Source organism: Caretta caretta, chromosome 2 (assembly GCF_965140235.1).
Source record: "Caretta caretta isolate rCarCar2 chromosome 2, rCarCar1.hap1, whole genome shotgun sequence".
NCBI lineage: Eukaryota > Metazoa > Chordata > Testudines > Cheloniidae > Caretta > Caretta caretta.
In genome coordinates this window covers 141,872,515-141,944,603 of record NC_134207.1, presented here as the reverse complement: position 1 = coordinate 141,944,603, position 72,089 = coordinate 141,872,515, and the positions used below count along the sequence as shown (strand labels likewise).

At 43.4% G+C, this 72,089-nt stretch overlaps 2 protein-coding genes across 4 annotated transcripts; one reads left to right on the top strand and one right to left on the bottom strand.

The window, feature by feature from the left end:
* Positions 1 to 18,593: 18,593 nt before the first annotated feature.
* Positions 18,594 to 41,535, bottom strand: ATPSCKMT (ATP synthase c subunit lysine N-methyltransferase). 3 transcript variants are annotated; one of them, XM_048839577.2, is made up of 5 exons: positions 41,334 to 41,535; positions 30,714 to 31,011; positions 29,794 to 29,931; positions 27,721 to 27,771; positions 18,594 to 19,202 (listed from the first exon to the last, which is right to left on the bottom strand). In XM_048839577.2, the coding sequence occupies exons 1-5, from the start codon at positions 41,345 to 41,347 to the stop codon at positions 19,002 to 19,004; spliced, it is 702 nt and encodes a 233-aa protein (XP_048695534.2). In that variant the 5' UTR covers positions 41,348 to 41,535; the 3' UTR covers positions 18,594 to 19,001. The 3 variants fall into 3 exon arrangements, with proteins under 3 accessions (XP_048695534.2, XP_074981560.1, XP_048695535.2); XM_075125459.1 differs by lacking the exon at positions 41,334 to 41,535 and adding an exon at positions 41,174 to 41,297; XM_048839578.2 differs by lacking the exon at positions 27,721 to 27,771.
* Positions 41,536 to 41,557: 22 nt separating this feature from the next.
* On the top strand, positions 41,558 to 54,447 carry CCT5 (chaperonin containing TCP1 subunit 5). The gene is made up of 11 exons (XM_048839568.2): positions 41,558 to 41,773; positions 45,606 to 45,666; positions 45,759 to 45,923; positions 46,429 to 46,627; positions 48,540 to 48,732; positions 48,970 to 49,119; positions 49,450 to 49,569; positions 50,023 to 50,208; positions 51,248 to 51,385; positions 53,250 to 53,430; positions 54,158 to 54,447. Exons 1-11 carry the CDS (start codon positions 41,669 to 41,671, stop codon positions 54,283 to 54,285), a joined length of 1,626 nt encoding a protein of 541 aa, XP_048695525.1. The 5' UTR covers positions 41,558 to 41,668; the 3' UTR covers positions 54,286 to 54,447.
* The last annotated feature ends 17,642 nt before the right edge of the window (positions 54,448 to 72,089 follow it).

Below are 72,089 nucleotides of genomic sequence, written 5' to 3'. Positions count from 1 at the left end.
GAAGAAATTGCCCAACCAAGGATGTTTGGGATATAGGAGAGTGCAGTCGCACTCAATTTGGTCTTCGTTCGCTGGTCCTCACTTTTCATTCTTTCTTTCATCGGTCCTCACTTCACACACAGCTCACTTGTTCCACTACTATTGGTACATGGTTTACTGTTGAAGAATTGGTCTTCATAACTATGCTGAATTATTTAAGATGTAGCAGTATACAAACTGTGGTTTACTTTAAAACTGATCAGTCCAAACACAATCCACTCGATTGTATTACAGTGACTGGATGGGGTTACACAGGCTGCATAGCGCATCACTATGCTAAACCCAAAACATCAACACTGCACTTCAACAGGAAGTCTCTAAATAGACAGCTCCAAATTATATTTAAAAAGGAAAATCAGCAAAAATCCACCTGAACAAATAAACCCACAAAACTACTAAATGGATAAAAATCCTGGATGAATTTGCCAACTGGTAAAATATAATAATAAATAATAATAATAATCATTAAGTACTTAAATTTCCAAAACACTCAGAATTGCTGTAGACTGAAACTATTTTTTTAGTCTAAATACTATGAGGGTGAAAGTGTTTTTCTTCCATTTACTGGAAACAAAGTGGTGCTGCGTCAGCATACAGAATGCTGAATATAACAGGGAGGTAAGTTAAATACATGCTAAAATATAAAAAGAAGGGACATTTCTAAAAATATATTTTATCCTTTAAAAATTGCAAAGACGTTAGTTGGCAGAAGGAGGCAGTTGCTTTACAGGAAAAAATAAAAGGGAATGAAAATGAGCGAGAGGAGAACCTGAGACGAGTCTATGAAGGAAAAGGACCAGTTCATAGACAAAGGAGTCAGAGAATCCAAATAAGATCCAAGTTAGAAACCAAATGCTGAAATAGGAGTGAGAGAATTTAGACAACAAAGGATGAAATTTAAAAAAAGAAAGGTAGAAGTGGTAACTGTAGTTGTAAAAGAATGGAATGTAATATAGATGAAGAGAATGAAAGAATGGAAACAAAACTAATTTCTACTGAGAAAAAACTGTTTAATCTAAATATTAATTCTGCAGTTTTCACAACCCAGGAATAAAGTTTCTCTAAGAAATTACTCATGTACCGGTATTTTTATTCTTCCCACACTTCACTCTAAAACAAAAGAATATTCTGTGCACTAAAATTGGCCACTTTAAAAAAAACAAAACAAACAACAAAAAACATAATGGCTGCAACATTAAACCACAGGCACAAAGCTTTCACAGGGTTGGAAAATTCACACGGGGCTAACTAAGGAGCAGAACTGGTTCACTCAAATGGAAGATGGCAACCCTAAACATTTTCAGTGGGAACTCCCAATGTAGCAGAATTAGTCAGGAAGGAAATTCAGAGCCCTGAATTTCCATGGTTGGAGAGAATAGAGGAAGGGCAGCCTGACTCAGAACATCCAACTGACCTACCCAGAATAAGGAACACACTGGAATTTAACAGATAGTCTGGAAATAAGAACTACTTTGAGTGGTTGTCCACACCGATTCCACTCTTGGTGCACATGTGCCCTGTGCATACAAGATCAGAATTTTTTCAATAGCAGTGTCCATTGGGGCCCCACCTGCATCCCTGGGTGCCTTGTGTTGCTCCATGTAAGTGACCAAGGCACAGGCAGTCTGGTCTAGCAGCCACAGTGAGGCGGGGGTTCACAAATCAAGGATGGCAATCAGTGAACAAGGGTCGGAGGAATCACTAAAGCAGAGTTCAGTAAGCAAGAGTTGGAGTCAAAGTGAGGCTGGAGATCAGAGGTAGCACCAGGCTAGAGTCCGGAGGCAAGCGTCAGGGTCAGAGACCAGACATCAGAAGACAAAGTGAGGTCTGGAGTCACAACAGGCCAGAAGTCTGTATGGTTTCCCAGACAATTGCCTGGACCACCATCTAGGGTTAAATAGGGCACTTAGCCAATCAGAGAGCCATAGTGTACGGTCACTCAGTTCCTTGGGCAGTACTTCCTGCAGCACCTATTCTCCACAGTGCTCCATGGCTGTGCCTCTATATGGCCTCCTGGTGGCACTGTCCCAGGAATGTCAGCTGCCCCAGGTGTCACGGAGTGTGGGGGAGTCCAGGCCCTGCACCCCTCTTCCTGGGATTCACGGAGACTCTCAGCCAGCCAGTAAAACAGAAGGTTTATTGGACAACAGGAACACAGTCCAAAACAGAGCTTGTGGGTACACCCAGGACCCCTCAGTCACGTCCTTCTGTGGGAGCAGGGAGCTTAGACCCCAGCCCTGGGGTTCCCTGTGTTCCTCCACCCAGCCCCAAACTGAAAAGCACTCTCCTGCAGCCTGTCTTCACATTCCTGGGCAGAGGTGTTACCTCCCCCTCCCGGCTCAGGTGACAGGCTCTCAGGTCTCCCATCCCCAGGGCAAACACTCCCCCCCCTCCCCCGCTGCGTCACATCGTCACACCAGGATCTACAGACCTATGTTGTAGTGCTGCATCCTTACCCCCCGAAGCTGAGGGCATAAAGGGTGGAGCAGGCTGAAGCTCCCCTCGGTGCCATCCCACCACTCAGGCTGCAAGACACACAAGCATCTGCATCCCTTGTACTGTGCGAGTAGTTCGTAGTTACGCTGACAAGACTCAAAGTAGGTAGTTTGGTAAATTTCCTCCCCAACAAGGATTCTACAAGATGGCAGATACCAAGATACCACTGGGATTTACAACCTGCCCCCAGCGTGGTATGGCTGTGCCTGTTAACGTGCACTCTTGATGCCTCATTTACCTCGGGGAGGGACACGTCCTGGAAGGTTGTTCCGTGTGCTGTTCGTTCTTGAAGCACACACTGAAGGTGAAGGAGACAAGACTCAAGTTTTCCTTACTGAAGATCTATGCAGACCTCCTCTGAGTCCAAGAGATGTTCGGAGAAGCCTCTTCAGATGGGTCAATCTCACAGTGTTGGTGCATCAGTGAGCTGCCACACCACTCCAGGCTCTTGGGCTGCTTCTCCCAAACCCCATTCATCTGCCACATCAACATCAGCATCTGAGAGGGGCAGGAAGAAGCACCACTCTGGGAAGAGGGTAGGCACAGATCACCTTCTCCAGTGCCCAGCAAGAATCAGAAGACCCACACTACTCCTCACAGCCTCAAGTCTTTCCACCAAAAGACTTAAGTCTAGGACCCATACAGTACCGCCATTCTGAAGACTAAGTCAGCACCAATGCTTTCTTTAGATAGCAAAGACTATGCGGCCCTTGGTATTAAGCGCCTCGTCTACAACACGAACTGCTGTGTTGGTACCAACAGACCCTACAGCACCAGATACCTTGGTACTCACAATCTCGGCACTGAAGCAGTTCATGGAACCGAGTGATGTTTGGTTCCATGGCCATTATCTCTGAAAACTCATGGTGATCAGGGGAAGTCCCAGAAGATTGGAAAAAGGCTAATGTAGTGCCCATCTTTAAAAGAGGGAAGAAGGATGATCCTGGGAACTAGAGGCCTGTCAGCCTCTCCTCAGTCCCCGAAAAAATCATGGAGCAGGTCCTCAAGGAATCAATTCTGAAGCACTTAGACGAGAGGAAAGTGATCAGGAACAGTCAGCATGGATTCACCAAGGGAAAGTCATGCCTGACTAATCTAATTGCCTTCTATGAAGAGATAACTGGTTCTGTGGATGAAGGGAAAACAGTGGATGTGTTATTCCTCGACTTTAGCAAAGCTTTTGACACGGTCTCCCACAGTATCCTTGTCAGCAAGTTAAAAAAGTATGGGCTGAATGGATGCACTACAAGATGGGTAGAAAGTTGGCTAGATTGTCGGGCTCAACGGGTAGTGATCAATGGCTCCATGTCTAGTTGGCAGCCGGTATCTAGTGCCCCAAGGGTCGGTCCTGGGGCCGGTTTTGTTCGATATCTTCATAAATGATCTGGAGGATGGTGTGCATTGCACCCTCAGCAAGTTTGCAGATGACACTAAACTGGGAGGAGTGGTAGATACGCTGGAGGGTAGGGATAGGATACAGAGGGCCCTAGACAAACTGGAGGATTGGGCCAAAAGAAATCTGATGAGGTTCACCAAGGACAAGTGCAGAGTCCTGCACTTAGGACGGAAGAATCCAATGCACCGCTACAGATTAGGGACCGAATGGCTAGGCAGCAGTTCTGCAGAGAAGAACCTAGGGGTGACAGTGGACGAGAAGCTGGATATGAGTCAACAGTGTGTCCTTGTTGCCAAGAAGGCCAATGGCATTTTGGGATGTATATGTAGGGGCATTGCCAGCAGATAGAGGGATGTGATCATTCCCCTCTATTCGACACTGGTGAGGCCTCATCTGGAGTACTGTGTCCAGTTTTGGGCCCCACACTACAAGCAGGATGTGGAAAAATTGGAAAGAGTCCAGTGGAGGGCAACAAAAATGATTAGGGGACTGGAACACATGAGTTATGAGGAAAGGCAGAGGGAACTGGGATTGTTTAGTCTGCGGAAGAGAAGAATGAGGGGGGATTTGATAGCTGCTTTTAACTACCTGAAAGGTGGATCCAAAGAGGATGGATCTAGACTATTCTCAGTGATAGCAGATGACAGGACAAGGAGTAATGGTCTCAAGTTGCAGTGGGGGAGGTTTAGGTTGGATATTAGGAAAAACCTTTTCACTAGGAGGGTGGTGAAACACTGGAATGCATTACCTAGGGAGGTGGTGGAATCCCCTTCCTTAGAAGTTTTTAAGGTCAGGCTTGACAAAGCCCTGGCTGGGATGATTTAGTTGGGATTGGTCCTGCTCTGGGCAGGGGGTTGGACTAGATGGCCTCCAGAGGTCCCTTCCAACTCTGTTATTCTATGATCCTATGTCTCAGTGGGTCTGGTTCCAATCTCACTAGCAAAAGCTATTAAGGGAGGTTGTAGCTAAACCCCCAATTGCTCAGTCACCACTGACATTGACATCTGCATATCCTAGACAGAGCACTCCAGATAGGACTGCCTTCCCCTTGAGGAGGTTTACTCCTTTCCTCTCCTTCTTTGGAAGAGCATAGCAAAGCTTCTTCCCCTGCTCATGACTCATCCTCCCTTGCGTGGCACAGTGAGTCTGGGAGGGATTCCAGAGATTGCTCTGTTGGGGTGCCAGAAAGATATTGGAATAACATCGGGAACACCCTTGTTGGTGGATACACAGGTTGGATACTCCTTGTTACTTGTATCAGCCATAGTCATACTAGATCCCCCTAGGGTATGAAACCCTACGCCAGAAAACCATCATCCTCAACCATCTCAACAGCGAAATTTTCTCCCCAAAGGAAGCAGATTCAACCTCCACAACCACCCAGATGATTTAACCTCAGCTACTGAAAGGCAGTGAGGAGCACAGTGAAGACAACAATCATTCCCCAGAACAGGAGCACCCAGCACCTCCTACCATATCCTCTTCTTCCCCAGACAAGGCTGTCAGCCCCCAATCTACAGCCTCAGATGAGTTCAAGCTCTTTCAGGACCTAATAAAAGATAGTAGAAATACTGTACTTTCCTCTAAAGGTCATCCAGGAGAAGTAGCATAAACTTCTGGATTTCCTCCATATGACAACACTAGGAAGGCTGGTGATGCCTATAAATGAGAGCTTACTCAAACCTGCCAAGGTAATGTGGCACATGCCTGCATCCATCCCAGCTACCTTGGAGAGGTGCGAGGTAAGTATCTGGTACTGGTCAAAGGGGTTGGGTACTTTTGCCAGCATCCTGCACTTGTGTCCCTGGTAGTACAAGCAGTCCAGGCAAGATCAAAGTAGCAGGGTTATCCAAAGTCGTTGCAAGAAGGACCCAAAGAAGCTGAAAGATCTATTCATCAGTGAGTCTAGGAATGAGAGAGAGACATTCCCCAGGGTACAATCTGAACTGTTGAACAACTGTACCCCCTCAATTCTCCAACCTGGGGTGTCTTTTCTACTGCTTTGCTGTAAGAACATCCACTCCTGGCCTGCTCTCACACAGTCTCAAGCATGCAAAAAAGCTATGTTTCATGAATACTCTGCCAGCCACTCATGAATTGTATTGCAGAGACCAGCAAATTCTCAATCTCAGCCCTGTCCCCCAGAAATGTGCCCAGCAGTCTAATGGACAATGTAAGCTTATAGAAAGGCCATCATTTCATCAAAGGAAAATGAAATGCACCAGCCTTGTTATGCCAAATGGAGTTTCCTACACATTTAAATCCAAAACACACTGGTTAAGATAAAACAATAAGATAAGTTTATTAACTACAGGAAGAAAAGAAAGATGTTACTACAAGTAATGAGTCATAAGAAGTCTGGACTGGTTACAAAAGAAATAAAAGATAAAACACAATTGACATTTAACAAACTAAAATGGATTCAGAGCAAATGTCTCTCTCTCACCTACATGCTATAATAGGCTGGATTTCCTTCCAGCCAGGAGTCCCCCAAGCAATTCAGTGTGTTTCTTCTTTGTTGTTCTGATGTTGTGAGCAGAGATAAAGGGAGGAGTAGAGTAAATGTTTTTACCCTTCTTTTATAATTCAGTCCCACAGTCTGGGACTTCAAATAGGCAATACTTTTGATGCCAATGTCAAGAGCCTGATTGGACCACCATCGAAGTGTTCAACCTCTCCATTTGGCAACCATCTATTTTATTTTCAAGATGCCTGAGCTAGGGAAACCTTGGAATGGTAGGTCCTGGAGATTGTAAACAAAGTTTCCCATCCAGTTTCAGTCTATGCCAACTCCTATCCCATGCTCTCTGTCCTGCTTCAGGGATCTCTCTTACAAATGATTGTTGAAGCAGGTGGTAGAGACTCTCTTTAGTGCCTGGGAGCAGTGGAGGAAGTGCCCTTAGAGTCCGGGGCAAGGGCTTTTATTCCCACTATTTCCTAATCCTAAAGGAGAATGGTTGGAGACCCATCCTCAATCTTTGACATCTGAACATTTCTATTCATTGTTTCAAATTCTGCATGGTTAGCCTCACTTCCATAACCCCCATCTTGGATGCTATAGACTGGTTTGTGGTTCACGACCTGCAAGATGCATATTTTCACATTTTGATGCATGCAGCACACAGAAATACTTCAGGTTCCTGGGAGGCTCATCACACTACCAGCACAGACCTTCAGTCTCTCCACACTGCCAAGAGTCTTCACCAAGGTTCTGGCTGTTGGGGAGCTCATCTAAGAATGCAGGGACTTCAAGTATATCCCTATCTTGGAAACTGGTTAGGTCGACGAAGATTTCCTCAGAAAGTGACCCACTCATTTTCTGTGATTCTAGATCTCTTTGCCTTGCTCGGACTCAAAGTCAACAGGGAGAAATCCACACTGACTCCCATCCAGAGCATAGAGTTCAGTGGGGCAGTATTAGACTCCAGGTCAATGAGGGCATTTATTCCTCAGAGATTCCAGACAAAAACAGACCTCATCAACTAGCTCCAAGCACAGCTAAGGACACCAATGGGAACATGCCTCAGACTCATGGGTCAGACATGCACCTATGTTACAAAGAATGCCAGACTTCACCTTCAGTTCACACCAGGGTGGTTGAGATCACTATACCCACCCAAAGGCACTGCATGGATTTGGTGATCGTAGTCCTACAAGAAGTCCTCTCCTGAAACTGGTGAGCAGAACCACTTCAGGTGTGCAATGGAATTCCTTTCTCCATGCCTCCACCTACAAAGACTTCAGCAATAGATGCCTCTATTCAGGGATGGGGTGGGAAGGGGTGAGTGCATGTTGAACAACAGAAAATTTAAGGGATATGGTTTCTTCATGAGGCATACCTGCGCATAAACATTCTGGAACTCAGGGCATGCAAGGCTTTCTTACTCCTTCTTTAGGATTTAGTAATCCAAATGCTGACAGAAAACTCCTTAGTAATGCACTATATCAACAGACAAATGGAAGCAAGATCCTCTCCACTCTTTAAAGAAATGATGCGTCTTTGGGATTGGTCATATCACCCTGGTATCTCTCTACCTACCCATTCTACAGATTACCCTAGCAGATCAGATCAGCAGGGACTTTTCCAAAAATCATGAGCAGTCCCTGAAGGACACAATCCTGAAGTTGAATTGTTTGTGACATATCACAACAACAAGTATCAAATATTTTGCTCCAGAGGGAGTGCAAGCCCAGGCTCCCTGACAGAGGCCCCCTTCATTCTGTGGAAACCAGGATTAATGTACATCTTCCCACCAATACCCAAGATACCCAGGGTTCTGAGAAAGCTGGGTCAAAATAAAGGTTGCATCATTGCGATAGCCCCAGCATGGGTCAGGCAGTTCTGGTACTCAGTCCTGGTGAATCTATCAGTACAGACACCAGTTACCCGACCAGTTCTGCCCAATCTTGCTTCCCAGAACATTATTCAGATCCGGCAGCTGAACGTAGCACTGTTACACCAGACAACCTGGAAGCAGGCTGAAGGGCATCCATAGAAAGAATCTGCTCATCTAAGGTTTGCTATCTAGGCAGCTCAGCACCAGCACAGCTGAGAGCTCCAATTGCAGCAATACTAAATTATTTGCTAGCCCTCTGGACTATCCATCAGCTCAGTAAGAGTCTATCTAGCTGAGATATTTGCAAATCACCCTCCTGTCCAGGGCCACACTATTTTCACACCCTACAGTGACAAAATTCCTGAAAGAACTTGTTTGTTTTCCCTCTCAGCTAGGGAGCCCCCTGCTTCTAGGGACCTTAATATAGTACTAACTGGTTTGATGTTTAGAGCCGAGGGCAACCTGCTCCTTTTACTGTATTTCAATTTAAATGGCTTTTCTGGTGGTCATTCCATCAGCTAGGAGGACAGGGAAATCCAGACTTTCTAGGAAGGGAAGGGTCCCTTGTATACAGTCTTTCACGAGGACAGAATCACCCTTAGACCTCACCCAGAGTTCCTGCCAAAGGTGGTTTCAGAATTCCACATAAAGATCAATCTTTTCACCTCCAAACCTCATTCTAACCCAGGAGAAGCAAAACTCCATTCATTAGATGTAGTGGGAGCATAATATTTTTATTTAGATAGGACAAAATCTTTCAGGAACACTCCTTGTGGCATTCACTGATAGGGTCGAAGGCCTACTTAGAGACCCACTTTGGACAACCTCTGACTGCATAAGGACTTGTTACTAACTAACAAAGAAAGAACCCCTAGCCATAATATTAGAGCTCAGGGGCCCAGACTGACTGCTACCTGTCTGGGAAACATTTCCATACCTGATCTATGTAGGGCAGCAGTATGGAGCCTGATCCACACACTTACAACTAGTCCAGGCTTCCAGATTGGATACCAGTTTGGGTAGGGCCATCATGTAATTGCTGTTCAAGTAGGACACCTCTTACCTACCTCCAAACAACTGGGCAACTGACTGTTAATCACCAAGAGTGGAATCTGAGTGGGCAATCACTTAAACAAGAAAGAACAGTTAGAATAGCTGTGGTTCTTTGAAATGTGTTGTCCACAAATATTCCACAACCTACCTGCCTCCCCCATTTATTCAGGGTCCTGCTCCTAAGGGATACTGTATTAGTATCCCAGAAATCACCTACTACAGGACAGGCCCAACATGGAAAATAACAGAACACCACTGGCCATCACGTACGGCCCCCAGATAAAACCTCTCCAACACATTATCAACGATCTACAACCCATCCTGGAAAACGATCCCTCACTCTCAGACTTTGGGAGGCAGGCCAGTCCTCGCTTAGAGAAGCAAATACTCACCAGCAACTACACACCACAGAAACACTAACCCAGGAACCAATCCCTGTAGCAAACCTCGTTGCTCACTCTGTCCCCATATCTCCTCTAGCAATACCATCAGAAGATCCAACCACATCAGCCACACCATCAGGGGTCATTCACCTGTATGTCTACTAATGTGATATATGCCATCATGTGTCAGCAATGCCCCTCTGCCATGTACATTGGCCAAACTGGACAGTCCCTATGTAAAAAAATAAATGGGCACAAATCAGACATCAGGAATGGTAACATACAAAAGCCAGTAGGAGAACACTTCAATATTCCTGGACATTCTATAACAGATTTTAAAATAGCTATACTTGAACAAAAAAACTTCAGAAACAGACTTCAAAGAGAAACTGCAGAACTAAAATTCATTTGCAAATTTAACACCATTAATATGGGCTTGAATAGGGACTGGGAGTGGCTGGCTCATTACAAAAGCAGCTTTGCCTCTCCTGAAATTGACACCGCCTCCTCAATTATTGAGAGTGAACTACATCCACCCTGATTGTATTGGCCCTTTCAACACTGGTTCTTCCACTTGTGAGGTAACTCCCTTCTCTTCATGCATCAGTATATAATGCCTGCATCGGTAATTTTCACTCCATGCATCTGAAGAAGTAGTTTTTTACCCGTGAAAGCTTATGCCCAAATAAATCTGTGAGTCTTTAAGGTGCCACCGGACTCCTTGTTGTATTAGTGAAGGAACTGAGTGGTGATTAAGCACACTCTGCCCTTTATGCCCTTCGTCATGGGTCACCAGGACATCCAATGCGCAGGGCAGAGTCGTAGGGATCCAGGAGCCAGTATAGAAACACAGGGTCGCCCCAGAGGAAGGCATCTGTGCCTGCAGAGATTCTCAAGGGACCTGCAGGGTGTAAAGGCTGAGAACCAATGTTCCATCTAATTTTTCCCCGACATGCAGAATGAATTTTGTTATGTGCACCAATATCGAGGTATGTGTGGATGTGTGCCACCAGTCAACACAAAAAACCTAGACCTCATACATATTTTTTAAAAGTTACCATAGGGATAAGTACTCCAGGTTAGGCATTTTAGAACTCACTATTCAAAGTATATAAATTTAAGTATAAGAGAGAAATAAAAATTATGAAATGCACAGACCAGCCAAAAAACTAAAACAACAGCACTTTGAAAGAATACAATTAGAGAATATGTGCGCATTACAGGAAGTACCAAGTAGTAACAACAACACTACAAGTGTAGGTAGGAAGATGAGCATGAAACACAGTGTGTGTGTGTGTGTGTGAGAGAGAGACACACACACACCGTGTGAGAGAGATAAAGTGACAGTTTGGCTGTTGGGGAAGTCTTTGAGAGACTTTGCGCTGCCTCTTTAAGGTAATCACTCACTGCAGCAGCGCTCCTGCTCCTAAGCCCTGTCCCCCCTCTGCGGACATTGGATACATGGGCAGGATGGGAGGCGGCGGAGGGGGACATCCTGACATCAGCACCCCCCTTCCCTCCCCACTCTGCACACCAAGTAGGAGGCTCCCGGGAGCAGCTGGCCAAGGGTTCTAAGGCATAGGGCAGGAGCAATACTGCAAAAGCGGCTGCAAAGCAGCAGGGGAAGGGGCACCTGAATACATGCTGCCAGATGTGTTGGCTATCAAGGTTCCTTCCCCATTCTGAACTCTAGGGTGCAGATGTGGGGACCTGCATGAAGGACCCCCAAGCTTATTCTAACCAGCTTAGGTTAAAAACTTTCTAAAGGTACAAACTTAGCCTTGTCCTTGAACCCTATGCTGCCACCACCAAGCGTGTTAAACAAAGAACAGGGAAAGAGCTCACTTGGAGATGTCTTCCCCCCAAAATATCCCTCCTAGCCCTACACCCCCTTTCCTGGGGAAGGCTTGATAAAAAGCCTCACCAATTTGCATAGGTGAGCACAGACCCAAACCCTTGGATCTTAAGAACAATGAAAAAGCAATCAGGTTCTTAAAAGAAGAATTTTAAGAAAAGAAAAAAGTAAAAGAATCACCTCTGTAAAATCAGGATGGTAAATACCTTACAGGGTAATCAGATTCAAAACATAGAGAATCCCTCTAGGCAAAACCTTAAGTTACAAAAAGACACAAAAACAGGAATATGCATTCCATTCAGCACAGTTTATTTACCAGCCATTTAAACAAAAGAAATCTAACACATTTCTAGCTAGATTACTTACTAACTTTTTACAGGAGTTCTGAAGAGCATTCCTGATCTGTTCCTGGCAAAAGCATCACACAGACAGACAAACCCTTTATTTCCCCCTCACCCCAGCTTTGAAAGTATCTTGTCTCCTCATTGGTCATTTTGGTCAGGTGCCAGCGAGGTTATCTTAGCTTCTTAATCCTTTACAGGTGAAAGGGTTTTGCCTCTGGCCAGGAGGGATTTTATAGTTCTGTATACAGAAAGGTGGTTACTCTTCCCTTTATATTTATGACAGTGGCTCTGCTAATGAAGTCTGTGGCACTTGATTCACTCCTGGGTGGACGGGCAACCACGCAGCTTCGAGAGAACACAGCTGAGAATCCCTGGTTCTTCCATGCAACCCACACTCAGATTTTAACATGGAAAAGTACTATTTGAGGCTGTTTAATCAGTTGGGGGATGTCTAGCAACAGCAGAAGCAACTTTACCAATGTTATATAATCAATTAACCTAATTACTGAAGCTATTTACATTCAGATGGCTTTCTTTGCAATCATACTCTTGCCTTGCTCCTTCTGTAGCCAACAGCCCTATGCAACAACATGAGTGTAAAACACTACCAGATCAGAATGGTAGCATTTTGTACACACTTTGCACAAGAGTAAATGATGCTACAAGGAGCAAGGCAGTGGAGAATCAGACCCATAGTATATTTTTGTGCATAGTCTGGTATTAATCTAGGTTGCAAAGTGCACCTGCTATTCTTTTTCAGGCAGCAACTTACAGTTAATTAAGAAGATGAAACCGATGAAGCGTACAGTTAATGAAGACAAATACAATTGAAATCATAAGAAAAATCAATATACATAAGTGTCAGAATAAGATAGGTACAGGAAAGTGGTTTCCTGCATTGTTCAGACTTACAATTTTAGATTTGTGCATACTTACAACCTTATGGGGACCATTAGAAGCAAAGATGGAAAAAAAGTAAGTGGAGCTCACCCCAAAAGAAAAGTTTCCTACCCAGTTGTCCCATGTCATTGTCTCGGCATCCCAATAACAGATTGAATAGCCACATCCTTTTTTATACACCTTTTCCTATTCCACCTATATGTCCAGGATCATATTTGATAAGGTTTCAGCTGCTGCCCAAAGAAGTGTGGTTTTCCCTGCATACCAACAGGAAAACCCAGTCTAGTTGGCAGGTCTGGGAACACGGTATTCAACCCCCTCAAGAACATATAAACTTATGTCAACCATGCAGAGCAACTGAATCTGTGACATTTGCAAACTCCACCACCTGAACAGTCTGGGTCACAGGAGTTCCAAAGCTCTGCAGTGCAACTTAATACCTATGCAAATTCCACCAGCTACACTGGCTGGATGGGAGGACTTTTTTTTTTTTTAATTACAGCATGTTTATTTCCTGACTTTCAGATATTTGTTTTCTATATAACTATAATGTTCTAGTAAAGGTATTGCAAGCTAATGAGTTTCTATCTACAACCAGCACTCTGTCAGGATGATTTGCTTTTTGTCTGTACTATAGACATAGCAAGGGTTTCTCCATCATCCAGATACGGCATGGATTTCACTGCTGTTCCTCTAGAGAAATCCTTTTGTGTACAACAGACACATGTTTGTGTTAAACTGTATTGGCATTGGAGTCTGCAATTGACATAATGTATGATCTAATTGTGGCTGTCCCTGATGTGAGAGTAACATAAATGACTTGTATCCTTTTTAGTTAGTGAAAGCCAAAACATTGTTCATTGCAATAACAGAGCATGTCTCAGTGGATCTAATAGTTGATGAACAATTTTTTCCCAGCAATAAAAAGCTGCTATAACTGGCTCTATTATTCTTTAATCCTGCTGCAACTAGATATTTCATATTTGAATATCTTTACTTGGTTTAGTGTGGAAAATACTTTCCCCCTAGTATATCCACCAGTCACAGAAGAACATCATTATCTTTCCAGCCACTCTGCTCAGGAGTTGGGGGAGGGTACCTCAACAGCCTCATCAAGCCTCATCAAATATCAGGCCTTGCTGTTAATAAATTTTCTTATGTATTTTGAGCATAAGAAGGGGCCATACTGGGTCAGACCAATGGTTCATGTAGCCCAGAGATGGGCAAACTACTGCCCTCGGGCCACATCCAGCCCACGAGACCATCCTGCCCAGCCCTTGAGCTCCCGGCCGGGAAGGCTACCCCCGGCCCCTCCCCTGCTATCTCCCCTCCCCTGCAGCCTCAGCTCGCCATGCCACCAGTGCTCTGGGAGGCAGGGCTGCAAGAGCCGCTGGCCTGCCCCAGTGCTCTAGACTGCGCGCCCGCAGCCAGGCGGCATGGCTGCCAGTCCTGGTGCTCTAAGCGGCATGGTAAGGAAGCAGGGGGGTTGGATAAGGCAGGAGGTGCCGGGGGGCAGCCAGGGGACAGGGAGCAGGGGGCAGTTGGATAGGCGTGGGAGTCCCAAGGGGCCTGTTGGGGGCGGGGGTGTGGATAGGGCAGTCAGGGGACAGGGAACGGGGGGGTTAGATAGGGGGTGGGGTCCCGGGGAGCAGTTAGGGGTGGGTGGTCCCAGGAGGGGGCGGTCAGGGCACAAGGAGCAGGGGTCTTGGATGGGTCGGGGATTTTGAGGGGGACAGTCAGGGGGCAGGAAGTGGGAGGGGGCGGATAGGGGGCAGATAGGGGGCAGGGGCCAGGCTGTTTGCGGGGGGCACAGCCTTCCCTACCCAGCACTCCATACAGTTTTGGAACCCCGATGTAGCCCTCAGGCCAAAAAGTTTGCCCACCCCTGCTCTAGCCTAACAGTGGCCAGTTCCAAACTCTTCAGAAGAATGAACAAAACAAGGCAATTTTGAGTTATTCATCCCCCATTGTCCAGCCCCAGCTTCTGTCAATTGAAGATTTAGGGACACCTGGAGCATGAGATTGCATCTTGACTAAGCCACTGATGGACCTCTCCTCCATGAATTTATCCAATTTTTTTTTGGAAACAAGTTATACTTTTGGCCTTCCCAACATCCTCTGGCAACGGGGAGGGATAGCTCAGTGGTTTGAGCATTGGCCTGCTAAACCCAGGGTTGTGAGTTCAATCCTTGAGGGGGCCATTTAGCGATCTGGGACAAAAATGGGAGATTGGTCCTGCTTTGAGCAGGGGGTTGGACTAGATGACCTCCTGAGGTCCCTTCCAATCCTGATATTCTATGAACAAGCTCCACAGTTTGACTGTGCATTGTGTAAAGGAGTACTTCCGTTTGTTTGTTTTAAAACACACTGCCTATTGCTTTCATTGGGTGATCCCCAGTTTCTGTGTTATGTGAAGGGATAAATATCACTTCCTTATTCTGCCTCCCCACCATTCGTAATTGTATAGACCTCTATTATATCCCCCTTTCGTCATCTCTTTTCTAAAAATGAACAGTCCTAGTCTTTTTAATCTCTCCTCATATGGAAGATTTTCCATACCACTAATCATTTTTGGTACTCTTTTCTGTACTTTTTCCAAAATATATCTTTTCTGAAAGGGGTGACCAGAATATCACAGAGTATTCAAGAAGTAGACATATCACCGATTTTCAGTGGCATTATACCTTCTGTTTTTTTATCTATCCCTTTCCTGACGGTTCCTAACATTGTTTGCTTTGTTGACTGCTGCTGCATATCGAGTTGATGTTTTTAGGGAACTATCCACAATGACGCCAAGATCTGTTTCTTGAGTGGTAACAGCTAATTTAGACCCTGTTGTTTTGCATGCATAGTTGGGATTATATTTTCCAATGTGCATTACTTTGCACATAACAACACTGAACTTCATCTTCCATTTTGCCACCCAGTGTAGTGAGATCCATTTGTAACTCTTCACTAGCAGCTTTAGACTTAACGATCTTGAGTAATTTTATGTGGTCTGCAAATTTTGCCACCTCATTGTTCACCCCCTTTCCCAGATAATTTATGATTATGTTGAACATCACAGATCACAGTACAGATCCTTGGGAGACCTCGCTATTTACCTCTCCATTGTGAAAACTGACCACTTATTCCTCCCCTTGGTTTCCTAATTAATAATGTATTTCTTTTATAACACGGAGAATCCCAGAGTATTGTAGAGTGTCTCACTTTCTTGTTACCTTTCACAACAGGAATTTTCTATCTTGTGTCTGCTATTCCACACAAACTTTTCGTCTTCTCTCTGCCTATCTTGAAAGCCACCTGCTGTCACCAATGCTGCCTTTTCTATGCCTTTTCACATACTAGTCATACAGGTCCAGATTCGCACTGTGCCCACTATCCACTGGGCAGAGTTGTGGTTATGGGGACGACAAAGGAGCTGGCTGATCCTGGCATTGCTTCTAGATTGTCCCTGAAATACTTTAGAGCAGCCTTAGGGCTTCTCTGAAGCACACTGGCTGACTATGGCCCCCCAGAAGCTGTTATGCCAGCCCAGAAAAGCTGGAATACTGTACCAATCCAGCCCCACTCCACTCCACCAGGGGCTGCAAGTGGCTGGTGTGGAAACAGCTATGGAAGCTCTATTCTAGCTGGGGACTCCTCCATGCCAGAATACCCCACTGGGAAAGTTCATTGGCCTTTTCAGTGCGTTTGTGCCACCAGATGGACGCACAAAGGCTGCAGTGAAGAAAGTAACCTGGTTCAAAAGAGACATTCTAGTTATGACCACCAGCCTATAGATTAGCCACCAGACGCAATCTAACATTCATTCCTGGACAGCAACTGCACATTTATCTTCCAGCAGCCTGAAAATAGGAGCTCTAAGTGTGCTCCTGTAACCAAATTTCCCACACAGTAAGAGTCATGCATTACATTTTATGAAGCTAGCTGACACAGGAACTGCAGCAGTGCATACAAGTAGACTTTGGTTCAAACATTAAAAGTAGAGATCAAGGGCTATAACAAAATTTGATGTGCAGAAGAAAAGGTAAAGTAAATATTGCACACTATTGTTAAGAGATTATCAAATATGATTGGACAGATTATCTAGAGTATAATATTAAGAATGAATTTTTAAAAATTATATCAGCTTTGTCTCTTTAAAAATAGTCCAAGATAACTATTTTGGATGAAAGCGTTAACATATGAAAGCATGGTCCTGAAGATCAACAGAAATAGCAGTCATCTTTGGTACATTTATTTATTTATGTATTTATTTTAAAAGATGGAGAGGAGGAACAGGAAAACAGAACTGAAACTCTTTATCCAAAGCCATAAGAGAAAAAGAGAATACTTTCATTCTATTTCAACTAAACCTAAGGCAAATCTATCTGGCTTAGTTTTTGCTCAGTACTGTGATCTGACAGGTGGAAATAGGATCATAGATGAGAATCATGTTTAAGGAGCATAGTAACTGATATACAAAGAAAGTCTGAATATTTTTGTTGGGGAAGAGTGGGAGGGGCTTCTGCTTGGTTTTTTGCATTAGAAATACCAGATCTTGTGTTCCCTATTTTGGCTCCAGCCCTTCCCTGACCCTGAAGGACTAGAAAACTAGATTTTTGGGCCTCAAACATGCAGCAATGCCAAGTCTCTCTCAAAAAAAGCTCTTTTCTCAAGTGTTTGCCAAGAATTTAAGTGAAATCGGTATTAATAAAACCAAACTAAATTCACGTATCAGAGGGATAGCCGTGTTAGTCTGTATCCACAAAAACAACGAGGAGTCTGGTGGCACCTTAAAGACTAACAGATTTATTTAAGCCACTTCTTCAGATGCATGGAGTGAAAATTACAGATATCTGTAATTACAGGTATCTGTAATATTTACTTATTTTCTCTTATATTTATATATATTTATGCCAGTATCTGTAATTTTCACTCTATCCATCTGAAGAACTGGGGCTTTTTACTCACAAAAGCTTATGCCCAAATAAATCTGTTAGTCTTTAAGGTGCCACCAAACTAAATTCAAAGAGTTCTAAATACTGTGACAAAAATTCTCTCTCTCTCTCAGTTGCAGATTTCTATCTCCTCTGATCTCACAATAGATCTCCAATCTTCCAAAATGCCCTTCTGCAAAAATGGGAGGGCGGGGGGGGGGCGAAAGGGGGGGATTTTCAGGCCTGTTTGATATATGATAAAGCAGCAGAAAGGAGACAAATATTTTTTTTCCCCAAGTCACCTTTAAATCCTTTGTTTTGTCTCATTTGTCAACAGAGGTAGAGTGACTCTGGTGTAAGGAAAGTCATGATAATTTGCAAACACCTGTAACAGTAGAAGTCTCTCCTAAATCATCATTTCTGCAATTTGCCTTAAAGGAGTTAATTCAAATAAGTGAATTCAATTTAACGAGGCCATCAAGATGTGTATATGCTCTACTGAGTTATCTTGATATTGTAACCCAAGTCCTTCCTTTCCCTCTATGACCCTCACTTGTTTGTCAATCTGAATTTAGAATGTAAGCTGCTCAGGTCCAGGGCTATGGGCCTGATTCTGCACTACCTTGCACAATGAAGTCCAAGTGAGAGTAAGGTAAATGCAACTCGCCGACAGATCAGAGTGCTAACATTTTACACTAATTTTATAGATGTGTAAATGACTCCACTGCCTTGCACTTCGAGTTTCAGGCTCCAAGTCATTACTTGTTTCTGCAGAGCAGCTTGCCAACCACTTCTGGCTACGCAAAAGTAATAAATAAATAAGCTTATAAGCACCAATGTTGAGAGCTCAAAATATGGCCAGACCAAAACCAGTTAACAATAACTTTAATATTAGTAGAGCATTTAGTTTATACATGTGTCCTTAACAGTACTGAATTTTGTCTGCATCCTACAACTTTTTATGTTGAATTTTTAAAAAATAATACTAACAAAATTTCTTGAGTTTCTTCTTGTAATCAATGCATACAAGTCTTTTTTGCAGTTTTCCATGTCTACACCTTGTCTACATTTGACTGGCCTTCGCTTTGTTTTCATATAAAATAAGAGTGCAATGCAGTTTTGCTTAACACCATAAGACATTCTGACAATTAAATGGGTTTAAGAAACATTCAGTGTTACTTATTGTTATCCTCCCACAACTTTAAAGTATACTAAAAACCAAATCAGATGGTCACCATTTACAGTTAGCTTCAACAACATTTTTTAACGTCAAATCTTACAAAGGATGCATCTTTTGCAGAGTTTCTGAGCATGTCTTTAAATTTCCTTTGAAAGCTTTTGAATCATAGGCCCACACCACATCTATTCCTTCTCCAGTAGTATGATCAGGCATCCAATGTGGGAAAGGAAAACGGCAGGCAACAACTCTGGCATTGTGAACAAGTTCTTCTTCAAGCTTCTTCTCCAACTGTGGCATCTGTGGAGCAACAACAAAAGCCCTTCAGATGGTGTGCAAGACAGAAGCGTTCCCTCTTGAAACTACTTCAGGCACTCAAAACTAATCCAAGGCTTGAAGATCCCTGTTTCAGTCTTAGAAAGCTTCCATGATGCAGGGTCATATGCTAACTTTGATATGCAGGTACACAGTATATGAAGCCAAAACACAGTCTTTAATTTATTCTGAGTAATGGTAAGAGCAAGAAAATTTTAAGTTTACATAACTTTTTAGAACTTACATATCACATTTATTGGGAGCTATATCATCCTCTACACCGGGGTAGGCAACCTATGGCACGTGGGCCAAAGGCGGCACGCAAGCTGATTTTCAGTGGCACTCACACTGCCTGGGTCCTGGTCACCGGTCTAGGGGGCTCTGCATTTTAATTTAATTTTAAATGAAGCTTAAACATTTTAAAAACCTTATTTACTTTACATACAACAACAGTTTAGTTATATTTTATAGACTTATAGAAAGAGACCTTCTAAAAACGTTAAAATGTATTACTGGCATGCAAAACCTTAAATTAAAGTGAATAAATGAAGACTCGGCACACCACTTCTGAAAGGTTGCCGACCCCTGCTTTACACAGAAAAACTTGTGTAGGGGGACAGGATACTCCACAAGTTTTGACTCAATTTCATCCAGCTCACTGGACTGGTGGTGGGGTTTGACCCTCTATTGAACATTCACGTGTTTTCATCCCCCTAAAACTTTATTATGTTCCAGAATCCACATACATCTTGGAGGCTAGTGCCTCTATGATGCTTCATGCCCCTACGGCATCTTTTGGAGAAGTCAATGCATCCCTGATGGCTAATGACCAAATCAACAGGAGTGGGAATTGGAAGGTGGAGTTACTGAATAATACGGTGATTGAAGAGGAAACAATGCTATAGAGAGGCCAGTCCCCTTGGCTCCACGCTCTCACCTTGTGCAGGTTAATCCCTGCCATAGTACCACAGGGCCAATATGCACAACTCCCCCTACATGTACAACCCTCTGGCCCGAGATCCATTCAATCCAGCTTCCCTCCACCCGCAGAAAGCTGAGTATAGTGTCAGGGACAAAGAAAATAGGATTTGCCAGACCAGAACAGACCAATGGTTCATCTAATTGGTCATTTTACCTCCAGCAATAACTTATACCAGATGCTCAGTGTTAGGATATAGATATTCAGGCCTATCTGTAAAGGCCTATACTCTAAGAATTTAGGTGTATTCTTATCGCTTGGCTAGTTCTAGAGGTATAAAAGAAAGAAATCACTGTCTGCCGGTGTAAGGGCCTTCTCTTACTGTGACAGTTTGTGGCCCTGTTCTTAGGCTAAGGCCTTTGGCTAAGCAGCAGAGGCAGCCATAAGCTGGGAAGCGAACGGTCACATCCTCACATTCCAAACTAGTCACACTGAAATAAGGTGCTATTCGGCTGTTAGGAATACAATCCTGTCCTGATAGTTCCTATCACCTCCAGAGAAAGGGAAGTGCCTAGAAAATGTAAAAGGAAACTTAGTTTGATAGCATCCTGTCTGGCAAGAACTCACTTATCAATAGCTGGGATGTGAAATCCTCGCTTCTGTGTTGTCTTGTCATTGTAGTTCCCACTTTGCTATTGTTTGTCTGTATAATCTTTGTCTGGTTCTGTGATTGTTCCTGTCTGCTGTATAATTAATTTTGCTGGGTGTAAACTAATTAAGGTGGTGGGATATAATTGGTTACATAATCATGTTACAATATGTTAGGATTGGTTAGTTAAATTTCAGGAAAATGATTGGTTAAGGTATAGCTAAGCAGAACTCAAGTTTTACTATATAATCTGTAGTCAATGAGGAAGTGAGTGGGTGTGGGTGGGCATGTGGGTGTGGGAAATAGGAGCAGGGAATGGGGGTAAGAAAATTGGAATCATGTTTTGCTAAAGGGTAGGAATGGGAATAGGGACACAGGCGTAAGGCTCTGTGGTGTCAGAGCTGGGAAGGAGGATACTAAGGAAGGAAACTGGAATCATGCTTGCTGGAAGTTCACCCCAATAAACATCGAATTGTTTGCACCTTTGGACTTCGGGTATTGTTGCTCTCTGTTCATGCGAGAAGGACCAGGGAAGTAAGTGCGTGAAGGAATAAGCCCCCTAACACTCAGAGGAAAGTGAAAAAGATTCATCATGTACCTAGACCTAAAAGGCCTTACCCCAGATGCTTGCCACTTTATGACCTGAAGGAAGAAGGCTGACAGACCTTCTAATTTGTATCCTGGCTCAGGAAAGGGTTCATGGTATGCTTATACATATCCAAGTTTTACTGTTTAGATTTTTGCCTCAAAATCTGCTTGTGGCAGTGAGCTCTACAGACTAGCTGTAGTGCTGTGTGAAAAAGTATTTCCTTTTATATACTGTAAATTATTTTATTTTTAATTTCTAAAAAAATGATTATGTGTCAAAGACGACTAATTTATGCATAAAAATAAGTTTAAAAAGACACAAATCACAAGTAAAAATTCTGTTACAAGGAACCAAAGTTTCTCAAAAATACAAAAAATGTTTTATATGGGATTCTCCATGTCATCAGTGGCTTCAGTCAGACAATAAGACATTCTTTCACTGGGACCAGAAGACAAATTTAGAGAAACGTTATCAAAGGTTGCAAATAGCTTCCACTATCAAAAACTTTTCTACAGCTGCAGAATACTTGTTATAATAATTCTATTTATAGCTTAAAGTTTAAAATTGATATTTCCCTTGAGGCAATGACATTAATAAATTAAAATGTAACAAAGATAACTTTAAAATAACAGTGTCCCATACTCTGATTTTGTCCATATAAAGAATGATTGTGAACATTCATGTTGATATTTTTTATAGTTTCCATTATTTTAAAATGACATTAGAATCTCAGACTGAGCCAAAATCAACCTCAAAATAAAGGAGCCAATCACTAAAGCATGCATAAATATGCAACTAATCTAATTCTTAATATACAGAATACGAAGTGGTTGTGTGTCACATATACATAATATCAGGCATAATTATGTTTGAGAGTTATATAAATTCATTAATTGTAACCCACTTATAACTTTTATCCCTCAACTGACAAAGTAGAGATATAAAAGAAATCTTAAAATAAACTGGAATTTACCCATAAAATTATTAGTAACAATAAATGTCCCAGACATTGACTGTTTAGATACTCGGGTTTTTCTAGAAGGATGATGATTTTTATTTTGTGCCAGTACATGCTCAGATTTATTTACTTCATCTTAACAGACACTAAAGCAATAGGCACTATACAAATATATTATAAAATATATACAAAATTTTCACTGGATTAACACGTTTAAAAAAATTTCCCCATCCAATCCCAAAGTTCTCTCCTTTCAGTCCACTCAATATCCACGAAACATCTCCAACCACCACAGATAAGATCCTCTCCCTTCAGTCCACCCATACACACATACTGATCAACCCTCTCCTTCAGAAAAAGCTTGTGGGAACAGAGATCTTGCAGTGTGGCCTGTGGGTCAATAAATCCAGGCTCTGTCTTTGTAAGTTAGCCTTAGACATTAAATAGAAAAAAAGTAATATGCTCATGGCTTCAAACTAGGCCAACACTGTAACTGACCTTTCTACAAGTAATAAGATATAAGAAAATATGTGTTACAAAGTGTCCTGAGGCTGAGCTCTCACAACCACCATACTGAAGGCAATGGGGGCATTCCACAACCAGAAGGAGGCCCTCAGCATTTACTTCAGACATTTGGGCCCATTGCATTTATGGCAACATTTGTGATCATACCAAAAAGTATTTTATTATTTGAGGGATTTAAAACAAAAAAAACAAACAAACAAAAAACCCATACTACCACAATATTGTATTAAATAAGTAAAATACTCTTTTTTTCCCCACAAACGTTTGTGGATCTTCCTTCTACCTTATTAGGTCAGATAGCAACAATAACTAATCTACCTCATCTTAGGCTGCTACTAATTCTGAAGTTTGTTCCAAACACGTATGTCTAATCAATTTGTTCACATTTGTTTTTCTGTGCAACTGTTAACTTCCTATTTGCCAAATAGTCTTCCTGCCTCTGCACCTTTGCCCTTAGAGATTCTGCAATGCGGCTACAGAATTTCTAATTGCAAATTCATATCTGTACTGGCAAGTGAACCAGAGAGTGATCATAATATCACTCAGTTCAGAAAGGGTGGTCTAATTTCCTCACATATTAACTGCTTCAAAGAACAATTACTACATGATAGTCTTGTCAAAATCATGCAACTGAACACTTTGTTTTCTAATTACAGATATCCCTGTAACAAAGGCATCTACTGCCCTCTCCTGGAACAAAGACTGCTCCGGTGCAGTAAATCAACCAAAATGGTTAGTTTATTACCCAGTCTCTTGGGAACGCATACAATAAAACTGTTGGAACACTTGATAATGTAGACTTTCCTTCAATATGCCAACTACAGAAGTAGAAATAAAACTGCATTTTAAAATACACAGTTTTCAAAATTATAGAGTGCTGTGGTTGGTGTCTGAATCAGATAAGCTTTTAGTCCTATTCCCTACAAGAGAAAAAAAAAACGACAGAAAACAAAACAGAATGTTGGTATTACTATGCTTCCTACTGTGACTCCCTGTTTATGTTACAACGATATTTTAATCACACACTATTCCCGTTTTACACTACGACCATATACTGCATTTCTCTGGCATAAACTCTTCACACGTTCCATGCCACACAGTCGCCTGCCCTAAGGAATGAAACTACTTACAAACATTAATGGGGGAGTGAAAGGGAGATATCTCAGTGCATTCATAACACATACAAGGCTAGTGCTCTTATTACTGTCATAAAAGTATGTAAATGGAATAAATATTGTATTTTCTTGCCCTTCAAAGGAAAATGTAAAAATATAACCAAATAGCACTTGAAAAAAAAAACCAAAAATGAGTTTTAAAAGTTTGAATGAGTCACAGAATCATAGAATCATAGAATATCAGGGTTGGAAGGGACCTCAGGAGGTCATCTAGTCCAACCCCCCTGCTCAAAAGCAGGACCAATCCCCAATTAAATCATCCCAGCCAGGGCTTTGTCAAGCCTGACCTTAAAAACTTCTAAGGAAGGAGATTCCACCACCTCCCTAGGCAACGCATTCCAGTGTTTCACCACCCTCCTAGTGAAAAGGTTTTTCCTAATATCCAACCTAAACCTCCCCCACTGCAACTTGAGACCATTACTCCTTGTCCTGTCCTCTTCTACCACTGAGAATAGTCTAGAACCATCCTCTCTGGAACCACCTCTCAGGTAGTTGAAAGCTGCTATCAAATCCCCCCTCATTCTTTTCTTCTGCAGACTAAACAATCCCAGTTCCCTCAGCCTCTCCTCATAAGTCATGTGTTCCAGACCCCTAATCATTTTTGTTGCCCTTCGCTGGACTCTTTCCAATTTATCCACATCCTTCTTGAATTGTGGGGCCCAAAACTGGACACAGTACTCCAGATGAGGCCTCACCAATGTCGAATAGAGGGGGACGATCACGTCCCTCGATCTGCTCACTATGCCCCTACTTATACATCCCAAAATGCCATTGGCCTTCTTGGCAACAAGGGCACACTGCTGACTCATATCCAGCTTCTCGTCCACTGTCACCCCTAGGTCCTTTTCCGCAGAACTACTGCCTAGCCATTCTGTCCCTAGTCTGTAGCTGTGCATTGGGTTCTTCCGTCCTAAGTGCAGGACCCTGCACTTATCCTTATTGAACCTCATCAGACTTCTTTTGGCCCAATCCTCCAATTTGTCCAGGTCCCTCTGTATCCTATCCCTGCCCTCCAGCGTATCTACCACTCCTCCCTGTTTAGTATCATCCGCAAATTTGCTGAGATTGCAATCCACACCATCCTCCAGATCATTTATGAAGATATTGAACAAAACCGGCCCCAGGACCGACCCCTGGGGCACTCCACTTGACACCGGCTGCCAACTAGACATGGAGCCATTGATCACTACCCATCCATCTACTGTATCATAAAAGTGGTCTCTCGAAATACCATTTTCACAGTAATTTTAAAAAGCCATACAATTTCATCTGGAACTTGACATTTTATGGGTGATATACAGCTTTCTCAAAGTGAAAAACAGTTTCCCTGTACGCTCTGCAAACTAGCAATTATATTAAAAGCACTCCATCTTACTAATCTTTACAAAGGTAATTGAAGACTACTTCAGTACTACGAACTGATACACGGTCGAGGTGCTTTCAGTTTTTGAAAAGTGTATAATCAAAGTTCAATACTTTGTTCTTTACCATATAAGTCTACAGAAGCGAGCTGAAACTAGTCAATACTCATCCTCCCTGAAAACTATTTTACTGAAAATCTGTAGAATGATCAATTTCAATGATCAAATGGAAATTGAAATTTCAAAATGGAATTTCAAATTCCAATTTCAAAATGGAATTTTGAACATTCCATTAACTTTTCAAGTAATTTAAGCTGTTTGTAAGATTTCAGAGTAACAGCCGTGTTAGTCTGTATTCGCAAAAAGAAAAGGAGTACTTGTGGCACCTTAGAGACTAACCAATTTATCTGAGCATGAGCTTTCGTGAGCTACAGCTCACTTCATCGGATGCATACCGTGGAAACTGCAGCAGACTTTATATATACACACAGAGAATATGAAACAATACCTCCTCCCACCCCACTGTCCTGCTGGTAATAGCTTATCTAAAGTGATCATCAGGTTGGGCCATTTCCAGCACAAATCCAGGTTTTCTCACCCTCCACCCCCCCACACAAATTCACTCTCCTGCTGGTGATAGCCCATCCAAAGTGACAACTCTTTACACAATGTGCATGATAATCAAGTTGGGCTATTTCCTGCACAAATCCAGGTTCTCTCACATCCCCCCCACCCCCATACACACACAAACTCACTCTCCTGCTGGTAATAGCTCATCCAAACTGACCACTCTCCAAGTTTAAATCCAAGTTAAACCAGAACATCTGGGGGGGGGGGGGGTAGGAAAAAACAAGAGGAAATAGGCTACCTTGCATAATGACTTAGCCACTCCCAGTCTCTATTTAAGCCTAAATTAATAGTATCCAATTTGCAAATGAATTCCAATTCAGCAGTTTCTCGCTGGAGTCTGGATTTGAAGTTTTTTTGTTTTAAGATAGCGACCTTCATGTCTGTGATTGCGTGACCAGAGAGATTGAAGTGTTCTCCGACTGGTTTATGAATGTTATAATTCTTGACATCTGATTTGTGTCCATTTATTCTTTTACGTAGAGACTGTCCAGTTTGACCAATGTACATGGCAGAGGGGCATTGCTGGCACATGATGGCATATATCACATTGGTGGATATGCAGGTGAACGAGCCTCTGATAGTGTGGCTGATGTTATTAGGCCCTGTGATGGTGTCCCCTGAAAACTGGACAGTCTCTACGTAAAAGAATAAATGGACACAAATCAGATGTCAAGAATTATAACATTCATAAACCAGTCGGAGAACACTTCAATCTCTCTGGTCACGCAATCACAGACATGAAGATCGCTATCTTAAAACAAAAAAACTTCAAATCCAGACTCCAGCGAGAAACTGCTGAATTGGAATTCATTTGCAAATTGGATACTATTAATTTAGGCTTAAATAGAGACTGGGAGTGGCTAAGTCATTATGCAAGGTAGCCTATTTCCTCTTGTTTTTTCCTACCCCCCCCCCCCCCCGATGTTCTGGTTTAACTTGGATTTAAACTTGGAGAGTGGTCAGTTTGGATGAGCTATTACCAGCAGGAGAGTGAGTTTGTGTGTGTATGGGGGTGGGGGGGATGTGAGAAAACCTGGATTTGTGCAGGAAATAGCCCAACTTGATTATCATGCACATTGTGTAAAGAGTTGTCACTTTGGATGGGCTATCACCAGCAGGAGAGTGAATTTGTGTGGGGGGGTGGAGGGTGAGAAAACCTGGATTTGTGCTGGAAATGGCCCAACCTGATGATCACTTTAGATAAGCTATTACCAGCAGGACAGTGGGGTGGGAGGAGGTATTGTTTCATATTCTCTGTGTGTATATATAAAGTCTGCTGCAGTTTCCACGGTATGCATCCGATGAAGTGAGCTGTAGCTCACGAAAGCTCATGCTCAAATAAATTGGTTAGTCTCTAAGGTGCCACAAGTACTCCTTTTCTGTTTGTAAGAGTTCACAGAATTATGGTTCTGAACTATATTGGAATTTGGACTTCATTAGACAGTGCACAAATTGGAATTTTGGAAGGACAGACAGACAATTGAGATTTAGATCTTCTGCAGAAGTTTCAAATTGTAACAGGTTTTATTATTTAAATGTCTATAAACTATAATCAGCATTTTGTCAAACCAAAGACTTGAATGTCAAAGGTCCCGATAAGTGGACTCACTTTATAGATCAATATCCCAATGCTGAATGCCTTGCTATTATGGTCATAAAACACAATACAGACAATGAAAGAATGAAAAAAGACTTACCATTTGAGGTACCCCAAAAACAACAACATTTGTATACTGGGAAAAGCTAACCTATTAAAAAAAATTGTATATTACCGTCATTGTGGACAATCAATATTTATAATATGAGTGGATAGTGGGGGGAATGTTAGTAATAATAATCTTCCCTTTATTCACACTCTTTTTCACAGCCAGGCCTCCTACACCAAGGACAAGGACATGGAATGATATAGAAGCCACTACACCAACTCAACATAGCCCAAGGATTCCGCAACACAGGGTAGCTTTGCACCAATTGAGTGGCACAAAACTGCTTCAGTGTCACCAAGGCTCTGGCCCTAAGTTCCAGAATATTAATCAATTCAGAGAAGTTGCACAAGTTTACTCATTTTTACTCCAGTTCTTATCCCTAAGGAAAACTTTGCTCATTTAACATCCTAACTTTGCCACCTGTCAATTAACTCTTTAGCAATATATCTAGAGTTAAAATGGACTAACCATTTCTAATCCAAGACTGTGTTTTGAGTCCCTCACAACTTTCTGCAGTTTTTAATTATTGGGAAGGAATGTCTGGGTCAGTTCTCTGCCTTAAGATGATTTAAAGAAAAAACAAAAAAAAACTCTCATTCAAAAATAGTTTATCTGTTTCTGAACATGGGGGTGGGGGGAATACACTTTTCCCATTATATAAAATTCTTGCCATTCTTTTTCTTTATCACTCAATGGCTGAAACTGCAGGGGGTAGGTAAACTGAAATCCTGCAGAGAATTAATCACTAAGAAGTGTTCTGATAGAAAATTATTCTGATTTATCTGAATTATGAGGCTTTGAAAAAAATCAAACTGCACTATGTTGCTTTAAAACAGCTGTGTTCAAAAATCGAGTGTGTGTGCACACGCACACATATTATATACACACATAAAATGAAAGATAGTCCTACATGACATGTAGGCACAATAAGAATATGAACATGCACATCTTATACAGTGCCCATGGAGGCCTGATCCTGCACCATTACAGAGAGTAGTCTTGCCACTGATTTCAGGGAGTGCAGGATCAAGATCTGTCTATGGCAGGGCTTTGTAGCACCCAGCCTCATTCAGTAAGTACACAAATGTGAGCGAAGTACTCAATGAATCAGGGCCCCAAAAGAGCCCTTGCAAAGGGTTTCAGAGTGGCAGCCGTGTTAGTCTGTATTCGCAAAAAGAAAAGGAGGACTGGTGGCACCTTAGAGACTAACCAATTTATTTGAGCATAAGCTTTCGTGAGCTACAGTCACTTCATCGGATGCATCCAATGAAGTGAGCTGTAGCTCACGAAAGCTCATGCTCAAATAAATTGGTTAGTCTCTAAGGTGCCACAAGTCCTCTTTTTCTTTTTGCAAAGGGTGTATATCCAAGGACCAAAAAACAGCAAAGCATTTAAGCTAGTGAGTAGTCATAGTTAGCATGTGTTTGTGTACTTTGCTGTATCAGGGCTTGGAAGAGCACATTATAGGGGACAACATTCCAGTGGTGTCTAATAAAATAATTCCAGATTATGAAATTTATTTTTTTCTTTCCCTTAAAAAGAAATACCTGAGGTTTCCATTATTTAAAAAGAAAAAAAAAATACTGCAGTATGAGAATGTTGAGGCTGCACACAAGCATACTTAAGTCAGTAAATGCTAAAGTTGAACTTGCCAGTGCAACCATAACTCTTTTCCCTTGTGCACATGAATGAGTTACATAATACCACACTATTCTCAAATAATACAAAATAATCTAGTGAAAGTTGTAGAAACTATATATTTGCATACATTAGCATAGTTAAAGTTGTAGAAAATATTATATGATATAGGGTATTATTTGAGAAACAGTGAGATTATCTAATTAGTATCTGCATCATAATGCATGAGCACATTCAGTTTGCATCTTTACCTTTGGTATTTCCTGACTTATGAATGCTAAATATATAACATTAACATTATTTTAGCAGAGGGTTTTTTAATAATTATCTACAGCTGTGTGTTTTCAAATTGATCACTTCTAATTCACCAGTGAAATTATTATTGCATACTTTGATTTCTATAGTACTTTTTCACAAAACACGTACCTTCCACAAATCTGAAATATAAAATTTGGCATTATGATGCATCCCTTCTCTCCAAGCACGGTATCTGGAGTACCAGACTAGCCAGGGATTTAATTCATAACCAACAGCTTTGAATCCTTCTTTTGCAGCTGCTATCACCTACAAAAAGAAAAAGCAGTCTTCATTCAGGGCCAGAATAAACCTACAGTATGACACTATTTATGATAGAATTGTGCTTGCAGGAAACATAAGAGAATAGTGTAATTTTATTAACAGCAGAACCCAAAAGAAGAGTGCTCTGTGTCTTTATTAGTTGTGTTTATCCACCTCTGGCTGCTTGAACACTAAAGCCCCAATTAATTAATCAGGAGAATAATATGGTAACAAAATTAGCAACTTTCAAGATATGCAATATGTAAAATTCAAACTACTTGACAAGTATCTGTAAATAATAAAATGACTCAAATCATGTGAAACTAAAATTTAAAAATTCTGTATTAGAAATGTATGGAAAAGTAGAAAAGGATAAGAAAGTAAATATTTTTTGTTCCTGAATAAAACTAGTCAAATATTCAAATAGTTTATTCCACACATTTTGAAGTTTTCCATATCAATTAGTTAATGAACATTTTTTCCATTATGCACTATTAAAAAAATTCACAGTCAAATAACTTGACATTTTCATATTATTTGAAGAATACTATTTTCATTATTTGCCCAAAGGTATTCCTGAAGCCTGTAATATATACTTTTAAAAACAGTCTAACTGATTTTGTCTGAATTTTTGTGGGATGGAGAGGAAAACTTTTAAACAGGGTAGAGAACCTTCACAAATACCAGGAAAAAGGGGTGCATAATGGAAAATATCTACTACAGTAGCTCACTTTTATAACACTGTTTGATGTACATCAATTTAGAGGAGCCAGAGTTTTATAACTCACAATACGTCCATCACCGCTACCTATGTCAACCAGAGATCCACTTCTGTACTGTAACATTTTCAAAACATTTTCAATCTGAGTTGAAGTTGCAGGTACAAAAGGAAGGCAAATTTTTCTCAGTGCTGGAGTTATGAATGGAGTGACAACAGCATACAGTACTACCAGTGTGCCACCAACAATGCCAGGGACCAACATTCCCCAATTTCTTTTTCTTGCATTGTCATTATCAAGGTTCATATGCAAGATGGCTTGGGTATGGCTTTCTCCTTGAAGTACTTTTGACATTGACAAAGTGTACCTGAAGAAAGGGAAAAACATATATAACATGACTCCTTTGAAATGCCAAGTACAAACCTATTTATTTCTACAGACAAAAGCTTGTTGGTGAACAGTATACAATAATAGAATCATATACTAAACTCTAAGGCTTAAGCTACATTTTATATAAAGCTTACCTCCTTTTGAGCTGGGGTGTATTCATAAATCCTATTAACAAAATATTAAGTGGCCTTGGAGAAAATCATCAGAATATAATTGAATTTTAAAATCTGTTCTTTCTACCATAATTGACTTTTTTGCTCACCTTGGGCCATCATAAATGTACTGGAGAGCAAGGAATACATAACTAAGAAGCACACAGCCTATTTTCATCCAGAACACAGGGAAATTACACATTTAACTCCCATTAATACAAATAGAAGTTAAGTACATAAATCCCACATACAGAGAAATGAAAACACCTCCACTCAAAAAACCTGTTCTTGTGCATAATGATTGCAAAATTTTTATTTTAAAATATCAGTAGCTGTTTTCTCATCAAAATAGAACTGTGTTCAGTCATGAAAGGAGCAGGTTTCTTCTACTTAAAACAGAGAAAAATAGGTAAAAAAAATCAAGTAGTTAAGTGCAGTGCAGTGCAAAGCCTGCTAATAAACCTATGGTTCAATGTAAAAAGTACAACACATTCTTCTTTATGTACTTTATTTAATATCCAAAAGGTAGCCAAGCATTCTTAAGGAACACAGACAAACAGTTGTACAGAAATAATGTAAGTCTGATAATTTTTCTTTCAACTCATTGTAATATCATATTAACACTCCAGACACAATAGGCCTTTAAAAATCTTAGAGAGAATCTGAATATCATATTTTTTATGTGAAATGAATATAATGCTCATGAAAGGTTGACCTGACAACCCTGTCTTATATTTTGCAACACAATATAGCAAATTCAGTGAAAGTGCAGGCTTCCCCACATTGTCCCACTGGTGTGCTTCCGTCTTGATCAATTTTTTTTGAGAACATCAAAATAGTTCATACGATGTTGCTACACTTACATAAACAGGAGGGCCCCCCTCCCCTCATGATATCAGGCATTGTCCATACAAGTGTGACATTTACCACTCAAGATCCAGTACCACATGGTGTTGAGAGCAAGCTGCTTTGTGCCAAAAGAGCTATGGCATGATAGAAGTATGAGCCCTTTGCAGAATCAATGGCCAAGATTTTTAAAAATGAGTGCCCAAAGTGCCTAAGCTCTATTTTCACACACTTAAGTAAATATCCTAATTTTCAAAAGTGCCGAGCAATCAACAACTACTATTGACTTAAAATAAGAACAGCCATACTGGGTAAGACCAAAGGTCCATCTAGCCCAGTATCCTGTCTTCCAACAGTGGCCAGTGCCAGGTGCCCCAGAGGGAATGAACAGAACAGGTAACCATCAAGTGATCCATCCCCTATCGCTCATTCCCAGCTTCTGGCAAAGAGAGGCTAGGGATACCATTCCTGCCCATCCTGGCTAAGAGCCATTAATGGACCTATCCTCCATTAATGTATCTAGTTCTTTTTTGAACCTTGTTATGGTCTTGGCTGTCACAACATCCTCTGGCACAGAGTTCCACAGATTGACTGTGTGTTGTGTGAAGAAATATTTTCTTTTATTTGTTTTAAACCTGATGCCTATTAATTTCATTTGGTGACCCGTAGCTCTTGTGTTATGAGAAGTAGTAAACAACACTTCCTTATCTACTCTCTCTACACCAGTCATGATTTTATAGACCACAATCATATCTCCCCTTAGCCGTCTCTTTTCCAAGCTGAAAAGTCCCAGTCTTATTAATCTCTCCTCATACAGAAGCTGTTCGATACCCCTAATCATTTTTGTTGCCTTTTTCTGAACCTTTTCCAATATAGCTATAAAGTTATCAATTTATGTAATCATCTATATTAATATCTAGTTTTTAATACTACAAAATATTAGTGATGGTAAGAGCTTTGTAAGTAATTTCTATACAATTATATCTATTAAAAATAGTATTTCCTTCTATCAATTTCAAATTTGTTGCCTTTCATTTTCTGTGGATGTCCCCCTGTTCAGGAATCATAGGAAACAATAAACATAAGTATCCAATTAATCTCTACACACCTTGTTTTTATACATCTCTGTTATGTATATACTAAAGCAAGTTCTAATCTTTCCTCTTTCCACACTTTGAATATTTTCACCATCTGCCTTTGAACTCTTTCTATTTCTGCTATTTCATCTTTGAGGTTCAATAACTAAAGCACAATGTAGTATTTAAAGTGAGGAAATACCGTCTAGTTAAACAATTTATGCTCAGGTGGTGTGGTTTTTAATACTTTCTAATATTCTGTTTGCTTTTAAACCTCTGGTCACTACACAGCTGCTTTCAATGGTCTGCTATCCAAGATTTTAATTTTTTTAAAGTGGTTACAAATGGACTTTGATGCTTGAAAAATTAGACCCCGGAACCTGTAACCACACACAGAAAGTTGGGCAGGTTTCTATGGCTCAATCCTACTCCCACTAAAATCAATGGAGAGAATCCTATTGGACTTCAGTAGCAAATGGATTGGCTTTGGAACTCTAGGGAACCAAGGTTTGCAAGAATCCCATGACAACAGACACAGTCACATGGCACGCCTACACTGAAGTTGTAATTTCAAGGGGTGGGCAGGGTGTGAAAGGTATAGACCAGAGGTGGGCAAACTATGGCCTGCAGGACCGTCCTGCCCAGCCCCTGAGCTCCCAGCCAGGGGAGCTACCCCCGGCCCCTCCCCCGCAACCTCAGCTTGCTGTACCGCGCCGCCAATACTCTGGCCCACCGCTCCTGCCAGGTAGCGCGGCAGGCTCCGGCATGGTAAGGGGGAGGGAAGTGGAGGGGTCCCAGGGGGCAGGAGGCAGTTGGATGAGGCGGGGGAGTCCCAGGGGGCCTGTCAGGGGGCAGGGGTGTGGATAGGGGTTGGGGCAGTCAGGGAGCAGAGGGTTGGATAGGGGGTGTGTTCCTGGAGGGGTGGGGGGGTCCCAGAGGGGGGCAGTCAGGGAACAAGGGGCGGGGGGGGTTGGATGGGTGTGGGGTTCTGAAGGGGCCAGTAAGTGGGACGGGGCAGATAGGGGGCAGGGGCCAGGCTGTTTGGGGAGGCACAGCCTTCCCTACCTAGCCCTCCATAGTTTTGCAACCCCGATGTGGCCCTTGGGCCAAAAAGTTTGCTCACCCCTGGTGTAGACAAACCTGCACTAGCCCTGACTCAGTTAGCATGCTAAAAAAAGGAGTGTAGATGCACAGGTGGTGGCATGCACTAGCTTCTTCCAGCACACCTACTGTTTCAAACTGGTTTGTACTCTGGGAAGCCAGCAAACCCTACCACCCATGGCCAAGCTACACAGCTATTTTTAGCATGCTAGCTGGATCTCAGCTGGGAATTACACCTTTGGCTCTAATGTAGACGTGTCTTAGTCATATCAGTTCAGTAGCTGTCCCCAAATGGAAAATGCCTCAAATAAATCTTGCAGAAAAGGATCTGGGGTTTTTTTACCCACAAAAGCTTATGCACAAATAAATCTATTAGTCTTTAAGGTGTTTAAGGTCATTGTTTTTGTGGACACAGACTGAGAACTACCCCTCTGATACTTGGGATTACAATGGATCACAAACTAAATATGAGCCAACAATATAATATTGTTGTAAAAAAAGCAAACCTCCTTCTGGGATATATTAGTAGGAGTGTTGTATACAAAACAAGAATTAATACTTCCGCTCCACACAGCGCTAGTAAGGCCTCAACTGGAGTATTGCACCCAGTTCTAAGCACCACACTTTGGGAAAGATGTGCCCAAAAGGAAAAAAGTCCAAAGGAGAGCAACAAAAATTATTAAATGTCTAAAAAAAAAAGATCTACGATGAAAGACTGAAACAACGGGAGAAGACCAAAGGAGGACATGACACCAGTCTGCAAATATGTAAAAGGTTTTATAAAGAGGAAGGTGATAATCTGTTCTCCTTCGCTGCTGAGGACAGGACAAATAATAGGCTAAAACTGTAGCAAAGGTGTAAGCTACACATCATGAAAAACCTGTCAGGGTGGTTAAGCACTGCCACAAATTGCCTAGGGAGGTTACGGAATCTCTGTCGCTTGGGGGGGGGGGGGGGGTTAAGATCAGGTTAGACAAACACCTGTCAGGGTCACTCTCTAGATCAGCGGTCTCCAAAGTGGGGTGAAGGGGAAAGTGCCACCTCCCTCCGGCCGCTGGCTGCGCAGCTGCCCCCGAGTCCTCCGGCCCATGCTCGCAGGGCCGCATTCCGAACAGGGCTTTAGAGCTGCAGGCCAGGGCCCCGGGGCGCCCTTAGCCCAGGGCCCTGAAGCCCCTAAAGCCCCTGTGTTCCGGGTGGCCCTGCCTGCCGGGGGTGGGGGGCAGCTCCCAGAATTGTGGCCCTGGGGGTGGGGCTGCGCTGCGCAAAGCCACCTGCACACTCTCTGCACCAAACAGGAGCTGCCCCATGTAAATGCTCTGCACCTCCTGCCAGCCCCAGCCCTGAGCACCCTCTAGCTCAGTGGTTTGAGCATTGGCCTGCTAAACCCAGGGTTCAGAGTAACAGCCGTGTTAGTCTGTATTCGCAAAAAGAAAAGGAGTACTTGTGGCACCTTAGAGACTAACCAATTTATTTGAGCATGAGCTTTCGTGAGCTACAGCTCACTTCATCGGATGCATACCGTGGAAACTGCAGCAGACATTATATACACACAGAGATCATGAAACAATACCCCCTCCCACCCCACTGTCCTGCTGGTAATAGCTTATCTAAAGTGATCATCAAGTTGGGCCATTTCCAGCACAAATCCAGGTTTTCTCACCCTCCACCCCCCCACACACAAACTCACTCTCCTGCCGGTAATAGCTCATCCAAAGTGACCACTCTCCCTACAATGTGCATGGTAATCAAGGTGGGCCATGTCCAGCACAAATCCAGGCTCTCTCACCCCCCCCCCCCTTTTTTTTCCCCGGGGACACACACACAAACTCACTCTCCTGCTGGCAATAGCTCATCCAAACTGACCACTCTCCAAGTTTAAATCCAAGTTTAACCAGAACGTCGGGGGGGGGGGGGGGGGAGGAAAAAACAAGGGGAAATAGGCTACCTTGCATAATGACTCAGCCACTCTCAGTCTCTATTTAAGCCTAAATTAATAGTATCCAATTTGCAAATGAATTCCAATTCAGCAGTTTCTCGCTGGAGTCTGGATTTGAAGTTTTTTTGTTGTAAGATAGCGACCTTCATATCTGTGATTGCGTGACCACAGAGATTGAAGTGTTCTCCGACTGGTTTATGAATGTTATAATTCTTGACATCTGATTTGTGTCCATTTATTCTTTTACGTAGAGACTGTCCAGTTTGACCAATGTAAATGGCAGAGGGGCATTGCTGGCACACAGAATCATAGAATATCAGGGTTGGAAGGGACCGCAGGAGGTCATCTAGTCCAACCCCCCTGCTCAAAAGCAGGACCAATCCCCAATTAAATCATCCCAGCCAGGGCTTTGTCAAGCCTGACCTTCAAAACTTCTAAGGAAGGAGATTCCACCACCTCCCTAGGCAACGCATTCCAGTGTTTCACCACCCTCCTAGTGAAAAAGTTTTTCCTAATATCCAACCTAAACCTCCCCCACTGCAACTTGAGACCATTACTCCTTGTCCTGTCCTCTTCCACCACTGAGAATAGTCTAGAACCATCCTCTCTGGAACCACCTCTCAGGTAGTTGAAAGCAGCTATCAAATCCCCCCTCATTCTTCTCTTCTGCAGACTAAACAATCCCAGTTCCCTCAGCCTCTCCTCATAAGTCATGTGTTCCAGACCTCTAATAATTTTTGTTGCCCTTCGCTGGACTCTCTCCAATTTATCCACATCCTTCTTGTAGTGTGGGGCCCAAAACTGGACACAGTACTCCAGATGAGGCCTCACCAATGTCGAATAGAGGGGAACGATCACGTCCCTCGATCTGCTCGCTATGCCCCTACTTATACATCCCAAAATGCCATTGGCCTTCTTGGCAACAAGGGCACACTGCTGGCTCATATCCAGCTTCTCGTCCAGTCACCCCTAGGTCCTTTTCTGCAGAACTGCTGCCTAGCCATTCGGTCCCTAGTCTGTAGCTGTGCATTGGGTTCTTCCGTCCTGAGTGCAGGACTCTGCACTTGTCCTTGGTGAACCTCATCAGATTTCTTTTGGCCCAATCCTCCAATTTGTCTAGGTCCCTCTGTATCCTATCCCTCCCCTCCAGCGTATCTACCACTCCTCCCAGTTTAGTATCATCCGCAAATTTGCTGAGAGTGCAATCCACACCATCCTCCAGATCATTTATGAAGATATTGAACAAAACCGGCCCCAGGACCGACCCCTGGGGCACTCCACTTGACACCGGCTGCCAACTAGACATGGAGCCATTGATCACTACCCGTTGAGCCCGACAATCTAGCCAACTTTCTACCCACCTTATAGTGCATTCATCCAGCCCATACTTCCTTAACTTGCTGACAAGAATACTGTGGGAGACCGTGTCAAAAGCTTTGCTAAAGTCAAGATACAATACATCCACTGCTTTCCCTTCATCCACAGAACCAGTAATCTCATCATAGAAGGCGATTAGATTAGTCAGGCATGACCTTCCCTTGGTGAATCCATGCTGACTGTTCCTGATCACTTTCCTCTCATGTAAGTGCTTCAGGATTGATTCTTTGAGGACCTGCTCCATGATTTTTCCGGGGACTGAAGTGAGGCTGACTGGCCTGTAGTTCCCAGGATCCTCCTTCTTCCCTTTTTTAAAGATTGGCACTACATTAGCCTTTTTCCAGTCATCCGGGACTTCCCCCGTTCGCCACGAGTTTTCAAAGATAATGGCCAATGGCTCTGCAAACACAGCCGCCAGTTCCTTTAGCACTCTCGGATGCAACTCATCCGGCCCCATGGACTTGTGCACGTCCAGTTTTTCTAAATAGTCCCTAACCACCTCTTTCTCCACAGAGGGCTGGCCATCTATTCCCCATGTTGTGATGCCCAGCACAGCAGTCTGGGAGCTGACCTTGTTCGTGAAGACAGAGGCAAAAAAAGCATTGAGTACATTAGCTTTTTCCACATCCTCTGTCACTAGGTTGCCTCCCTCATTCATTAAGGGGCCCACACTTTCCTTGGCTTTCTTCTTGTTGCCAACGTACCTGAAGAAACCCTTCTTGTTACTCTTAACATCTCTTGCTAGCTGCAGCTCCAGGTGCGATTTGGCCCTCCTAATTTCATTCCTACATGCCCGAGCAATATTTTTATACTCTTCCCTGGTCATATGTCCAACCTTCCACTTCTTCTAAGCTTCTTTTTTATGCTTAAGATCTGCTAGGATTTCACCATTAAGCCAAGCTGGTCACCTGCCATACTTACTATTCTTTCGACACATCGGGATGGTTTGTCCCTGTAACCTCAACAGGGATTCCTTGAAATACAGCCAGCTCTCCTGGACTCCTTTCCCCTTCATGTTAGTCCCCCAGGGGATCCTACCCATCTGTTCCCTGAGGGAGTCGAAGTCTGCTTTCCTGAAGTCCAGGGTCCATATCCTGCTGCTTACCTTTCTTCCCTGAGTCAGGATCCTGAACTCAACTAACTCATGGTCACTGCCGCCCAGATTCCCATCCACTTTTGCTTCCCCTACTAATTCTTCCCGGTTTGTGAGCAGCAGGTCAAGAAAAGCTCCCCCCCAGTTGGCTCCTCTAGCACTTGCACCAGGAAATTGTCCCCTACGCTTTCCAAAAACTTCCTGGATTGTCTATGCACCGCTGTACTGCTCTCCCAGCAGATATCAGGAAAATTAAAGTCACCCATGAGAACCAGGGCATGCAATCTAGTAGCTTCCACGAGCTGCCGGAAGAAAGCCTCATCCACCTCATCCCCCTGATCCGGTGGTCTATAGCAGACCTGATATACCAGACATGATGGCATATATCACATTGGTGGATGTGCAGGTGAACGAGCCTCTGATAGTGTGGCTGATGTTATTAGGCCCTGTGATGGTGTCCCCTGAATAGATATGTGGGCACAGTTGGCAACGGGCTTTGTTGCAAGGATAAGTTCCTGGGTTAGTGGTTCTGTTGTGTGGTATGTGGTTGTTGGTGAGTATTTGCTTCAGGTTGCGGGGCTGTCTGTAGGCAAGGACTGGCCTGTCTCCCAAGATTTGTGAGAGTGTTGGGTCATCCTTTAGGATAGGTTGTAGATCCTTAATAATGCGTTGGAGGGGTTTTAGTTGGGGGCTGAAGGTGACGGCTAGTGGCATTCTGTTCTTTTCTTTGTTAGGCCTGTCCTGTAGTAGGTGACTTCTGGGAACTCTTCTGGCTCTATCAATCTGTTTCTTCACTTCCGCAGGTGGGTATTGTAGTTGTAAGAAAGCTTGACAGAGATCTTGTAGGTGTTTGTCTCTGTCTGAGGGGTTGGAGCAAATGCGGTTGTATCGCAGAGCTTGGCTGTAGACAATGGATCGTGTGGTGTGGTCAGGGTGAAAGCTGGAGGCATGTAGGTAGGAATAGCGGTCAGTAGGTTTCCGGTAAAGGGTGGTGTTTATGTGACCATTGTTTATTAGCACTGTAGTGTCGAGGAAGTGGATCTCTTGTGTGGACTGGCCCAGGCTGAGGTTGATGGTGGGATGGAAGTTGTTGAAATCATGGTGGAATTCCTCAAGGGCTTCTTTTCCATGGGTCCAGATGATGAAAATGTCATCAATATAGCGCAAGTAGAGTAGGGGCTTTAGGGGACGAGAGCTGAGGAAGCGTTCTAAATGAGCCATAAAAATGTTGGCATACTGTGGGGCCATGCGGGTACCCATAGCAGTGCCGCTGATCTGAAGGTATACATTGTCCCCAAATGTAAAATAGTTATGGGTAAGGACAAAGTCACAAAGTTCAGCCACCAGGTTAGCCGTGACATTATCGGGGATAGTGTTCTTGACGGCTATTACCAGCAGGAGAGTGAGTTTGTGTGTGTATGGGGGTGGGGGGGTGAGAAAACCTGGATTTGTGCTGGAAATGGCCCAACTTGATGATCACTTTAGATAAGCCATTACCAGCAGGACAGTGGGGTGGGAGGAGGTATTGTTTCATGATCTCTGTGTGTATATAATGTCTGCTGCAGTTTCCACGGTATACATCCGATGAAGTGAGCTGTAGCTCACGAAAGCTCATGCTCAAATAAATTGGTTAGTCTCTAAGGTGCCACAAGTACTCCTTTTCTTTTTGCAAACCCAGGGTTGTGAGTTCAATCCTTCAGAGGGCCATTTGGGATCTGGGGCAAAAACTGGGGATTGGTCCTGCTTTGAGCAGGGGGTTGGACTAGATGACCTCCTGAGGTCCCTTCCAACCCTGATATTCTATTCTATGAACTCCCTCCCAGACCCTGCACCCCACCCTGAGCGCCCGCTGTATCACAAAATGTTAAACCAAGATTTTCAAAAATAATAAAAGCATATTCAACCACATTACTCTCACTAATATTTTTTTAGTGAGAGCAAAAAGGTTTTTTGTACCGTTAATAAAAAATAAAAAAAATTAAAAATATTGTTTATTTCATCTTTTATCTCATTGTTTCTAATGTCTTTTTGTGTATGTTTTATAATTTACCTAATGTATTAGTACAGTAGTACATGTATATAATTTATACATAAACAAATATACATATATTGGGGTGCGTGCTCAAAAAATATTTACTGGGAGGGGTGGGCGACCAAAGGAGTTTGGAGACCACTGCTCGAGAGAACACTTGATCCTGCCTCAGTGCAGGGGACGGGACTGGATGATCTAGCAAGGCCCCTTCCACTCGTGCATCTCTCTGGCTCTAACTTCCACTCTTCGAGCCTCAAGGGACTTAATAAAGGGGAAGAACCAGCAGCCCGAGCCGGCTGCCCCCGGCGAGTCGCTTCAGGAGTCACCGCGGCAGGGGCGGGCGCGGCTCCGCGACGTGGCAGACAGGGTCCCCCGGCTAGCGGGCGGGTCCTTGGCCAACGCGCCGTGTACCGGCGGGGGCGGCGGTAGCACAGGCCCGGTCCGGCACGCAGGGGCTCCACCCCACCCCGGCGGCGCAGCCAAGGGCCCTGCCTCGCCGAGCCAGGCCAGCGCCCTCCCCACTCACCGAAGGGCCGATACCGCGAGACTCGGAGGAACAGGCGGGAACTCCTCGTGGGGGGACTTGGACCGACGCAGGAGCAGCGGAGTGGACGATACCACCCGAAACGCAGGGGGGAGGATCGCCCGGGGCAGGCTGCGCAGCACTGTAGAGTAGCGTATCCCACCTCGCAGCGCGCATTTGCGCCCTTTCTTTTTGCTCGCGCTGTAGCGCCGTGGACCCTGCGAATATGACGTGTGTCGGAGTTCCGCTTAATGGTCTCTCCCACTCTGACTTGCACCCTTCTTTCCGTCAGACGCTTCCAGAAGGGCTCAGGGGGGCGCCACATTGGTCCCAGCCGAGAAATCCTTCCGGTAGTAAGCCGCTGCGCATGCGCGGCGCGGAATCTCCCGCCCATCACGTTACGTTGCAATTGGGCGTGGCGGGCAGCAGCCGCGGCTCGTGCTCGGTCGGTTGGTGTCCGAGCGGCTCTCTGCGTGCGGCCCCAGTGGCGGCAGGACCATGTCTGCGATGGGGACTCTCGCGTTCGATGAGTACGGGCGGCCCTTCCTGATCCTCAAGGACCAGGATCGCAAGAGCCGCCTCATGGGGCTGGAGGCACTCAAGGTAACTGCGCATGCGCCACCGGGGAACCGCCCGTTCCCAGCCCCGGCTCCATGTGCTTCCCCTCCCCCACCTCGGGATCAGAGCGCGCCCCCCCCCCGATTTCTCCCCCCCCCCGGTTGGTCACTAATCCCCCTTCCCCCTGTAGGGTCTGGAGCCGCCGGACCTTTGTGTGTCTCTCCCGCCCTCCCCGCTGGGCCGGGCCGGGCCGGGCCAGGCCAGGCGGGTGCGGGGGGAGCCGTGACCCGGCTCGGGCGCGGAGCTCTTAGGCCTGCCCCATCGGGGGCTCCCGGCCGCGGCCCGAGCGAAGCCTTTGCGGAAGCGCCCCAGGCTGCCGGAGCTGGCTCCTGGTGCGGATGGACCGGGGCGGCGGCTTCCGCCGAGTGCCTTGTTAAACGCCATGACCGGGCCCTGTTGTCACGGAGTCACTAAACTAACATCAGTCTGCGTCTTCCCTTAAATCTCTCACGCGCTGAACCCCCCCCTCCATCCCCCCGTGCAAACGTGCTTTAGTCTCTCCTGTCTTAACCCCTCGCCCCGGTTATTGTCCCGTCTCCCTTCCACCTAATAACCGCATTGAGCACGTTGTTTACAGCCCGCTTCCTCCAGTTCAAGTTTCTCTGTCTTGCACTCAACTGAACCCACTCAGAGTCTCTAATGATCTCAAAGCTCACAGCCAGGATGTTATCCTCATTCTCTTTGACCTGTCAGCTGCTTTTGATACAGTTAACCACCCTCCTTCTCTTGAAATGTTTCCTCCTTTGGCTTCCTGGACTCTGTTTTCTCTTGGTTTTTCTCTGATCTCTAACTACTCCTTCAGCATGTCCTTTGGAGAATGCTCTTCAACCCGCCTCCCACTTTCAACTTTTGGGGGGAGGGGACCACAGGGCACTGTACCTTTCTCCTTTCGCTTTACAACTTACCTCTGGTTAATCCATTTCATCCACAAATACAAATTAAATGACCACATGTATGTTGACAACTCACACATTTACCTGCCTGCAGCAAACCTGTCTCCTTCTGCCCAAGCTAAAATCTTGGCCCCTCTCTTTGACATCTCATGCATATCTAGCTGTCAGCTCCAGGTGAATATGGCTATAACATAACTCCTAATCTGCTCTCCCTGCTCCTTCCTTTTTCAGTCACTGTAGACAACACCACCATCCTGCCTGTCACTTATGCCGTTAAACTGGGCTTTGTCTTTGACCTCTGTATTCATATCCAGGCAGTGTGTGAATCTTGCCAATTCTTTCTGGCTAACATGGCTAAGATATGGCCTATCTACTCCATCCACACAACTAAAATTCTTGTCCAGGCTCTTGTCATCTTGCATCTAGATTACTGCAACGTTCTTTTCTCTGATTTGACAGATGCAGTTATGTCCTGTTCACATCCATTCAGAATGCTGTTGCAAAAATCATTTTCCTAACCTGTTGCTTTCACCATGTCAGTCCTCTCTTTGTGTTCCTCCACTGGCTCCCCCTTCTCAATCCCTTCAAACATAAGCTACTTGTCTTAATTTTCAAGGTGTTTCATGGTCACGCTACCTATTATCTGTCATTGATTATTGAGCAGTCCATATTCTCCTACAATCAGCCCATGATTTCAGCCTCCATTGCCCACTTGTTGCATTTTTCAAACAAACACCTTTGTGCTTTCTCTCATGCTGCCTCTCACCTTTGGGAAGCACTCCTCATAAACGTTCTCAAAGCTACCTCATTATCCTTCTGATCCTACTTCCTAAGGGCTTGTCTACATAGATGTGGATTATGGGGGTGTGAATGGCCGTGCACTATAGTGTTGCACTTAACTACGTAGTGTAAACTAAAAAGTACCCAGTTCATATCAACATAGTCCTGGAAACATGAATTAGGTACCTTTTAGCTCACGCCAGCAGGGTTTACATGGTGCAGTTACAGTACAACACTTCGGGGCATGCGACTCAGATGCCCGATAGCCCAAACTTCAGGACTATAAAGACCTAAAATTTTGTTTTACCATGTTGCCTATGAAATACTGGACAGCTGGTGTGCGAGATCATGTATCGTCTCATTGTTTACATGAACTCCCTTGTCTATATCCATCTGTTGGCTCTTGTCTCGTTCTTAGGGTACATCTACACTAAAAATGCTACAGCGGCACAGCTGCCATGCTACAGCGGCGCCTCTGTAGCACTTCATCCCATATACAGTGTACAGTGACGAGAAGGGTTGTCCCATCGCTGTAATTAATCTACATCCTTGAGAAGTGGTAGGTAAATGGAGGAATTCTTCCATCGACCTAGTATTGTCTACACTGAGGGTTAGGTCAGCATAATTATGTCTCTCGGGTAAAGTTTTCAGTGTAGACCAGTCCTTAGATTATAAATGATTGGATAGGGACCGTATTTTTTTGTTTCTACAGTATATAGCACAATGAGGTACTGGTCCATTATTAGGGCTCCTACGTGCTTTGGTAACACAAATAATAAATGTGTTGCATTTCAATAATTCACCTGTTGCATCACTGAAAGAGAAGGAAAGTATAATTTTAAAAACCCAGGATTTTTGGTGTTTTGCAACAGCAGAGATGGGATGCTCTTGTTTTATCCTAGTGGATAATGTGAGCAGTTTGGATATACTAGTAATGCAATGGTATGTTGAAAGGCCAAGGGATTTTTAAAGAATGACTGAATGTCAATAATCCTTTATCTGGCGAAAGTCCTTCGCAGATCATCCCTTTTGTATGAGAGAGTTAGAGTTCACAGGCAAAGATCCAGCCCACTAGTCAAATGCCTTTAATGCATGCACGTGCTAGTGGGTGTGCAGAAGGTAAAGTTGGGGTCTGTCATTATATATCATAGAATCATAGAATATCAGGGTTGGAAGGGACCTCAGGAGGTCATCTAGTCCAACCCCCTGCTCAAAAGCAGAACCCATCCCCAATTAAATCATCCCAGCCAGGGCTTTGTCAAGCCTGACCTTAAAAACTTCTAAGGAAGAAGATTCTACCACCTCCCTAGGCAACGCATTCCAGTGTTTCACCACCCTCATAGTGAAAAAGTTTTTCCTAATATCCAACCTAAACCTCCCCCACTGCAACTTGAGACCATTACTCCTTGTTCTGTCATCAGCTACCACTGAGAACAGTCTAGATCCATCCTCTTTGGAGCCCCCTTTCAAGTAGCTGAAAGCAGCTATCAAATCCCCCCTCATTCTTCTCTTCTGCAGACTAAACAATCCTAGTTCCCTCAGCCTCTCCTCATAAGTCATGTGTTCCAGACCCCTAATCATTTTTGTTGCCATTCTCTGGACTCTTTCCAGTTTATCCACATCCTTGTAGTGTGGGGCCCAAAACTGGACACAGTACTCCAGATGAGGCCTCACCAATGTCGAATAGAGGGGGACGATCACATCCCTCGATCTCAACACACACAATTTGCCTGATCTAGGTATAATTTTAGTATACATTTTTATTTAGTTTAACTTCTGCTTGAAATGGAGCAAAATCATTTGTAGCAGTTGTTTTGTATCTCAGCCCCACTTAATGCTGTTTTTTGTTGGGTTTTTTTGGTGTTTGGGGGGGAGAAGTTACTTTGCCTTTTTCATTACCCGTGCAAGTTTTTTTCATATTTGCACTGATGGAAAACATTGGAGATGGGAATTGCTACTGGCTAACTGATGGCTCTGAAAACACTAACACCTAATCTTCTCTGACACACAACTGTATCTGCAAACAACTAAAATCAAAGGACTTTCTTTTTCACTATTTATTTGCTTAGTGTTACTAATAAAGCATTGTATTTTTAAGGATGTGTCATAATGACTGAATTTATGTTTGCATTTTTGTTTCATAGTCTCATATAATGGCAGCAAAGGCTGTGGCAAATACACTGAGAACATCACTGGGGCCCAATGGTAAGTTTGAGAATGTAAGTTTAAACACTTTTTTTTTTGTAAGGTTTCTTTGATTATTTATAACTTGTATACTTTTTGAACACTTGTTTTAGGTCTTGATAAAATGATGGTGGACAAGGATGGTGAGGTGACTGTCACGAATGATGGGGCCACCATTCTAAGTATGATGGATGTGGATCATCAAATAGCTAAACTTATGGTAGAGTTGTCTAAATCGCAGGATGATGAGATTGGGGATGGAACTACAGGGGTTGTTGGTAAGAGACATTTCAAATCTGTCACCTCTGAAATTAGGTTATTTAAAAAATATTTAAAGAGTTGGCCCTACATAAACAATTAGCATCTCAAACAAACCTAGTAGAGTAGCTAGCATTTTAATCCTCTTGCAGCTCCCATATTGCGGGCTCTGTATCAGAAGTCTGGGGAAAGGGGGTGGTTTGTTTTTGTTTTTAAAGGGGTAGGCTAAATTTGCAGGCAGTATTGACACTCTATCCCTTGTATTAAATGCATCCATGTATTTATTTTTTCACATCTCTTAATTTTCTTCCAATTCCATCTTCACTCCTTAAGAAAAAGCAATAATTGGGTAGTTTCCTCACTATAATTGGTCAACCGCTGTTGATGAATTTTAGAAATTAGTGTAAACTTGCAGGGGCAAGTCTGTTAAACACGCTTTCCGTGTTCTAAGAACGTGTTGCAAGATCAAATAACTTAATAAATCGATGGAGGAAAGTAAATCCTTGTTTTTATTTTGTTTTGTAGTTCTGGCTGGTGCATTATTAGAACAGGCTGAGCAGTTGTTAGATCGCGGTATTCACCCTATGCGAATAGCAGATGGTTATGAGCAGGCTGCACGCGTTGCCATTGAGAATCTAGACAAAATCAGCGACAGCTTTCCAGTTGATCCACAGAACAGCGAACCTCTTATCCAGACTGCAAAGACAACTCTAGGTTCTAAAGTGTAAGTTTATACTTGAAAAACCTAACTAATGTAGTTTCATACTTGAAAGCATTTTGGGGAAAAAATCCTTTACAGTTGTTTGACTTTTTTAGCTGGAATATAACATTTGTTGCATTCGTCAATGAAATTTTTCCTTAAAGTTAAAGTCACTTTTTATTTTTATTGCCAGTTAATTTCTCTTCTGTAACTCCCTGATGCAGCAAGTTTAGGAGAAGACATTAGTAAACCATTCTCTTTACAGATTTGATGACATGTGACAAGCAGCTGCAATAGAAATTCCTCTATGCTATCTGTCTAATTCCTTTCTTTTCCACTTCCACGCTTCCTAACCGCCCTTTATATATTTGTGTGGTTGTTTCCCCCCACTTTTAAAAGATGATAGTTTGCTTAAAGAAAAGATGACAGTAGATGGATTTCACATGTGACAAATAGCTAATATCATTATAGCCTTATCTGCTACCTTTACTTCTATTAATTTGCTCTGTCACTGCTCTTATTTTTTTGGCTGTAGTAAAATGGTATTTAGGTAGTTAATTTGATACTCATCATGAGTTAATTAATTAAATGTGGCTCTTTAATTTGCTGGGATAATGATTTGATGGCATAATATAGTTTTCCCCTTTTGTCAGTAGACCAGCCCAAAGTGGTGCAGGCATTTTAGGTGACAGCCTCTCAACCTTTTCAGGTGTGCCGCCCCTTTTTTTGAAGTCAAAGTTTTTCCACTACCTCCTTACATTTAATTTATATCAGTGATGACGATAATAAGCTTATATAACTTGTGTGTGTATTGAGAGGCTGACAAAGAGTATTTAACCTTGAAAGGTAATGGGGACGGGGAGGGGAGAGCGAGATGTCCTTTGCTTTAGACTTAATAAATGTTCATGACCCCTCCATTGCCGTTCATGACCCACTAGTTAAGAAACACAGTATAGGGTAACCCAGCATGATGCATCAACAAGTATTCAACAGATCAATTGACCAGTGACGGTTTTTCTCAGTTCCCTTTAAGATAGTAGGTGTGAGTTATCTTTTTGTGCTGGGCTGCCAGACACTTTAAAACAAAAGTAATCCACTTGTTCCTTCCTGTCGCTATTGGAACAAAGGAAAAGCTACTAGTGATGCTTGACTTAACTGTAAGTCTGATTAACACTATTTTGTTTATGCTCAAATAAATTGGTTAGTCTCTAAGGTGCCACAAGTAGTACTCTTCTTTTTACTGTTTGTTTTGTTCTTAATGGAGGGCAGGTAGAACAATGGCACTATAAACAAAGTTTCAAAAAACACTTGGTTTTTTCAGTTAACTCTGTGACATTTGCTGCTTGTCTTACACTAAGGAACATTTCAGGTCTCTCAGAAAACTGTTCAATTAGTGTCGTAGTTGGAGGCAACTCTCTCCTTCCCCTGTCTTTGGGGCATATTAAAGTGGATATAGTCAAACCATTTTGCTTTAATCTTAAAGATTAATCTAGAATTTAACTTGTTCTGTGCAACCAAAAATCTACATATGGTCCAGCACCAGTTGTCTATAAGCATGCACCAGTATACCAAGTATATGTAAGCACGTTAAAAGAGGTCCTTTCCAAGATGTACCTTGCATGTTGTTTGGCATGCAGCCTATAGGTCGTTCATTGGTTATAACTCACTTGTAATCAGTTAAGTGTGAGAGCCCAAATCTGCTTCTTGGTAACATATCCAAGAAGAGGTGTCCGTCTCCACTACACAGGCAGACATATTCAGGTCTTTGTCTCCTGTTTTATAGTTTAACTTCCTTTTTCTCCTCTTCTCCCATCTTCCTACAATGAACAAACATTCAATGCTCAAATAATGTTTGTTCTCTATTAGGACAGTTGTTCTCTTGGGGGGATGCTTTAAACAATCTTAACTAACTTCATTACATTTTGCTTAAATTTAGAATTAATCGTTGCAACAGACAAATGGCAGAAATCGCTGTCAATGCTGTACTGACGGTGGCTGATATGGAACGCAAAGATGTTGATTTTGAGCTAATCAAAGTACAAGGCAAAGTGGGAGGGAGACTGGAAGATACCCAGTTGGTCAAAGGAGTGATTGTGGATAAAGATTTCAGCCATCCACAGATGCCTAAAGTGAGTTAGTCTTTTCTGGAGTGTCTGTATGTTAGGCTTTATTAAATCATCAAGGAACTTTTCTTTGCCCCTCTAACTACTGTCTCTGAACACCTCTCATGTATTCTAAAATAGAAGTTGCTCTTTCCTAGCTCGTAGAAAAAATAGCTTTATTAGTATGGGGTTGGGCGGGGGAGAGAGAGTGCAAATATTTTTGAGGTCAAAATAATTAATCTTAAACTTTATTTTAACATGTAGGAAGTTAAAGATGCTAAAATTGCAATTCTCACTTGTCCATTTGAGCCACCTAAGCCTAAAACCAAGCACAAGCTTGATGTAACATCCGTGGAAGATTACAAGGCACTGCAGAAATATGAAAAGGAGAAATTTGAAGAGATGGTAAAACAGGTTAGAGTTTATAAACGTATTTATCCCTGATGACTTTTCCCCAGTGTATATAAGAGTGAAATATTTTGCTTTTCATATATGATTTGACTAGTAGTCTCAAAAGAAGCAGACCTGTTTGCATACATATACTTTTAAAAAGTTACAACTGAATGACAAACTATTCAAAAAAAAATAGCTGTAATTAATTAACAGACTATTTTGAAATTCAGCTCCATGGTTAGTGTCTTTATGGGTCATCCTTTGTATCCACTGTATTTTCGTACTTGTGGGTTCAAATTAAATGCATTGTATTGCTTTTAACTTAGCAACATATATTGGAATTGTTTTCAGATTAAAGACACTGGTGCAAACCTAGCTATTTGCCAGTGGGGGTTTGATGATGAGGCAAATCACTTACTGCTTCAGAATGAGCTACCTGCTGTTCGTTGGGTTGGCGGACCTGAAATAGAAGTAAGTAAACTTTTCTCAGACTTCTAACACATGATCACTTCAGAAGCTCTGGCTTTCAGGAGGAGAGCAGCACAACTAATATATACGAGTCTAAATCACTGATTGTAAAATATCACTTGTGAAAAGGGCCCACTGTGAATGGGGCCATGATCCACAATTGAATCCTCTAGACACTACCCCAATACAAATAATAACTGAAGGATGGGAGTTAAAATTGAGCTTAAAAAAGTGTGATGGGTTACAGAAAGGTGACCTAAGACTCCACATTTAAAATGTCATTCCTTGCTCTGCAGAAGCAACTGGTTCCCTGAAATACTCTGAAGGAGGGGAAGTGTCCATTTCAGAGTCTAGTCCATAAGCTGGCCTTCTTCCATCCATGTCCCACAATAAAAAACCCTTGAGAAAAAATTCTTTTCAAAATGACTGGTTTGGTTTTGTTTTTTTAACTTGTAGTTGATTGCCATTGCAACTGGAGGGCGCATCGTTCCTCGTTTCTGCGAACTCACGTCTGAGAAACTAGGCTTTGCTGGCATTGTCAGGGAGATCTCATTTGGAACAACAAAGGATAAAATGCTTGTCATTGAGCAATGTCAGAATTCCAGAGCTGTGACCATCTTCATTAGAGGAGGAAATAAGATGGTGAGATGCTCAATATGTAAATGAGAGTTTGATCATGTCTCCTGCTAATTCTATCAGCTTGCAAAATCAGCAGGTGCATCCAAAAGAAGCCTCAGTGTTGTACTGTCTTATCTGAAGTGTGGCTAGAGGGAGTGAATAAATCCGTAGCCCACCTGACTGGGATAGCCAACAGTGATTGCTTGTTAAGAGTGGCAACTCGCTGTGCAAAGTACCACAAGAATCACTTTGTTTGGTGTTGAGTAAAACTGATGATTGTTTGTTATCATGCTCTACGAGTAACTTTACTCTTGTGCCTAATCCCTTTTACTTTTAATGGACTGCTCATGTGAATAAAATGATATTGAATAATTTGGAGGATCAGGTTCTTACTCATTTTCACATAGCAGTAGATATCTAATCTTCATCTGTAAGTCTTGGCCTGACCTTTAGATAAGAATGGTATCTCCTGTACAGCAAAACAAAATTTCAAAACTTTGCATTAAATCGGTTGGTGTCTAGTGTGTTGCTCTTATCCTGCTGGTACTTAAGTCCTATTTGGAGCCAAAAGCATAAGAAAAAGGGGAAAACTGAGAGGGTGCAAATAAAGAGTTAAAAATAGATTTGTAATCTTTTTTTAAAAAAAAACAACTTTTTGATGTTTGCTTAACTTTTTAAAAACAAATAAAATGCATCAAGCTATTAAGTGGACTTTCTGAAGTATGAACCATAAATATTTTAGTGTAAAAAGCCTTGTTTTTATCTTGGAAATACCCCAGGCTTGAAACGCAATTTGATCATCCAAGTGAAGGGTTGAAAAATCTTTAAAATGTGCATGTGCAATTTCTAAGTATTGAAAAGTTGATTATTTCAAAATGTAAAGTTTCATGAAAACAGTGAATTAAAAAAATCTGGGTCATTACAACAACAGATTTCTATTCAGATATTACTTGGCTGTGTGGAGTTTCTGATTTTGTATTAGGAAACCTTGATGAAGTAAGATTTTCAGGACTCTCCTAACTTTACATACTGTAACATAACTTGTTATATTCTAAAATTCAAGATAATCGAAGAAGCAAAACGATCTCTTCATGATGCCTTGTGTGTAATCCGGAACCTGGTTCGTGATAACCGCATTGTGTATGGAGGAGGTGCTGCCGAGATCTCTTGTGCTTTGGCAGTTAGTGAAACAGCAGATAAGGTAAAAAAAAAAAAAAAAAAAAACAACCTTTTTCATCATTCTCCTGCTCAAGGAAAACATCAGCCTTTAGTATCTGTAACTGCAAAACAAGTTTCAGAGTAACAGCCGTGTTAGTCTGTATTCGCAAAAAGAAAAGGAGTACTTGTGGCACCTCAGAGACTAACCAATTTATTTGAGCATGAGCTTTCGTGAGCTACAGCTCACTTCATCGGATGCATACCGTGGAAACTGCAGCAGACTTTATATACACACAGAGAATATGAAACAATACCTCCTCCCACCCCACTGTCCTGCTGGTAATAGCTTATCTAAAGTGATCATCAGGTTGGGCCATTTCCAGCACAAATCCAGGTTTTCTCACCCTCCACCCCCCCACACAAATTCACTCTCCTGCTGGTGATAGCGCATCCAAAGTGACAACTCTTTACACAATGTGCATGATAATCAAGTTGGGCCATTTCCTGCACAAATCCAGGTTCTCTCACCCCCCTCCCAAAAACCACACACACAAACTCACTCTCCTGCTGGTAATAGCTCATCCAAAGTGACCACTCTCCCTACAATCTGCATGATAGTCAAGGTGGACCATTTCCAGCACAAATCCAGGTTTTCTCACACACCCCCATACACACACAAACTCACTCTCCTGCTGGTAAGCTACCAGCAGGAGAGTGAGTTTGTGTGTGTATGGGGGTGGGGGGGTGAGAACCTGGATTTGTGCAGGAAATGGCCCAACTTGATTATCATGCACATTGTGTAAAGAGTTGTCACTTTGGATGCGCTATCACCAGCAGGAGAGTGAATTTGTGTGGGGGGGTGGAGGGTGAGAAAACCTGGATTTGTGCTGGAAATGGCCCAACCTGATGATCACTTTAGATAAGCTATTACCAGCAGGACAGTGGGGTGGGAGGAGGTATTGTTTCATATTCTCTGTGTGTATATAAAGTCTGCTGCAGTTTCCACGGTATGCATCCGATGAAGTGAGCTGTAGCTCACGAAAGCTCATGCTCAAATAAATTGGTTAGTCTCTAAGGTGCCACAAGTACTCCTTTTCTTTTTGCAAAACAAGTGTATGCTAAGGAATTTCATGCTTTCACTTATGCACAGTGTCGTATAGTTTCTGAAAAACTATACATAGTTTTTCACATAGTAACTGCTGCTGCTTCAGCATAGGAAAGCAAAGTAGAAGAAGAAAAGCTGTTGTGCTTTAGTAAACTACTTTGTGGTTACTGATTAAATGATACTGTGAAATTTTCCATTGGATTGCTAGCGGCCTTTCCAGACTGATGTACTGTTATCAGTGATGTTCCTTTTGCAATACTAAAATTGTCTTTTGAAAGATGAAATGGGGCAACTTAAACATATCAAAGTCATGTCTGAATTCAAGTACAGATCTTAGGGTTTGGCTTTAAAAGGATGTAACCTTTAGCCAGGTCACAATGTGCAGCCCCTGGAATGGAGACTATGGTTGTAGATGAGGCATTCAGTGTCACATGACTCCATCCCCTACCCCTAGACCCTCATTTCAATATGATAATTAAATTGCAGTCACTCCCACCATTTCATGCCAGGACTTTTAATGTAGCAGGGTCTATGTGATGAGTTACTGAGCTGCCAGCTGATGCATTGTAGATTCACATAGTGAAATGGCTTATCATGTAGACAAGCCATTTGTCCTTAAGATTGATGTAGGATGTATTATGCATATAAGTACTTTGGCACCACATATAAACATCCTGTTGGGTAGGGTGGACCATGTTTTTAAGGAACACTTGTATCTATTGTATATGGATAAATTCTTTCACTGTTTTAGTGTGGTAACCTGTTTTTTCCAACAGTCTAATATAAGCCTGTACTCTTCTAGTGCCCCTCTTTGGAACAGTATGCTATGAGGGCTTTTGCTGATGCCCTAGAAGTCATTCCCATTGCGCTTTCTGAAAACAGTGGAATGAATCCCATACAGACTATGACTGAAGTGCGAGCTAGGCAAGTGAAAGAAAACAATCCTGCTCTTGGGATCGATTGTTTGCGCAAAGGAACAAATGGTAAGAAATCCTTGGTACACTGTGAATATTGTGGAAGGCATTTCTCAACAAATGTAAAAAGCCATAGTAGACTTACCGTGCATGCTACAAAGACTTTGGAAAATGCAGTCACTTAGTACTTCATATTTGAAGAATTTGGAATAAAAACCCTTAATTTTATACCACATGAGCAAAACATTTTGGCATAAGTAGAATGAGTTCAGGTGAGAATTTGACTTGGAACTGTCTTTGCTTTTAGAAAAAAGAAAAGGAGTACTTGTGGCACCTTAGAGACTAACCAATTTATTTGAGCATAAGCTTTCGTGAGCTACAGCTCACTTCATCAGATGCATAGAAAGGAACATATAGTAAGAGAGACGCACGCACGCACGTTGGAAGTTACCATACAAACTGTGAGAGGCTAATTAGTTAAGATGAGCTATTATCAGCAGGAGAAAACAACTTCTGTAGTGATAATCAAGATGGCCCATTTAGACAGTTGACAGGAAGGTGTGAGGATACTTAACTTAAGGAAATAGATTCAGTATGTGTAATGATACCTCACTGTAATCTCTAAACAGCTGAAAGGGAATAATACCAAAATTCTGGGATTTGGTAGAAGGGTGTGATTGTATGGTGGTAGAATTTTAAATCTGAAATGTGATTTGCGCTCTACGGGCTCTTTTAGTGTGTCTTTAATTTTTGATTTTGGGGGGGGGATGTCTAAATATTTCCCCTCTTTTGACAGATATGAAGAAACAGCATGTCATAGAAACCTTAATTGGTAAAAAGCAACAGATTGCTCTGGCTACTCAGATGGTTAGAATGATTCTAAAGATTGATGATATTCGTAGGCCTGGAGAATCTGAAGAATGAAGGCTGAAAAACAAGGAATAAAATGTAATGGAGCCACTGCAGTAACAAAAATTAGTGAGATCTCAACAGTTCATCTTCAGCTATTTATTTCTTGACAACTTTTCTTTTTGTTTTAGATACTGTAACTGCTAGTTGTTGAAGACAATAAAATACCATTTAGCAGTTGTGGCTTCAAGAGTTATTTGAGGCATCATTGTATGTTCTTACATGTTTCCTAGCAAATACATCCTTTTATACTGATATGTGGCAAGAAAGGTAGCTCAGATGTTCCATTGTTCAAATTATTTATGGCCCTTCATCCGTTGTCCCTGCAGCAGACTCCTGCTGTTGCCTGTAGACAGAATCTCTTTCCATTGACTGTCCGATGGTCTGGATTCTCTAGCTTTTCAGTGCAGCAGACTGGAAATTCTCTGTCAATTTACATAAACTTTAAAAATGGAGTCTTGTATGGAATTAAATATGCAAACGAATAATGCAGTATTCTTTGTTCACGTGATAAATTTGATTTTACACTGTCCCATCTTCCCTAATTTTCAGTTTTGTTGCAGAATTTTTTATTACTAATAGCTATATTTTAGACATGTAGAAAGTCCATTCCTTTCATTTTCCTCTTAAATTGGACTACTTTATTTGGTATCTTTATTTTGGCTCAGTTTCAGCAAAGCACTTCAATCTGTGCTTAACTTTAGTAATTGGGACTACTCGTGCTGAAAATTGCACATGTTAAAGTGCTTTGCTGAATAAAACTACTTATATGCTTCAGTGCTTTGATGAATTAGGGGTCTTTGTAGCCGGTCTCTGTTAAAGCTTCTATTTCACTTATGTGAGCATTTACTTTTTATTATTCTCTAAACCAGTAGTTTTAGCTGCTTTTATTTAACAGTATTTCATTTTTAATGACAACTTGTGATCATTGTCATAATGATTAGTGCTACCTCCTATTGTCGCCACCTGGGATACAGCTAGACAGGGATAAAAGACCCACAGCATGGCCATGGTTGGCCCAGGTCAGATGACTTGGGCTGTGGAACTAGGAGTTGTTGTGTAGATGGTTGAGCTCAGGCTGGAGTCAGCTCTGGAACTCTCCACCCTCCCAGGGTCCCAGAGCTCAAGCTCCAGCCCGGGCCCAAATATCTACATAGCAGTTTTTCAGCCTGAGCCTGTCAGCTGACTGGCCAGCCATGGGTTTTTATCCCTGTGTAGACATACCGTTGAATGCTGACACATGATGAAAGACCACCTCAGAGGAGAAACTAAAGACTAACATGATAAAACCCAGTGGAGACCCAAGGGCAGTGTTTTACTGCAGTTTAAGAAGGAAAGTTTAAATTCTTTCACTTGAGAAATTTAAACCACAAAGTTCAAAAGCTACTTCCTAATAATTGAGCATGTCACCAATTCCTAATAAATGAAGTAAAACTGAACTTCAACTTCCATGTGCTCCAACTGCACAGAGGAGTTCTCTGCTATGGAAAGTGACATACTGAAGAATAATCTACACTGTGCTTCAGTAATGGCTATTTATAGTGTAAACGTTGAGAAGTGGGGATTCTGGGCAATTTCAAAAATAAATTCTCAAAACAGCCCCACTATTGTTTCACAGAAATATCTTAGCTGTCATTTCAAGATATACTTGTTTCAAAAGGGCTCCAGTACTATATAGTATATTGAGAATGGTATAATTAAATTGCTCAGAAGACCTTAAATGAGTAATGGCTGGCAAGTTACTATTCCACTGTAAGTTATTTGTGTGTTAAATCTCAAAAGGTGTAAGCTTATATCTAAAAGACCTTATCAGTGGTGCCTACCTGCTAAATAGATTTTTTAAATGTGCAATTCTATAGGAAGGATTGAGTTGTTGACTCAAGTTCAAGCAGATTAACATCAAATTATATTAAAAAAAAAAAAATCAAATACCCTAAAATTTTAGTTGAGACTTTAATAGGGAAATTCAGTTTATAGTTTCCTAACTCACCCGTGTTAACTGCATGCATCCATTACAATAGTTACCATGTAATTGTGCTGTGGGGGGCCACCACAATCTGCCTGAGCATTAGAGCTGCCAAAAGTTATGGGATCATTCATGGGCCCTGCCCTGCTACCATGTTTCCATAGTTGCATGCAAAGTGCTGGCTTGGTGCCTCTGCCGGATTCTGGGGCAGCAGATAGATATAGGAGCAGCTACCTTCAAGCTCCCCTTTTTTTGCTACAGAACTTATGTCAGCTCCCATACATGGGCAACATGTTTAGTTTTTGGGGAATGATGCGCCATGGAGTAGGGGGGAGGAGGATGGCAAAAGAAATTAAAGCCCTCAAATCCTCTTTCCTCCCAAACTATTAACAGGTGAGAGAAAATAGAATAGTGGAGCTAGTTCACATAAGTGTCTCAGCCATCTACGCAGCCTTTGGAAGGTAGGGGTGGAGAGAGCTCCAGCAAAATGGGTTGTGAATCATAGGATTAGAGTGGAGTTTCTTTTATGTTGTATTATTGTCTGGAGATTGTCTCCTCACTTACTGTGTGTTTCTGTACTCAAAAGCTATTATAGGCAGGGCTGATACTTCCCATTATAAGATCCTGTGTTCAGTTGCTTAAACTCTGCCAAACTTCAACTCTTCAGAGTGAAATTTTCCAAGCCAGGTGTCAGCCTCAGGCTGGATATCTCTGGAAAATTTCAGACAAAACTGTTCAGCAGTTTCCAAGAACAAGGTTAGAGATTAGTACATTTTTGCCCATGTTAAATTGTGGAAATCTTTTCTTTGCCATGCCTGTGAAAATTCACCTAAATTTGGCCACGTGATATGTGTTTGAAAAATTGCAGTTTGCACATTCTCGGGGTGATGGGGGAGCTTGGCAGCTAAATTCCCTAAAGCTTCCATTTGTGCTGAGCAGGACTTTTTCCCTGCAGTTGCAGCTGTGTGCTGCTTGGGGGCTCTCACTTGTCAGTGCTTTCCCTGATGACACAGCCGCCATGGAGGAGGAAGTTAACTGCTTTGAATGCAAAAGCGGAAAGAGCCACAGGTTTTGGTGGGGAGGTGTGAGATTTGGAAAAGGATCCTTTGTGGAGGGGAGAGTGGCTGGCTGGACTAGGATGCTGGGACTACACTACAGAGCCTGGAATGGAACTGAAGATTCCTGTGTCTCATCATTCCTCTGCTGTAAGCAAGTATCTGTGAAACCCACAGGCACAGTCTGTCTCTCCCTCTTCTAATGCTGGCATATGTGGAGGATGACAATCTACTGCTGCTATCAATTATTCCTTTAGTTCAAGTGGCAGGGGTCTGTGCAGTGAATCTAAAGGTTCCAACCCTTCTGAAAACACACACGGGCTCAATAGGGTTCCATAAAACAGAATTTTATTTTTGTTTTTTTAATTTAGAAAATTGCATTGAAAATGTTAGGAAAAGTTAGGAAATGCCAGTTAAGTTTACCAGTGTGTGTGCAGTATGACTTTAATTACATGATCACATACAAATTTTTCCACAAGACCCACTGCCTCATTCAGTGCACAGACTGGACTCTGCTCTGGGAATGAATCAGTTACATACTATCTGAAGTACTGGTACAGCTGAGTCTGGGCCTACCCAAAACTAAAGGTTCTTCCCCTCAACCAAGGGAGAGGAACCACTAGTCCAGATTGATTATGGAGGACAACAAAGGAGAAAATAGCAACACGAGTGAGGTCAAAGTTTAAAAATCAAGAAACCAGAAGGGGACACCTACAAGAGAACCCCAGACAGAGCCCACTGTCCCTCAAAGGCTTTTAGGGAGTCAGTGAGAACTGCCCAGAGGAACTCTGCCAGGAGATGTGCTAGAGCAAGGGAATGGAAACAGGCCCCACAGTTGCAAAGTACTCACCCCCATCCCGCTTCCTCCTCCATATATGGTAGATGGCCACCATGGAGGAAGCTGTGAGGAGGTCCCGTGACTTTGTGGGACCACAGATGGGGTCTGTAGAAATCAGACGATGCAGGGAAAAGTGAAGCCAGAATCTCAGCAAGAGGGTCTGGAGGACCTGGAAGAGGTGCTGCAACCTGATACACCATACAGAGATCTCCCTCTTCCTGCAAAAGGGATAGTTGTCGGGTGAGTTCATGAACCACAGCAGGTACATGCCTGTACTCAAGGCTCCATGAAGGCACTGCCAGCTAGTATTCCTGGAGGGCCCTCCAGGGTTCCTCACCCTCCTTAGGTGACAACAGGTCCTGCCATTTTATGTCAGGGTGGGACACAAGGGCAAGAAAGTGGATGGTGTGAAGCATGAGTGCGTTCAGATGTTGTCTGGGTGCAGTGCAGAGGTGGACCAGCTGAATGTCATGCAGCCAGGTCAGGTGGGGACAGACAGGGAGGCTCGTCGGGCAGGGTACTAAGGGGGAATTCTGGAGGGCCAGGGGTGAGGTGTGGGTGGGGAGCACCCTCCCACAGGACCCACTTGCGGAAAGTGAGAGAAACAGGAGACAAGGGTGCCCTCCTTTCCTGGAGTACACAATTTGCAGGAGTGTTGAGCATCCACGGCTGCAATTAATGTCAATGGGAGCTATGTTTTGTACCTTTAAAGTTCTATATAATGCTGAGTGTCCACATGCTCAGTTATGTTGCTGTGATTCTGAAGTCTTTGACTAGTGATTAAAATCTGAACCTTAACCTTACATATACATAGTGCTATGCATGCACCAATTTTTTCAATGTGAACATGAAAAAGAAAATACTAGAGCTACCATTAGACCTGCAGGGAGCAGTATAACTCCATGACTCCTCTCTGAGTGGACCCATCATACACACTATAGAACAGAAATACATTTACAACAACTTTTGTCTTGTTTCTTTCCAGAATCAAACTCTACTTTAAAAAGTTCATTTCACAACCAGAATTGGGTTATAGTTCCTACTCATGCTTTACCAACAAGTATAATCCTAACAAGCAAACCCTGTTAAGGTTATGGACATGTAAACTCCACGTGTGCCTATCAGCAATGTACTGACAAACTTTTCTTGATCATTTTGCTCCTGGTTGCCTGACCTTCCTGCCCCTACTTGCATGCATTTCCCATTAAGAATTTTATATGCACAATGACTGCAGGATTAAACCTGGAAGAACACCAGTCTGATCATTAGTTGCAGGTCTACCTTTATTTCATCACAACACAACTTAATCATTTTTTGAATTAATTGGAAGTTGTGTAATGTTTTTAAATTAGTTTGTAATATTCCAAAACCACCCCCTTTAAAAACACAATTAGAATACTGTTTTAATAATGGAATGGTGTCAGATTCAGGTCAGTATTAAAGTGAAAAATTAAAGTAATTTCTTCTCTATGATGCTGTGCATTTCATTTATCTTGGACAGTGAAAAGAGACGAGGCAGTTTAACATTTGTCTGTACTCATTGTGGGTGGGACCCACAAAGGGACTTAGGTGTTACAATGCTGAGCATCGTGGTGCATAACTTTCAAGTTCCAAGAAAATCACAAAATCAGAACTGAGATCCACAAGCCTAGCCTCCCTTTAGAAGGAATGGGATCAGATAGGCACCTTAGATGAGGTCTGCACAAAAAAGTTAAGTTAACCCAGCTAAATTGTTCAGGAGTGTGAAGAATACAAATCCCTGAGTGACATAGTTAAGCCAACCTAATCCCCAGTGTAGACAGCACTTGGGAGAACCCCTGCTACCCAGCTAAATTGTTCAGGAGTGTGAAGAATACAAATCCCTGAGTGACATAGTTAAGCCAACCTAATCCCCAGTGTAGACAGCACTTGGGAGAACCCCTGCCATCGCTGTGGTGAATAGCTAGACTGAAATGCTACAGCAGCACTGCTGCAGCGATGAAGCTGCACGACTGTCATGGTTTATGAGTAGACATATCCACAGGGCATGGCTACACTGGAAACATCAAAGCGCTGTCACGGGAGAGCTCCCGCGGCAGCACTTTGAAGTGCGAGTGCAGTCCTGGTGCTCCATCTTCACGAGGGGATTAGCTCCAAGCGCTGGGAGCCTGTTTACACTAGCACTTTAAAGCGCTCTGACTTGCTGCACTCAGGGGGGTGATTTTTCACCCCCCTGAGCCAGCAAGTTAGAGCGCTATAAAATGTAAGTGTAGCCAAGCCCTAAGATTGCAATCAACAAAGCCAGCACACTAGGCAACCATCTAAGGTATCCAGTGGGAGATGCCAACAAAAGAGGTGTATGCTAAGCCCCGCCCCCTCTGGGAGATAGATGTCTAAGTCTGGGCTCCAGGGAGGCACCTATCTCTGTTTAGCAATCTACAAACAGGAACCCACCACTTGGAGTCAGGTATCTCTTGTAGGAATGAGTTAGATACCTGACTTGCTCCATGCAAAAAGGCCAGAGAAGCAGGTGTTGATCTTGAAACTTTTAGCCCCATGGTCAGAACATGTACCTGGGTTGTGGGAGACCGAGGTTCAATTCCCCCCTCTCTGCTAGATGGGGAGAAAGGATTTGAACAGGAGGCTTTAAGCAGTGAACTATGGGATCTTGTGATGTGGGACTCCCTCAGATTCTTCTGGTGCAGCAGTTCCATTCAGGAATCGTGGGTACCTTTTAAGGCTCGGGCAGGGGGGGAGAGTATTCACTAGTGGTCACAAATTTTTAATATTGAGCCAATAGAAGTTTTTCTTTAGCCTAGCATATGTCCTCTCCATTTCCAGCAAAATGGCAGTCATGAATTAGTAGCATTAACTGGACACAATGCTTTGTGAGCACAATCAATTGTTTGTAGAGCTCCCTGGACTTTTCTTTTTCCCAACTAAGGCCTCTCCGTAAATCATTCCCTTTTCTGTAAAGAGCTTCTCCATGGCCTTACTAAGGATGGCTTCACCCATGCTCTCCGGGGAGGTGTCTGCACTTAGTTCTAGGGCAAACTTTATTTAGCTTTTGCTTGCACTGAGAGCTGTCTCAGCTAATAGTGGTGAATCCTCACTCCCCTCCCTTAGAGACTCATAACTATTTTCTGCTGATAAGGGAGCACAAGACTCCTCTCCCTTCTATCAACTACCTCTTCCTCCTCAAAGCTTACCGCTGGGAACTTAGGGACATATTCCTTTTTGCTACTGGTCCCAATATTAACAGCTTTGTGGAGTAAGATATTATGGTCAAATACTCTGCAATGCAATCCCGCTCCCTGTAACTCGGGCACAGTGTGTCCCAGTTGTGCGGTCCCTGTGAGGAGCACCCAGGGGCTGAGGGCTCTTCCTTCTAATTCCAGCTTTTTAAGCTCATATTGCCTTTTCTTCTGCTTTTCTTGGGCTGCCATTTCCCCTCCTCTTTTTTTTCACAGGCTTCTGCTACCCACTTTCACTCTTCTGCTTCCAGCTCTTCTGCTGGAGCCAGCATTTTCCTATCCTGGATTCTTTCCACTATATCTAGTTTTATGACATGGCTTGGCCCATCCTCCCTTTCACAACAAGATATTAACCCCCTCTCCCTGTCTCAGTAAACACCAGGCCCTGTTGCAAACTAACAGTCTAGCTCTGACAAGGGTTTTTTGCCAGCTTTTTAATAATGCCCTATAGGAGGAGGTGATTAAATTGTGGGAAAGCAGCGTGTTGATCCTCTGTCCTCTACGTCGTCTCTCACTGCATGGAACTGCTTCTGCGCTTCCGCTTTTGGAGGGGTTCCCAGAAACTCACCTGCTGCCAAGAGAACATTTCTCACCCTGTTAAAGAGCCAGTTAAATGTATTGACAGTGTTTGGATTATAATTACCTCAACAAATCATCTCTGGTGCAACAGGCAGTGCACTGAGCTTCCTCTGTTTGTAACTGATCCTGGGATGGCTGCCTCCTGCAGGAGGGCACTGCCTCACACACTTGTGCTGTCAGTGTGGGATCTCTGGGTGAGTGCTACTAGAACTAACATTCACCCGCAACAGTTGGCTGGGAGTTCTTGCTGGGAAACGAAGTTGTGACAGCATACTTAAGAAGCGGTCACATGGGGAAAAAGCCAATATGAAGACAGGTGCACACTCTCTCTCTCTGACAGTGGGCCTCCTGGGTGGGGCAGGGTAGGTGAGGAATTGTTCCATTATTGAAGAAGACTGGGAAGAAGTCTTTTCATTCACTCCATGCAACATAGTGTGACATTACAGCCCGCACCTCCAACTCTCTGCAGCAGCAATTACTCCAGGTCCTTCAAGAGAAGAGGTTAGGTGATATGAGAGTTTAAGTGTGAAGCTGCTCTTCAAGGGCTTCTATTCAGCTGTGTGTATAGGCTTTGGTCACATTAGGGGACATCCTTCTGGCTCTGTGTGAATGGCTCTTTGTCCTTCTTTCTATAGTTGGCCTGCTCCTTTTGTCTTCTCTGCTTTCTTCTTGTGCCAGGAAAACTTGCCTTCAACAAAGTCAAACTCAATCCTAGCTTGGTGGATAAAACACTCCCCCTATTTTTGCCCATCTGCAGACGGTTACAGGAAATGAGCTCATTTATTCACCAAAACTCTGCCAGGAAAAAAGAGAGCTTGTCGTGCTTTTATTTCCCTGGTTTGTGCTTTTTCCTCAGTGAAGCCCCAGAACGCTGAGCTGATCAGTGGCTGGAAGACAGCTCTGTTAAACAAAAAGTCACAACTCCACCTTTATGTTCATTGTTCTATAGCCAGGTGTCATGTGCGTACTCCCCATATCCCCCAAAGTCAAGGATGGCCTTAGCGCCAGGCGATCAGGGAATCACCCTAGGTGCTAACTTCCAGGGGTGCCATACCAAAATCTGGCAGGAGTGTCACTCACTCAGCTATTTGTTTTATTTTTCTCAGGCACTTGGGGCTCCAAAAATGTTTTCCTGGACAGCAAAACACCTAGGGCTGTGTCTGTCCAAACTCTTCCTTTAATAACAACTCTTCTACCAGGCCAGGTGCTAATGACTCTAACTTGCTGTGATCTAGCTCTGATTTTGGACCTGCCTTATATGAGACTAGGTGTGGGGGTGGGTGCAGAGTCTTTAAAAGCCCTGGCTCAACTATCCCTCTAAAAAGCCAGCACAGCTTATCTTCCAGGTTCTGTTACAAGGAAATGGAATGTGCAATTGGAAGAGAATCTAGTTTCATTCCCTCATAAAGGGCAATGAAACTGATGGTCAGGTTTAGGGACATTGCTGGTTGATCTTCTGTCCTCTAAACTCTCTTACCCCCTGCCACAGGCAGATAACTCCAATCTCCAGATCATACAGAGCTGTCAATAAACTGAGCTGAAACAGTAGTCACCCATTGCCACTTCCATCCCTCTAATTCTTCTTACTTTGGTAAAATATCGGTGGCACAAGAGATTGCATTTAGCTCTCAGCAGGCTGGCGGTTGAGCTCCACCAAGCAATCTTGCCATGGTCTCTCTCATTGCAAGTTCTTGGTTTGTCCATGGGCATCGCCTCACCACTGGCTTGCTGATCTCAGATGGGAGCCTGTCAGTGCTAATAGAGACATTAACTGGCAACAATATTCTGAAAATGTATTATTACCCTAAATGACAACTTGTCTGAATCACCCAGATGAATAAAGAAAATGGACCCGAGGCCGATGGGCAAGAATCAGAATGGAAAGGTTCTGACTGAGGGCAGTGAGATGCTCCCTGCCACCCCACATCGCATGGGAACCTGGAAGGAAGGGAACAGCTAGAAAAGAGACTTGATGCCTGCCATTCCTGAAGAGAGTTGCTCCTTGCAAATGCTCTCTCTCTCTCTCATCAAGCACACATTCCTTATTGCTCTGAGCAAACAGTTCCAACTCCAAGTCTTCCTCCCTGCCTCCTCCCTCCCACCATCCATGGGGGCTAGGATGATTATGGACAGTTTGCAATTCACCTGCATAACCCTCGGGCCGGTTTCGTTCAATATCTTCATAAATGATCTGGAGGATGGTGTGGATTGCACCCTCAGCAAGTTTGCAGATGACACTAAACTGGGAGGAGAGGTAGATACGCTGGAGGGTAGGGATAGGATACAGAGGGATCTAAACAAATTAGAGGATTGGGCCAAAAGAAATCTGATGAGGTTCAACAAGGACAAGTGCAGAGTCCTGCACTTAGGACGGAAGAATCCCATGCACGCTACAGACTAGGGACCGAATGGCTCGGCAGCAGTTCTGCAGAAAAGGACCTAGGGGTTACAGTGGACGAGAAGCTGGATATGAGTCAACAGTGTGCCCTTGTTGCCAAGAAGGCCAATGGCATTTTGGGATGTATATGTAGGGGCATTGCCAGCAGATTGAGGGACATGATCGTTCCCCTCTATTCGACATTGGTGAGGCCTCATCTGGAGTATTGTGTCCCGTTTTGGGCCCCACACTACAAGAAGGATGTGGAAAAATTGGAAAGAGTCCAGCGGAGGGCAACAAAATGATTAGGGGACTGGAACACATGACTTATGAGGAGAGGCTGAGGGAACTGGGATTGTTTAGTCTGCGGAAGAGAAGAATGAGGGGGGATTTGATAGCTGCTTTCAACTACTTGAAAGGGGGCTCCAAAGAGGATGGATCTAGACTGTTCTCAGTGGTAGCAGATGACAGAACAAGGAGTAATGGTCTCAAGTTGCAGTGGGGGAGGTTTAGGTTGGATATTAGGAAAAACTTTTTCACTAGGAGGGTGGTGAAACACTGGAATGTGTTACCTAGGGAGGTGGTAGAATCTCCATCCTTAGATATTTTTAAGGTCAGGCTTGACAAAGCCCTGGGTGGGATGATTTAGTTGGGGATTGGTCCTGCTTTGAGCAGGGGGTTGGACTAGATGACCTCCTGAGGTCCCTTCCAACCCTGATATTCTATGATTCTAACCCACAGAGCATTGAGATTGAGCTAGGGGTGAGTACCCTGCAAGTTATAAATAAGGGAGCAAAAGCCTGCTCATTCTAGCCTGCTTGTTCTCTTTCACCTGCTCCCCTCATCCATGCAGCTGCAATTGCTGAAGACAAGTTCCAGAATGCCCGTGCTTCAAGAAACAAAACCCAGAGCAAAGCTATGGGTCTGAATTGGCCCTAGAAAAGCTGGGAACATGGGAGCTACCTTGCCCCTTGACCCCTGCCTGCCCTAGCACTGGAGCCTCTGAGGAGAGTGGTGAGGTAAGTGCTAAAAGTTGGCAACATGAGCTCTGAACAGAATGAGTAGGTCTATTTCAGACAAGCTGAACAAAATCAGGCCATAACTGGAGGGAAGGCCGATAGCAGGGTGTAACGCTGTATGATTGAAACATGACCAGTTATATCATTAATATTGCCACTGTTATAGAATTGCAACAAATCTTGTACAACACATGTCATGTAAGGTATCTATGGATAAGTTACAATCTATCAAATATGATTATCCTGTTTTTATGCATGTGTCCTCTTTGTATCTAAAGTTATGAATACTGACTATGTACCAATATTCCAAATGTGTTCTCTCCTGGGGTAACACCCAGAATGTAATTTACATCCAGTCTGGCCAGCACATTGTGAATGGACTATTCAAGTTGATGGCTTATCAAAGAACACTTAGCTCCCACAATGGATATAGAGGAAGCTCATCTCTTCCTGGTGAGCCTTCCTGTAGATGTTTTAGCCAGAATATGGGTAATGGCTGCTCCTATGACTCATCAAAGTATACAAGGGCATGTGACTTGCTCATGTGACTCTGGACTCCATTTTGTGCCTGTAATTTTCCACAAACAACTAAGACTGAGAGTATCCCCTCCACATGGGAGAAAGTATAAAGGACCCTTGGAAGCATCTCCATTTTGCCTCTTTCCTGCTCTGGTCTCTGTACTCACACTAAAAGAAGCATTCTAATCAATAGACTGTAGACCTTCCAATCTTTTGTAAGTTACCAGAGACTTTACAAGACAGTGGTTTATTCCATCAGTGCTTTAAACCTGATATAAGAACTCTGCAACAGTTGTGTGTATTTGATTCCTTTGACCATTTTAACTCCCGCCTCCTTTTTCTTATAAATAAACCTTTAGATATTAGATACTAAAGGATTGGCAACAGCTTGATTATTGGGTAAGATCTGAATTATATATTGACCTATGTGGCTGATTTCTTGTGATTAGAAGAACCCTTTGTTTGATGAAATTGGTTTTAAATAACCACTCATCATAAAGTCTAGCGTCTAGGTGATGAAACAAGGGCTGGGATGCCTAAAGAGACTGCAGTTTGGATTTCTTGTTAACCAGTGCTATGAGACAGAAGTTTACTTTTGTTACTGGCTTGGTATATCTTATGGAAGAATAACCACCAGTCTGAGATGGGTCTGCCCCATTTATCATCAATTTGTTGTGAATCTGGTATTTCTTGGCTGCTACGCACTGAAGCACAGTAACACAGGGCTAGTTATCACCTTATCTCCTATGGGAGTCTAGTTTGACTGGACAGAGAGTAGAGGAACACCTTGGTTTTGTCAAGATTTAGTAGGGGGTTGTTACATGTGTGTTAGAACTTGTGAATCACCAGCTGGCCAGATGACCAGCTCCTTATTCTACAATCTATGGTCAAATAATACTCTTCTTGAGAGAGGTAGTTGAAGGTTTCATTGGTGTCTTGCTGTAGTGATTAATTCTATGCAATCAAAATCATTTGCCTTTTTCTTGTTTCTTTCAAATTGTCCTATGTTGTCATACTCCTGACTGGGTTGTTCCATTGATTTCTGAACTATTCAATAATGAGGAGGGGCAGTCTTGTCTGTGATGAAGGAATGCACTCTGATTTAGGTGTCCAAATTCCAGATTACTGCCTGAGCAATAAAAATGAATTTACTAGAGGAACCCAGTGTTGACACAGCAGACAATGCTCCATGGCCATAAATACAGAAAGGGCTAGAAGTTAAAACATACTCTAGTGAGTAAATCAATTATTGAATCACGATAATATGCTGCTTTCACTCCAAAATCAGCTAGCACCCCTGTAGGCCTACACAGCACTGCACTTTAGTGTGGGAGGTAATTACAAACTTGTCCAACAGGGGAAATGCAGGGAGGCAGCTTGTTGCTAATCAGAACATGCTGGCATAGGCCAGAGGCAGAGATGGGCTAGTCATTCTATGCAAGCCATATTTCTTGTTATATTCGCCCTTCCTTCCATTCCTGAGTTGCTCAGGACCCACCCCTGGTTTCTCCTAAAGTGTTTGTTGTTCACCAGTGGGAATAATCTCAGCCCATGGGACATTTGCCCCCAGTCACTTGACTCTTGGCTGTGGTCTGTCACCTATGCCCCGTGTTCCTGTCCCTAGAAGGAACAATCCATTTTCAACAGGATGGCTGTGCATAATAAACAGGCTATTTTCTGGGGGGCATTTTTAAATGGGGAATAATCATGCAGCTTTGGGGATCTGTGCGCATTTTTATTAATCAATTGACTGCTCCCATCCAGGAAACATCACTGAACAACACAGAAGTGAAGTGTACATACGGTTGCATTCTGCTGTCAGACAGCTTGGCTCAGGACACCAGCAGTCACAGCCCAGCCATCACAGAAAGGGCCATAGGATCTCTTGTCCAAAGCCACCCAACAAGCTTATGGCAAAGCCAAGATTAGAAGTCTGGCCCTCCTGAGTTCTGGCCCCAGCCTTCACTGTCCAGAGCACACTGTTTCTAAAGAAGATAGCCCTAGGGGGAGCACCTTGTGCTTCGGCAGGAAGGGGCATGGCCTTTGGCTGAGGCTGAGCACCAGTGTCACTGCAAACCCAAACCCTCAGCTCATTTTGGAAATAGACGGAGCTTCTTGAGTCTCACTGTGAGATGGAGCTTCCAGATCTTGAATCTCACTTGTTTGGAAGTGTAGACATGAGAAGTAAAGATAGTACTCTTGTAACTGTCTTCCTAATGCCATACACAGAGGTAATGCCACCTCCCTACCCCCCCCCCCCCACTCCCCTGCTTATACATCCAAGGATTTATGTTTGCCCTCTTAGCTACAGCTAAGCTACAGCATACTGAGAGCTCATGTTCAATTGGTTTCCACCTCTGCTTTTCAAAATCACTGCTTTCCAGAATACAGCCTCTTGTCTCACAAGTGAGACCTGCATTCTTTGTCCCTAGATGTAAAACTCTGCATTAAATCACTTTAAATGTTATACCCACTCCTAATCCCTGACTGTCTGCTGTCACATAAACACCACCCTATACCGGAAACCTACTGACCGCTATTCCTACCTGCATGCCTCCAGCTTTCACCCTGACCACACCACACGATCCATTGTCGACAGCCAAGCTCTACGATACAACCGCATTTGCTCCAACCCCTCAGACAGAGATAAACACCTACTAGATCTCTATCAAGCATTCTTACAACTACAATACCCACCTGCTGAAGTGAAGAAACAGATTGACAGAGCCAGAAGAGTACCCAGAAGTCACCTACTACAGGACAGGCCCAACAAAGAAAATAACAGAATGCCACTAGCCGTCACCTTCAGCCCCCAACTAAACCTCTCCAACGCATTATCAAGGATCTACAACCTATCCTGAAGGATGACCCATCATTCGCACAAATCTTGGGAGACAGGCCAGTCCTTGCCTACAGACAGCCCCCCAACCTGAAGCAAATACTCACCAGCAACCACACACCACACAATAGAACCACTAACCCAGGAACCTATTCTTGCAACAAAGCCCGTTGCCAACTGTGCCCACATATCTATTCAGGGGACACCATCATAGGGCCTAATCACATCAGCCACACTATCAGAGGCTCGTTCACCTGCACATCTACCAATGTGATATATGCCATCATGTGCCAGCAATGCCCCTCTGCCATGTACATTGGTCAAACTGGACAGTCTCTATGTAAAAGAATAAATGGACACAAATCAGATGTCAAGAATTATAACAATCATAAACAAGTCGGAGAACACTTCAATCTCTCTGGTCACTCGATTTCTGATCTAAAAGTGACTATTCTTCAACAAAAAAACTTCGAAAACAGACTCCAACGAGAGACTGCTGAATTGGAATTAATTTGCAAACTGGATACAATTAACTTAGGCTTGAATAGAGACTGGGAGTGGTTGAGTCATTATACAAAGTAAAACTATTTCCCCTTGTTTATTCCTCCTCTCTCCCCCTTCCCCCCACTGTTCCTCAGACGTTCTTGTTAACTCCTGGAAATGGCCCACGTTGATTATCACTTCAAAAGGTTTTCTCTCCCCCAACCCCACTCTCCTGCTGGTAATAGCTCATCTTAAGTGATCACTCTCCTTACAATGTGTATGGTAAACATCCATTTTTGCATGGTCTGTGTGTATATAAATCTCCTCACTGTATTTTCCACTTTATGCATCCGATGAAGTGAGCTGTAGCTCACGAAAGCTTATGCTCAAATAAATTGGTTAGTCTCTAAGGTGCCACAAGTACTCCTTTTCTTTTTGCTGTCCCCTAGTGTCCATTGTGCGACACAGCACTCTTCATGACAAGGGAGGTTCGATCCATCCAGGGAATTGTCCCCCTGTGGAAGAGCTGGGAGCCCCTTTGCTCCCTGACAGGGAGTTGGATCCAACCAGGGGATCATTCCTCCAGTGGATGGGCTGTAAGCCCTGTTGCTCCCCAATACAGGGGTGAATTCTTTGGCTGCAATGTCCCTAACAGATAAACTCTGAGGACAGCTGCTGAGATGCTGGTGGATTGAGAGTAGTGGGTAGGGGATGGGAAGGCTGCCTGCAGCTGTGGACGTGTGGGTTATAGATGATCACTCAGTGCTTTGCTTGCTGAAGGCAGTTAGAGAAATGCTGGGTCTGAGCTCTGAGCAGAGGGGATACAGCAGGGATATTGGTGCAGGCACAGGGAAAGGCCAAGGTTGGAATCCCCAGAAAGTCAGCTAGGGCATGGTGTGGTTTCTAATGGAGGGCTGAGAGTCAGGACTTGTGGGTTCTATCCCCAACTCTGCCACTCACTTGCTATCTGACCTGGGGTACAGATTAAATCTTTGCTGTGTGCCAGAGGTTCTCACCCTGGATCCTTGCTGGTTGCAGAACTGAATGGATCCTGCTGGGTGCGGGGCATGGGAAGTGCTGCTGAGGCAATGAGTGAGGTTGAACCTTGACAATCAACAATGTGGGTGACATAACGATAATGAAAGCCATCCTGTCCCATCACTGACTCCTGCCCACCCTGTTCCCCCAGTCTGATCCTGCCAGCCCCTTTGTGGCTTGGGGGAGGCCACCAGACACCACACGCTGTAAGCTCATCTCCTCTTCCTTGGTGATGAAAGGAAGGGAAAGAACAGAGGGCTCCTGTTACAGCCTGGCCTCTGCAAGCCATATCCAATTCCTGACATGTGCCTGCTTATCCAATGGTTTGGTGCTGGGCAGCAGCCTCGGTTGGGGGCATCAGCTCCTCCCTGGCCTCAGACAGTCAGAGCCCCTGGCAGCCATGACTCCCAGTTAATCCCCACACACCCAGTTTAGAGTGCTCGTGCCCCCCACAAAAGGAGTTGTGCAGCTTAGCCATTCCTTGGGAGCCTCGCACAACAGCCTGCCGTTCCCTTTGCTGTGCAGATGTATAAGCTCAGACGCAGATGGGAAATGGCAGTGAAAGCCGCGCAGCAGGTCAGTAGGAGTTAGAACTCCGGAGTGCTAGCTCTCAGCCCCCCGCCCTGGCCATTAGACGCCACTCCCCTCCCAGAACTGGTGATAGAATCCAGGAGTCCTGGCTGCCAGCCCACCCTCTGTTCTAACCAGCAGCTGTTGCTCTCAGGGTGAGTATTTCCCTATGCTCCTAGCAGGGGGACACACAATGCAGATGAGAGATGTTCAGTGTGGGGTGGGGGACCACACAGTTGTTAGAGCCTTCACTGGAGAGAGGGCCTTAAGGTGTGAAAGGGGAAAGGTCCCCACAGCCTGGTCTCTTGGTATGTGCTGCTATTGCACTAATAAGGGTGAGCATCTTATAGTGCCCAGTTACCCCATTGCAGGGTCGGCTGGGCAGCCCCTGGAGACTGAATCCTCAGTGCATGAGGTGGCAGCAGGCAGAGCTCCTTCCTCACACACATCCCTCTGGGGTAGAAAGGCAGAGGGGCACTCAGTGTCCTGGCTGGGCAGAAGTGACCTGCAGGGCCCCCAATACTGGTGAGTAGCAGTGTGAGCACAGGCCTTGGCCCAGAGGTGCTGGGCGGCTGCACTTACTGCTGCTCCCCATCTCAGGCATGGGGGGTTGGGGAGGAATGAACTGATTCCAGTGAGTGGAGTGTAGGTGTGAGAAAGAAAGCAGCGCCTGCCCCTGGCTGGAGGGGAAGCAGCTCAGCTGTGCACCAAGCACCCCGTACTGCTCCCTGCCAGTGCAGGGTCTCCCACTGCTCACAGGGCAGGGAGGCTGTGGTTGGAGCAGGGGAGGGTCTGAGCTCCAGAGAGGACAAGGGGAAGGAAGGAGGAAAGAGACAGCAAGATGGAGACTGGGTTAAGGAGAATGATGGGTCAGAGAGTGAGAGCAGTGAAATGGTAGTGAGGAAGGGGGTTCCCCACAGGCTCCAGGGCAGCCGAGAAAGGGGAGGAGACCCTGCCAGCTGCATCACCATAGGGTGAGGGGTATATAATTCTTCTTCCCAAGCCTGTTGGGGCTGTGTGGCATTCCCCACCCTCATGCGGACAGTGAAGCTCACTGCCCAGGCAGGTCACATGCCAGCTGGGCCATTTGGATCCCTGAATATGGCTCAATAAAGATGAAAGTGCCTCTGTGACAGGCATGGATGTAAGTCATGTTATGAGTACTGAGCTGTAACCATTTTATGAAAACTGGATCAGTGAGGGGAAGTGATTGTATATTGAGTTATTAGAATTCCCTATGTGACTATATTGATCTAGGTTATAGTGGGGGTAGTGGAATGTTTATTATATACTTCCAATGTCT

Coding starts and splice junctions, on each gene's coding strand:
- ATPSCKMT (XM_048839577.2), bottom strand. Junction 29,932..30,713: donor GTAGCGGTGATGGACGTATT/GTGAGTTATAAA, acceptor TTCTTTTTGTAG/GTGATAGCAGCTGCAAAAGA. Junction 27,772..29,793: donor ATATTTCAGATTTGTGGAAG/GTACGTGTTTTG, acceptor TTTTTTTAATAG/GTTAGCTTTTCCCAGTATAC.
- CCT5 (XM_048839568.2), top strand. CDS start 41,669: ATGTCTGCGATGGGGACTCTCGCGTTCGATGAGTACGGGCGGCCCTTC. Junction 45,667..45,758: donor AACATCACTGGGGCCCAATG/GTAAGTTTGAGA, acceptor CACTTGTTTTAG/GTCTTGATAAAATGATGGTG. Junction 50,209..51,247: donor TTAGAGGAGGAAATAAGATG/GTGAGATGCTCA, acceptor CTAAAATTCAAG/ATAATCGAAGAAGCAAAACG.